The sequence below is a fragment of the Capra hircus genome, chromosome 25, assembly GCF_001704415.2.
Source record: "Capra hircus breed San Clemente chromosome 25, ASM170441v1, whole genome shotgun sequence".
Taxonomy (NCBI): Eukaryota; Metazoa; Chordata; class Mammalia; order Artiodactyla; family Bovidae; genus Capra; species Capra hircus.
The window spans coordinates 35,438,133-35,505,041 of NC_030832.1; the positions used below are offsets into that span (position 1 = coordinate 35,438,133).

The 66,909-nt window shown below is 57.2% G+C and overlaps 4 protein-coding genes across 8 annotated transcripts in view; 3 read left to right on the forward strand and 1 right to left on the reverse strand.

Annotated features, from left to right (window-relative positions):
• On the forward strand, positions 23,507-46,171 carry LOC102184306 (ras GTPase-activating protein 4). Of its 2 annotated transcripts, XM_018040393.1 has the most exons (21): positions 23,507-23,571; positions 28,403-28,459; positions 29,994-30,107; positions 30,590-30,651; positions 31,766-31,895; positions 33,727-33,808; positions 34,451-34,582; positions 34,808-34,899; positions 36,189-36,306; positions 36,546-36,696; positions 37,017-37,081; positions 37,392-37,504; positions 37,759-37,951; positions 38,182-38,319; positions 39,397-39,541; positions 39,703-39,872; positions 40,345-40,482; positions 41,678-41,813; positions 43,338-43,458; positions 45,369-45,433; positions 45,531-46,171. In XM_018040393.1, exons 1-21 carry the CDS (start codon positions 23,507-23,509, stop codon positions 45,650-45,652), a joined length of 2,409 nt encoding a protein of 802 aa, XP_017895882.1. In that variant the 3' UTR covers positions 45,653-46,171. The 2 variants fall into 2 exon arrangements, with proteins under 2 accessions (XP_017895882.1, XP_017895883.1); XM_018040394.1 differs by lacking the exons at positions 45,369-45,433; positions 45,531-46,171 and adding an exon at positions 44,155-44,441.
• On the forward strand, positions 49,996-54,462 carry POLR2J (RNA polymerase II subunit J). Its single transcript, XM_005697804.3, has 4 exons — positions 49,996-50,141; positions 51,441-51,530; positions 53,363-53,537; positions 54,248-54,462. Exons 1-4 carry the CDS (start codon positions 50,089-50,091, stop codon positions 54,281-54,283), a joined length of 354 nt encoding a protein of 117 aa, XP_005697861.1. The 5' UTR covers positions 49,996-50,088; the 3' UTR covers positions 54,284-54,462.
• Positions 54,764-61,126, reverse strand: LRWD1 (leucine rich repeats and WD repeat domain containing 1). Of its 4 annotated transcripts, XR_001917246.1 has the most exons (16): positions 60,921-61,125; positions 60,189-60,423; positions 59,976-60,092; positions 59,450-59,587; positions 59,136-59,240; positions 58,751-58,873; positions 58,559-58,661; positions 58,286-58,395; positions 57,899-58,106; positions 57,665-57,821; positions 57,345-57,417; positions 57,114-57,254; positions 55,655-55,746; positions 55,313-55,468; positions 55,120-55,232; positions 54,764-55,040 (listed from the first exon to the last, which is right to left on the reverse strand). XR_001917246.1 is itself a non-coding variant. In XM_018040396.1 (15 exons), exons 1-15 carry the CDS (start codon positions 60,998-61,000, stop codon positions 54,894-54,896), a joined length of 1,941 nt encoding a protein of 646 aa, XP_017895885.1. In that variant the 5' UTR covers positions 61,001-61,126; the 3' UTR covers positions 54,764-54,893. The 4 variants fall into 4 exon arrangements, 2 of the variants coding, with proteins under 2 accessions (XP_017895885.1, XP_017895884.1); XR_001917245.1 differs by having other exon boundaries at positions 58,286-58,661; XM_018040396.1 differs by lacking the exon at positions 57,665-57,821 and having other exon boundaries at positions 60,921-61,126.
• The window catches only part of ALKBH4 (alkB homolog 4, lysine demethylase), a 7,484-nt gene continuing 1,755 nt past the window's right edge, over positions 61,181-66,909 (forward strand). Inside the window, exons 1-2 of the mRNA XM_018040397.1 lie at positions 61,181-61,343; positions 64,238-64,435. Of these exons, the coding sequence (XP_017895886.1) occupies positions 61,221-61,343; positions 64,238-64,435 (321 nt within the window). The 5' untranslated portion in view covers positions 61,181-61,220. The remainder of the gene's footprint in view (positions 61,344-64,237; positions 64,436-66,909) is intronic.

A 66,909-nucleotide genomic window follows, 5' to 3' on the forward strand; every position in this document is an offset into this window, starting at 1 on the left:
TCAAGATGGAGCTTGTTCTGTCTGTTTCCTCCTTCATTCCCCCCTCTTGACGCTCTTAACTCATAGTATGAGCATCATTCATAGGGATATATTGCACCCTGACTCTCCGACCTCCAATTTGGGAGAACGACATCAATCTTTGGGTTACAAAGTTCATAATACATTGTAAAATAAAGGGTCCACAAAGCATACCTATCAAGGCAACTATAACAGTGGTAAAGATAGTTTTCCACCATCACCCTTCACCCAGATAGGACCGAAGTCCAAAAAGGAAGATTATTATCAGACATAACTCTTACCTGACCTTTCATGTCATCTAGGGTGGCTGATATATAGCCAGATAAATCAGGAATATATACACAACATTCAGCTTTAATTATAGCACAGGTCCCTCTCTGTACTGAAACTATGGTTCGTCTCAAGATGGTACCACCAAGTCCTTGTAGCAGCAGTTGATCGTAGAGCTTCACCTCTTTTTCTTCTTTAAGATGATTTTGGTTTCACGGGGCTCAGTGGGGTCCTTTTGTGTAGACCACTGCGCGTCCTCCGGGTCTGCCTGGTATGCTCTCTTCACCCTCATGTGGTGGGTCCAGGGAGTGACGCCTGCAACTTTAACTGCAGTCGGGCTGGTTAGAACAACAGTGTATGGACCCTTCCAATGTAGGGCCAAGGAGTTGTGTTTCCAGTCCTTGACCCACACCAGATCACCAGGCACAAATTTGTGAATCTGTTCCCCAAGGGGGAACGGCACCCTTACTTGTACAAACTTAGTTAGCTGACTTATTACCTTACCCAGTGGTTCCATCTGCTGTGAAATCTCATCTCCCCTTACCTGAGGCAAATTTGTTGACACCTGTTTTATTATGAGAGGGGGCCTCCCATACACAATTTTGTACAGAGAAGAGCCATGGGACTGGGGGGTCATCCTGAGTCTGAGCAGAGCCGTCGGAAACAAGCCCACCCAGGAACAGTCTGTCTCTAAGATCCACCTGGAGAGTGTCTCTTTAAGTGTCCGGTTAGTTCCTTCCACCATCTCAGAACTCTGGGGCCTATATGCTGTATGTAATTTCCACTTGATGTTTAAAGTTTTGCTTACTTGTTATACTAAATCAGCTACGAATGCCGGGCCATTGTCCGATCCAATGCTGGTAGGAAATCCAAATCTGGGAACTATCTCCCTAATCAGGCACCAGGCTACTTTTGATGCTCTTTCAGTCTGGGTAGGAAAAGCTTCTACCCATCCTGAGAACGTACTTACCACTACCAGGTAATGGTAGTGTCGGTGAGGTTTCATTTCAGTGAAGTCCACTTCCAGGTGTTCAAAGGGCAGCGTGCCTTTTAGTTGAATCCCTGGAGGTTTCTGTCTGTGCCGAGAGGCAGCATTGACCTGTGAGCAGGCAGTGCAGTTCTGAGATTCTGTCCTGCATAGGGAAGAGAGGTGGAGAACCAAGAAATATTTTCAAATTAGCTCTTCCAGTTTATCAGGGCCTAGATGGGTCGCTTGGTGTGTTTGGCTTCCCAGAGTGGGTGCCAGCTCCTCCAGTACCAATAATTTGTCACTTGGCAATTCCCACCATCCCTTTTCAGTCTTGATGGCCCCTTCTGCTTTGGCTAGTTGGTTTTGGGCTTCAGTGTATTTTGGAGAGTCTAGCGTTAGCTCGGGTAGCTCCGCCGATATGAGAGCTTTAATAGCGGCTTCACTTGTCACCCTCAAGCCCTCGGCTGCTTGTTTCACGGTATTATCTGCCAGTCTGTTCCCTGAGCCTGGGGGGTTATCCTCTTTTTGACGTCCTCAGCAGTGTATGACTGCAACCCTTTCTGGTTCCCAGGCAGCATCTAATAGGGTCTTAATTTCTTCCTTATTTTTAGTATCTTTTTCACTGGCTGTCAAACGCCTCTCTCCTTATACAGAGCCCTGTAGTGTGGCAAGAGCATACCTGGAGTCTGTGTAAATGTTTGTCTTCTTACCTTTTGACAGCTGAGGGCCTGGATTAGAGCATATAGTTTGGCCTGTTGAGCGGCCCAGTGTGATGGCAGAGAGTTTCTTCCATGACTACTGCACATCCCGACAGTCACTGTCCTTGTTTCACCAGGCTGGTGCCATTGGTGTACAGGACCAAACCTGGGTCTGGGATTGGCTGGTCTCTCAAGTCAGGTCTGCTGGCGTATCTCCTTGCAATCATGTGAGGGCCCACCTTCTCCCACAAGAAAGAGAGTGGCCAGATTCAGGGCCTGACAAGGTTCAGTAGTAACATGGGGGTTCTCACATGACAGTCCCTGGTATTGGGTAATCTGGGATATTGACAGCCATTTATGGGGGTCCCCTTGCGGGAGAGTGTTGACCTCATGTGGGACTTTTACGAACAAATCTTGGCCCAAAGTCAGCTTGGTTGCCTCCCGGATCAGTAACACAACTGCAGCAAGTGCCCGTAAGCATCCCAGCCACCCAGTGGCAACACTGTCCAGCTGATTAGAGATAAGTCACTGGCCTGTCCCATGTCCCCATAGTCTGGGACAACACTCCCATAGCCACCTTGTCCTTTTCAGTCACGTAAAGTGTGACTACAAGGTCACTCTTAGCAAGGTCAATGGCTTAGCAAGGTCTGGCAGGCCCAAGGCGGATGCTGACATAATCGTACTGGGTTTGAGTTCTATTACCAGTGGGACTTGTTTTGCAAGCCTGGTGGGGTGGGGCGGTGGCGGGGCGGGGGGGGGGGGGGGGGGTTGTCTTCCGCCCAGACCTCAGGGAATTGTTCAGTTAACTCTTTTTCTTGACTGTTTAGCCCGTCCAGTTTCCTTGCCGGGAGATTGTGCAACCTTCGTTCATCTTGAGGGGTTACAGAGAGGAAGAGTAAATAGGTGGTTGAGCCCACTCGAACAGTGGGTCTTTCTTGAGGGGAAAGGCCACTTGTGCCCCCAATTGAGACAGCAAGTCTCTTCCTAACGAAGGTACTGGGCATTCAGGGATGTATAAAAATTCATGAGTCACTTGGTGTCCCCTCATCTGACATTTTCAGGGTAGGCTAGAAACACAAAGGCTGCAGACCCAGCAGCCTCTGGCTGGGTCTGTTGGCTATAAAGTCTATAGGCCTCGCACAGTCTTTCGCAGAACTCAGAGGGTGATTCACTTTCCCTTTGAATTACTATGGAGGGTTTGCGACACTCATAGCTTTTCAGGCCCCCCTCTTGAGACCTTGTAAACTAGCTGCCCGATATCTCTCAGGTGGCCCCCCCTTCCTCTGTGTTACAGTCCCCACTGGGCCTCTCATCGGGGGTGGCTAGCTCTGCCCACCGCTGCGGGTTTGCAGTACCCTCAGGTGCCATTTCTCTTAACCATTTTCTGGCCTCAGTTAGGATCCTGTGTCTTTCCTCAGTGCTGAAAAGGGAGCCTAGTAGTTGGATTATGTCATCCTATGCAGGGCGGTGGGTTCAAAAAATAGTCTCCATTAGCCTAATCATGGCTTGTGGCTCCCCGGAGTATGGTGGAGCGTGTCTCTGCCAGTTTAATATATATCCGTAGAGGAAAATGGCTGGTAATAATAGGCTACAGGGGGCTGATGGTAGTGCCCCACGCGTCCTGAGCTGGAGGCTGTCGTAGCTCTCTGAGGGGTATCTGTAGTGGGGTTCTTTCCCCCTGTTCCTTGGCAGACGCAGCCTCTGGCTAATTGCTGTTTTCTTCCCCCTTACCATCAGTACTCACGGGGAGAGGTGGATACAATCTAGGAGGTCCAGCTGAGGTGGAATTCTGGGGGCATTGACCCGAGGTCTCCATAGCTGGGATTGGAGCCTGCCGAGATGGCGGCTCTACGAACTCTGGGAGAGCTGGTGGAGGAGCAGCGGCTGCAGGAACTTCACCTGGCCCTGGACTGGGCATTAAGGCAGCCTCCGGTCCTGGTGGAGCACTGGGAGGCAGGCGCGTCATTATCCAGTATGGGGGAGGGGTCAGGTCATCCCCGTCCAAATCCTGTAGAATTTCCTTTTTATCATCAGTCAATTTTTGTGCCATTATTTTCCCCTTTCCCTTCTGAATACAGAACCTTGTCCAAGTAGGAGGGTCTTGAGCTAACCCTAGCCATGAGTCATTATATGGATATTGATCCAGGTGTCCTGCCCCTCCTGTGACTATTGTATAGACTGCTTCCACTATCTTTAAGTTCATGGTGTTCTCTGGTGGCCATCCTACTCCCATAGGGGGCCATTCGACATCATAGAGTATGTGGAGGTGGTTAGGCTTCATCTTCACCCCATGCTGCTGCTGCTGAGTTGCTTCAGTCGTGTCCAAGTCTGTACGACCCCATAGATGGCAGCCCACCAGGCTCCCCAGCCCCTGGGATTCTCCAGGCAAGAACACTGGAGTGGGTTGCCATTTCCTTCTCCAATGCATGAAATTGAAAATTGAAGGGGAGTCGCTCAGTCATGTCTGACTCTCCACCACCCCATGGACTGCAGCCCACCAGGCTCCCCCGTCCATGGGATTCTCCAGGCAAGAGTACTGGAGTAGGGTAACATCCAAATCCTTTCTTTAAATTTTTAATCATGCACTCCAATACGGTTGCCTTAGATTCACTTCCCCCCATCTTGCTTACCTTCTCGGACCTTCTTCTACTTTTCCTTTTCGTTCTGTCTACAAAGTTCTCAGCACCCTATGTACTTCTGATATTTCCACTCAGTGACACTTAAATTGCCATTCTGCCTCCTTCCTAATTGGGGTGAGAAGAGCCTTACCTGCCAGATCCCAGAGGGAGAAGGGGGATCGGTGTGTCTTCACCTGCCAGTCAGCACAGGCGAACCAGAACACCACGTGATCCAAGACTGTTTCTCCCTTAATTTTTAAAGTCCAGTCTGCCTTGATGGGCTTGATCAGGTGTAGATGAAAATACAGATGGGTTAAATATCCCACGTCCCAGGCCGTCTCCGGAAAAGCCAATTCATACTCATTTATGTATCCCCCTCCTTCTAGCCTGACAATTCCGAGGGAGTCGAGAATTTCATAGCAGATGGGACACCTCCTTGGGGAGAGCAGAATATGACCACACAAAAACCAAATTTCTTCTCCTAAAAGTCCCCTGGCAATTGCTTGGTAATAATTTTCCCCAAGACGGCGTGGACACCACCTCCTAAATGACCTTCACAAATTTCCTTCCTAAGCCCTAACACCCTTGTCAACCTGTGTACCAAGCAATCGTTGCCACCTGCCTATTCCAGGCTCCCGTGGGTCTGTGCCCCTTCTAATCCCTCCCAGGGGGGTGATCAGGCCCCCTCTTCCACCCTACCTGGTGGGTTCCTCCTCACCTGAACGCTCAGTTCCCCAGCTGCCGTCCACTACCTGCTAACATGAAAGGTTTGGGCATTGAGAAGCAGAATCCTTCCAGAAGGGCAAGGTGCCTTCCCCCCTTTAGAAGATTCGAGCCGCAAGGCCTTGGAGTAGTCCCAAATGGGACTTGTCTCCTCAAAGTGAGGAGTTTTCTGGCCCGTGCACCAAATGTTGTAGCCACACGTTCTGGGCAACAAACTCACTCAGAAGGACAATGCAGATAGCGGAGTGCGGTTTATCACACCGGCAGCCCAAGGCAGAGTCTCCTCTTAGCCAAGGACCCTGACCAGTTTTTCTGAAAACTTCATAGACCCTAAGTGTACCTGCCCAAACCCACCTCCCTGAATTCCCTGAAACTAGTCTGAACAAAGGAAAGGAAAGATACAAATCAAAGCTAACCAGTGATTCATATGCCTTAAGCCTAGGTAGTTAACAGTGGACAATTATCAATAGGCGGTGGTCATACCCCAATAAGCATAATAGAATGCATGATTCTATTCGGTTACACAGATAATTAAGGTATTCTTTTAGGCAACAGAGAGTCTAGGTATGAGCCCTGGGGCTCTGCCATCCAGGGTGCCTGGTTTTCCAGTTGGTATGTTGTTTCCATAGATACTGGGCATAGAGCTCAAAGTCCACAGTCTGGCCCAAGAGGGAGTCCTGTTCCAAGATGGAGCCTGTTCTGTTTCCTCCTTCAACAGGAGAGGGCAACCGGCCAGCACAAGAGGAAGAGGGGACGCAGAGGTCTGAGAGCCAGAGGAGAGGGCTTCCAGGAGAAGGGCCGCACTGTGCCAGGTGGCCCCAAGAAAGGGACCCCGGCAGGAGCAACCGAGCGTACAAAAGCCTGGAAGCCACAGTGACTGCTGGGTGGGCAGGGTGAGGACAGCTGGAGGGTGGGGTGAGGGACAGCGAGGAGGCCGGGAGACACCCCTTTCTACCGGGCACTGGGCAGGGAAGAGGGCGCTGGCTGGGTGCCCAGGTGTCTGTGTCCGGGTGTTGCAAACAGCCCTAATGGGTTTATTAAGCCACTGCAGACACATCCGGCCCCTGGTGGGAAGGAAATGCTCACATGACCAGCCTGGGCAGAGCAGGGAGGAGAGGGGCACATGGAATTCCAGCCTCTGCTGAGCAAAGGCTTTCCAGAGCAGCCATGAGCCCCAACCCTGGGGCTGGGTGACCCTGGATGGATCACTTACCCTCTGTGGGCCTCAGTTTCCCCCTTATGTAAAAGCGAGGGTTGAGCTGGGTAACTGTGAGGCCCTGCTCTCCACCAGCACCCAGCATGGGTCAACACTGGCAGGAAACAGACGGCACACTGTCTAATGGGGCAACCGAGAGCATTTACAAGGGTGTGGGCAGCGAATCAAGAGGACCCAGAGCACTGATGGGGCCATCAACACTCCTGTCCCTGAAGGACTGGTGGGGTTTCCAGAGCCAGTGAGCCGGAGCCACAGGAAGGGTCTGCCCGGCAGGGACAGGGGGCTGTATGTAGAGGGATTAAATACTCTGGTCTTTCCCCTCTGGCGTTCTGATCATGCGGCTGGAGGGCAGGGGGTCTGGATGGTGTGGTCCATGGGGAGTAGGGCTGAAACTTCCAGCCCTTTAGTCGCATGGCTGCTTCCATCTTAAAGCCATCTAGGGGGACTGCCAGGGTGGTCCAGTGCCTGCGTGTTGCTCAGTCGTGTCTGACTCTTTGTGACCCCATGGACTGTAGCCCACCAGGCTCCTGTGTCCATGGGATTCTCCAGGCAAGAATACTGGAGTGGGTTGCCATGCCCTCCTCCAGGGCATCTTTCTAACCCAGGGATCGAACCCAGGTCTCCCGCATTGCAGGTGAATTCTTTCCAGTCTGAGCCACCAAGGAAACCCAGTGGTTAGGACTCTGTGATTTCATGGCTGAGGGTACGGATTGGATGCCTGGTGTGAGAACTAAGATCCTGCAAGCTCCAAGATTAAAAAAAAATTTTTTTTTAAGCACTCTAGGGGCCCACCCAGAGTCACCTCATTAGCGTAGACTGGGGTATGGTTGACGGGGGCTCCTTATGAATAACAAAATATGCTCCTCTCACCTGCACTCAGAAAATTCCAAAGTTTTAAGAGCTCTGTCCCAGGAGCTATACAAAGACCAAGTGTACAGTTCTTATTATATCACAACATCACCAAGCGGCACAGACCAACTTTGTGCCAATCCTGTGGAATCAGACCCGTCCCCACCTTTGGTCTCCAGACTGGAGCAAGGGGCCACAAAGTCCTGTCCCATCTAGGGGACCCCCCTGCCCTCCAGCCGCATGATCAGGGCTGCCTGAGGCCAGGGTGAGGAGCATGCAGACAGGTATCTGCAGGAACTGACCAACCCCTGAGTCAGGGAGGTCAGGGGTCCTGGCTGCCTCTGATTGGATGGATGTCCCAGAGGACCTCAGGCCACCACGTCACCCCACAGCCAAATGTAGACCTGTCCCCTGGCCCCCAACCCCCTCGTGGTTCCCTGGGCCTCCAGCCCCCAAGCCGAGTTCTGGAGAAGACCCTGATCAACCGCTGTCCCAGACCATAGGCCCCCACGAGGGACAAGCACCGCTTTCTGTGATAGGCACAGCCAGGCCATGAAGTCTCAGCCAGCTCCTGAGCCCAGAGCCCAGCCGTGGGTGGTTGAGAGCCCAGCACGGTGTGGGTAGGGCGTCCCCCTACACACCCTGAACCCCACCCCAGGCTCTCACTGGAACCTCAACCGTGCCTGGGCTGGCTTTCCTGGGCTCTTCTGGGGCCTGGGAGTCCAGGACTGGACTGGAGGGGAAGGCCTCGTGACCCAGGGTGGCTGGCCTATAGAGCTGCCGACCAGGATCCCGATGGAGCAGAGAGGGAGCATGAGCCTCAGAGCTGTGTTGTGAGACCTGCCCTCAGGGAGAGCCCCGCGTGGCTCTCCTGTGGCGCTCCCAGGGCCCGAGGAGTGTCCTGCCCCAGCCCCAGCCCTGGCGCCCTGCCTGAGCCCCCTCAGTTCTCTCGTGCACGTAAAGGATGGAAGAGGTGAGCGGTGAGGTCCTCGGGTCACCCAGCCCCTCTCTGTTCACTCATCCATTGGTTCATTTCCTCCTACACTCAGCAGACAGACACCGGCTCCAGTCCTGGCCTCAAGGCCAGCCCTGCACCAGCAGGGTCTCGACTTGCACAGGGACGACGAGGAGGCCGTCGTGGGACAGGGGCGCCGACACTGTTGCCGGGAGCAGGGGCGGTGGGGTGACCAAGACCACGCCAGCCCACTCAGCGCCCCAGCCCTCGGGCACACAAACCTGGGAAACAGACTCAGGGACAACGGCCTTGGGCCATGAAGCGACACCCAGTGGGGCACAGGGCCTGTGACGTCAGCCTGGTGGACGGGCGAACAGATGAGGGCAGAGGACCTGCTGTATCCCTGCCCCTCTGTCCCTGTTTTTCTGTCTCTCTCCCTGTATCCCCAACTCTTACCTGTCTCTGCCTCTCACTACGTCACTTGTCTCTATTTTTAACTCTGACAAGCCATGGGAACTCCCTCACTTCCTGGGGGGAAGCCGTCTGAGCTGGCCCGGAGATGGGCACGACCATTTCCCAATAAACACAAGATAAAATCAGAAAATGTGCTTCTGTTCCAGGTCTGGGCTCAATAGGGGAAAAGGGCAAAATTGAAGCCAAAAGAAGAGTGAGAAAGACAAGGTGTGTCATGGGCAAGGACAGTTCACGGCTCATCACTCCAACCGGCAGGCATGCGGGGGTCCCCCAGGGGCCCTGCCCGGACGCCCTTTGCAACCTCCCAGCCCCTCGTCTCTGCACCCCAGCTCCTCTCCAGACACCCAGCTCTCCCCTGCCGCAGGAGCCCAGGCGGCCCCACGGAACTGTTGTGCCCCCTTTTCCCAAGCGTGTTTTGGCACTCCCCCTCTTTGGCATGGATCAGGGGCTCCACTGGGAATGCTGGTTCACATGGAAGGGTCTGAAGACACCCATCAGCCTAAGCTCTCCAGGGGACGTTTCCACCTGGGGCACCGAGATGCGAGGGTGTGACCCGAGAGAGGAGGTCTCTTAAGGGTCCTGTTGGGAGGTCCCTCCTAGGAAGGTAGTCCAGGCTGAGGGCATGGTCCTTCTGAGACCCCCTGATTGGCCCCAGGCCGAGATGCAGGCTGCCCCCTGGTGGCCCTGGGGACTTCTGCAGAGCTGCTGGGGACACGGTGTTGCCTGCGGGGTGGGTTTGAGCTGCCCAGAGTCGGCCTCGAGGTTCCGTGTCATTTTGGCAGCTTGAGGGCTCACAAAGGCTGTTCCTTTCACTCTCCTGCTGCTGTTCCCACCTCTCTGCCCCTCTACCTGGAGCCAACATCCCCTTGGTCCTTCAAGCCCACCTCAAACGTCACCTTCTCTTTGTGGCCGCCTGGGACTTCCTTCCATGGCAAGTTCATTGTCCACGCTGAACCTCAAGGGCTCCAAGAATATCTCCTGGCTGCCCTCAAAACTGCCTCTCCACGCACCCCTGGTAGATAGAGGCTGAGAGAGACCGAGGGCAGCAGAAAGAGAGACCAGGAGACTCAGACCGCTCCCTCCTCAATCCCTCCACCCTACCCAGTCACTCCAGCCCAACCCAGCGAGGGCCACACACAGAGGGCACAGCGATGCCAAGGATCCCTGTCTGGCACCTACTAGGCACCAGGAACTGGACTGAACAATTCACGTATGTGAACCTCACATCCTTGGGGCAATGCACGATTAGCATCATTTTACAGATGAATAGACAGGGGTGTGTAAGTGCTGCCAGCTGGTGGTGGGACCCGGAGGGGTCTTAGAACTCTGCTGGAGGGGAAGAGAGGGGGCCACAGGGCCCTTGGTGGGGAGGCAGGGGTGCCCAGCCCCCGGGCCCCTGCCTCTGATCTGGACTGCAGCCAGGGTGGTCCCCTGCCCTTCTCCCATTCCCACCCCCAGCTTCCTCAGTGGGAGGATGTTTCCACTCCTTTCTGGAAGGTTCAGGAGGTTAATGAGGCCAAAGCACGTAACACCACTCAGGGGGGACGAAGTTCTGGGAAGAGAGGAACCTGAGTCTGGGCTCAGGGCCAAGGGTGGGGCAGGCAATGGCACCTCTGCTCACAGAGCCTGACCACAGCTTACCCACCTCCCCCGGTCCAGTCACCAGCCCCTTGAGAAGTCTCCGAGAATGTCAGAGAAGGGCCTCAACAGGGCAGGAGACCCCTTCTCTTCCCACCGTGGACGTGGTCCAGCCTGAGCTGTTCAGGATGTGGACCCCTGGTGCCTGGGGAGGCTGGCCGATGTGGCTGTGGTTGTCCCCAGCTGGCCTGCCTCAAGTCTAAGTCCTACCTGGTGGGGATGAAGGGAAGGGCAGGTTCTAGATCCTGCCTGGACCCCAGAGGGACACCAAGGCTGCAGCAGGGCCCCTGGAAGTTAAAAGCTGCAGGCAGGCTGGACCTTAAGCCTGAATCTCCAGGCTCAGTGCCCAGGGTGGAGACATTCATCTCGGGCTGCCTTCTCCCATCCCACCTTTCTGTGCATCCTTACCTGCCACCATCCTCCCCGGGCTGTGTGCTGGGCACCGGAGACAGGAAGAGCTTGGCCACAGCCCCTGTCCTATGGGAACAAAATGGCCAAGACGGAGGGACACACCCCAGGTAGATGGTCCCAGAGTGCCATGGGAAGCGCTCCCGGTGCAGGAAGAAAGTTCTGTGCTCTCATGGGGGAAAGGGCTCTCGGCTTGCTGACCAACCCTGTGGGCCCTTCTGCTGTGAGAGGGGCCCCTGGGCCCACGAGGGTGGGGGCAGTGAGGTCAGGACAGCTGTCCAGCTCTCCCAAATAAGACCGAAGGGTCAAGAGTTTCAGCTACTGGGCTGCTGGAAGGAGGTAGGGGAGCCACCCAGTGTGTCCACTGAGGAGAGGGTGGGGACAGGTGTGACATGCCTGCAGAGGGACAGTAAGGACTGACCAGGCTAGGACCTAGTGTTCTGATGTCTCCCCCAGGACCCAGCAGTTCTGCTCATGGTATTTCCTCTGTAGAGAGAAACACACACCCTCCTCCAACAGAAGTCAGGTCTGAGAACACTCACAGCGGTCTTGTTCGTAACAGGTCCGAACTGGACACAGTACAGAGGACAGATGTCTGTCCACGGGCGAAAGGCATTGTGGGAGCTCTGTCCACACCATGGAAGGCTATTCCGCCATGACAAGGGCATGGATGGCTGACGCAGGCAAAGCTGTGGGTGGCTGTCCTGGGTGCCATCACACTGATCAAGAGAAGCCGGAGGCAGAGGAATCCATGCTCTGTGATCCCCTCTGTGGGGAGACGAGAAGCGGGCAAGAATAACAGGGTGATCGACTTGGGGTAGAGGTTGTCCCCAGACTGGGGCACGAGCAAGCTTGCTAGGGGTACCAGCAAGTGACCTCGCTCTCCATCCGCATGACCCAGGTGTGGTTGTTGCCGTTTAGTCGCTCAGTAGTGTCTGACTCTGCGACCCCACAGACTGTAGCCTGACAGCCTCCCCTGTCTATGGGATTCTCCAGGCAAGAATACTGGAGTGGGTTGCCATGCCCTCCTCCTCTTCCCGACCCAGGGATCGAACCCACGTCTCCTGCATTGGCAGGTGGTTTCTTAACCACTGAACCACCAGGGAAGCCCTACCCAGGTGTACGCATGTGTAAAACTCCATCAAGCTGTTCACTTAAGATGTATGCGTTTTACTAAAAGAAAAGGAGTCCGCGTTTATTCTGCAGGCATCTGCCACTGTGTGTCATCATGGCCACAGCAGAGAACAGACAGAGGCCTCTGCCCCAAGGAGCTGGGGAGGCCTGCTCCCCCAGTACTGGGCGCACTGTCAGCCTGGCGGCCCCTCACTCAGGCACAGTCCAGACAGACATGGGTGGAGTCCAGCAGGGGAGGGAGCGGTCAGTCACACAGAAGGTACCAGACTGAGCAGAAGCAGAGATGCTAGGAGGGACAATGGGGGTCCTGCTGGGGGCGGCTAGGGCAGGGGGGACCCTGGTGAGTTGAGGGCACCCAGAGGCCAGGGTCCCAAGTGCCCAGGTAATAGGGAAGGACCTTCATATTCTATGACAAGTTAATCACTATTGCCCATAAGTTGTTTTTTTTTTAAATATATTTATTTACTTATGCTGAGTCTTAGTTACTGCCTGTGGGATCTTTAGTTAGGGCTCTAGTTCCATGACCAGGAATCAAATACCAGGCCCTCTGCGTTAGGAGTGCAGAATTTTAGCCACTGGACCATCAAATGAAATCCCACCTGTAAGCTTGTGTTATACATAAGGAACCACCTCTGGGAACCCTGCCACAGGTAACGAGTGTAAAGCTGAAATACCTTAGATGAGCTCACGGGACAGAGCCTGATCAGGCCCACCTGTGAACGGCAGCAGGGGAGGGAGAAATGAACGCATCCCCTCTGGAGTCTGGTCGGAACCAGGACTTTCCCCTTCCCCTCTTAGTAAGAGAAGCCTGGATTCTAACGTGGGGAATTTAACGTGGGGAAGACGGTTCCCTGCGACACTAGTCTCCCATCTTTTCCGTCTGCCGCCTTTCCGAATAAAGTCGCTATTTCGTGCCCCAACAGCTCTTCCTCTCGGTTTATCAGCCTGCCCCGTTGCCAGCAGTTGCAGCTTGGACTGGAAACACCCACAGAGGACCAGAAGCTGTGATGCCGTGGAAGCAAAGAAGTTGGTGTCTGCGGCGGTGGAAGGGCGCCCTCTGAGCAGGTGCGAAGGGTGGGCTGGAGCCCCCTGGGCAGGAGTCAGGCTGAGAACCGGGAGCTGCCTCCATGTCATGTCTCCCCCACAGCCCCCCTGTAACCCCTCACCCCACCGTGGCTCCAGGACTCCTGGTTCCTGTCAGCCCAGCCAGGGCCTGTCGCGAGCTGGAGCCGGGAGGCGGTGGCGCCAGAGGCCTTGACAGGTTTATGTTCCGGCTGCGGCTGCTGCTCTGGCCTCATGCCATGTGCCCTGTCATCCTCCTCCCCCCGGAGCTGGGAGACGCTCAGCCAGGGGTCTGGAGACCAGGGTCTCCTGGGAGTCTCACCGTCCCCTCCCCAGTCCAGGGCCATCTCTGCCTGAGAACGATGCCCGTACCCTTGTCCCCCACCCCCTTCGCCCTAGCCCTGCTCCTTCAAGTCCAGCCTGGTGTCACCTCTTCCAGGAAGCCCACTTGGAACATCACCCTCTATGGGTAGGGGATGCCTTGGGTGGCTCCTAGAGGCTGGGGCAGAGATCTAGACCCAGACTCTGTATTCCCAACCTTCCCCTTTCAAAACCCAGGACTCCTGGTTTTTCGCTTGCCTTACCTCAGTTTCCCGCTTTGGGAAGGGGCAGTGGGCTGGAGCTGAGGGGCTTAAGTGACTGCAGCTCTGGGGAGGCCTCAGAGAATGGGCACCTCTGGGCTCCCTTCTGGCTGCCCGCTTGGCCACTGTTGGGGCCCCACGCTCACAGGGCACCTCGGGGACAGCGGTCAGCGCTGCATGCTCTAGGCTTCTGCTCAAGGCCGCTCTCCCGGCCCCCTTGGGGCGCCCCGAGGGACCTGAAACCTCTCCCCCGCCACACACAAGCGGTCCCTGGGGAGAATCGGGGGCCACACTCCCCTTAACTCTGCCCCCACCTCAGTCGGGGTCTAGAACCTTCCTTCTGTCTCCGCAGTCTCTCTCTCTGACTTCCTGTCTCTCTGCTTCTGTTTCTCTTTCTCTCTGAGCAGGGTCTGTTTCTCTGTCCTCCAGGGAAGGTGAAGCTGTGCTAGGAGAGGGCAACTTCATCACAGCGCCCCTGCAGGGTCTTGTCTACAAAGTGGACTGACACCAGCCTTTCCGTCTGTGCCTTCCTTATCCGTATGAAGGGGATGATGGGAGCAGCTCCTGGCTCCAGCGAAGACGGATGAGAATGTTCCCGAAGTTCTCAGCACCGAAAAGTGCCTCTTGAGCTCTGCTGACATCAGCAAGCTCTACTTACAGCCACGCGATGGAGGGGGTGCCCCACCATTGCACCACTTTACAATGTAGGCAAATGAGGCCCAGAGAGGCTGAGTTACTTGCCCATAGTCACACAGCAGGTCTCATTGTGGTCGTGAAACCGATTGGTGTCATTCCAGGGGGGCTCCAAAGAGCCCCAATACCACATTGCTTTATGTCTCAGTGCAGTGAAGAATTCGGTGAGAGCAAAGTGGTAGATAAGAAGTGATTTATTAGACTAGGATGCTTGTGAGGCCTACACGCTGGTGGGCGAGAGATGCTGTGCCCCAAGAACTTAGTGGGGCTGCAGTTTTATAATCAAAGGAACCATGAGGAGAGAAGACCTTGTCTTTCTTGAGTAGACGCCATGCTCTCATCATCGGTTCCTCCTCCAGGTGGAGCAGGGGAGTTTTCTTGTCCCTACATGGTCAAGCGATTGTTTTTTGTGTGCAGAGAGCATGTCCGAGATCATCAACTTACTGAGCTCACCGGGCAGGAGGTGGGTCTCACGCCACCATTGTTTTACTGTTTGGGGGCATGTCCCGTTGCATGGTTTTGTTGCTAAACAAGCCTGCTTTCTCAAGTAATCATTAACTTACAGGGGTCTCCCATATCTTTCTACTTATAGTCCCCTAGTGGGATTAACTATTTAATCACCTTTCAATCACCTGTTTTGTCCCTTCATTCTGTCCCTATCAGTAACGGAGCCAGGATTTGAACTTGGGGATCCGGGTCAGGGCCCACACTCTTTACCGAGGGCCTCAGTTTTAAAATTGTATTTAATGTTCTCTGTCTAAATGGGGCGGGGCAAGGGGGAGCTGGGAATAGACCCTGACCGGTCTGTGAATGCCTCTTGACCTGCCTCCTCCAGGCATCTCACAACTGGCCTGTCCAGACCTCATGGCACTCTGCTGTCACTCGTCTGGAGCCTGCCAGGGCTCCCCGGGGGCCCTGGGCTCAGTCTAGAGCCCTGCACCCAGCCTCTGTGGGGCCCCAGCTGGGCCCCCCCCGCCCCCCCCGCCCCGCCCCGCCCCCCCCTCCCCCGCTGACCTCTGTGGGAGGGCTGCCCTTCCCCCCTCGGCACCTCCGCTCAGCTTCCTCCCCACACCTTGCTTCTCCCTCTGATCCACTTCTCTGACTTTCTGACTCACAGTAATACCAACCTGCCCTTTCCTCTTGGGGTCTGTTTCCTCTCAGAAGTCCTCTCTTAGGGCCCAGCTGAGATTTGGCACTGGAAGTGGGGAGGACAGAAGGGGAGGCCTCTCCCCTGAGCAGGGACAGCTTCACCGGGAGACCCTGTGGGTAAGGGGCCTCCAGTCCTTAGCTCTGGGGGAGGGGAAGGTCACTGGCTTCAAAATACATAAGCTACCCAATTTTTAAAACTATTTAAAAATTGCACCAGGCCGTAGTTGCAGCATACTGGGATCTAATTCCCCAACCAGGGCTTGAACCCGGGCCCCCTGCATCGGGAACACGGAGTCTTAGCCACTGGACCACCAGGGAAGTTCCTCCCCCAATTATAAAAATGGCAAATGTTTCTTTAAATATTTTCTGCACGCAATGTCGTGTCAGTTTCACAAATTTAGCATTTTAAGATGTGTCACTGTGCATGAAAACAATCGGTAGGTCACATTTTCTCACTTGGGAAGGATTCCCAAGATTCCTAAGAGTGGACGATGTTTGTGGAGAAATCAAGGTCAGCAGCAAGTCAAATGAGTTCCTGGAACCCGGAGAACTTCCAAAACTAGGTTATAAAATTCTTTTTTGAATATTTTTACAGCCACAGAAAGGCATATAAAGTTGAGGGATATTTGCATTTTTTGATTGTGGTTAAAAAAAAAAATGTAACATGAAGTAAGTCACCGTAGCCATTTTTAGGGGCACAGCTCAATGCTGCTATGCACATTCATGCCCTTGTGAGACACATCTTCCGAAGTTTATCATCTTGCAAAACTGAAACTCTATACCCATTAAACAACAAACACCCCATTCTCCCTCCCTGAGGCTAGAACCCTGGCAACCACTGTTCTACTTTCTATTTCTGAGACTGACTGTACTAGACATCACACAGCAGCAGAACCATAGAGCACACGTCTTTTGTGACTGGCTTATTTCACTGAGCATAATATCCTCCAGGTTAGTTCATGCTGTAGCAGGTGCTGGATTTCCTTCACCTTTGTTCAACTTTTTATTTTAATATTTGTTTTTATTTATCCGGCTGCACTGGGGCTTGGTTGCAGCATGCAGGATCTTTAGTTGCGGCAGGTGGGATCTAGTTCTCTGGCCAGGGATCAAACCTGGAGGAGTGCAGAGTCTTAGCCCCTGGGCCACCAGGAAAGTCCCTGAATTTTCTTCTTATTAAAGGCTGAATAATATTCCATTGTATGTGTAGAGACCACCTTATTCATATATCCATCAGTGGACACTTAGATCGCTTCTACCTCTTGGGGAAAAAAGATGCGATGAACAAGAGTATGCAAATAGCTGGTCCTCCCGGGCCTTCTGAGTCTCCTCTGATGCTCAAAAACCCAGATTCCACAAACTCAAACACTTTTCAATGTTACTGACCTGTTGTGAATTTATTCTAAACATGCTTTGAAACTCAAGAGCTGCCTCCTTAATGTGCCAAGAGCACCAAGACTTTCAGGAGTCCTCGGCACTCTTGCTGATGTGGGTCAAGACCTTAAAATTTACATCCGCTTTGGTATAGAGATGGATGCAATCCAGAGTGGATCCACTGTTACATATTCATTACTATTACATTCACTTTTTATTCTGATTTAAAAGAAACTGAAACATTTTGTAGTTCCCCAAAAACATCCGGAAAGGGATACTCCATTCAGCTGACCATGTGGGTTAGGGGCAGAGTGAGTTCAGGGTGGTAATGAGACCCACTTGCTAATACTTCAAAATGTGGACTCACTGAACTTCCAGCACCCAGGTCCATCCACGTCATTCTTGGGCTCTAAACCCTGCCCAGGAAAACATCTGAGCTGCCAAGGCCCTTCATTGGCTGGTTTCCCTCTGCCCTTCCAGTCTCAAGTTCCATAGGCCTCTGACACCTCCCTCTTGGATGTCTCTGGAACACACCAGCCTTCATCACGCCTGCACGCGTTTGTTCAGGCTGCCCCCTCTGCTGGGAGCACCTGCTCCCACCTGGACCACCGTGTGCACCCTGTGAGAGCCAGCTCAAATGTCACTTCCTCTTTGAAGATCCTGGGCCTCTGTATTCCTCCCCCTCTGTATTCCTCATTCATTTCTCTGTTGTAGCATTTACCTGCCCTTTTGTGTCTTTCTCTTCCCTTCAACTGTGAACCCCTTGATCCCATGGATCCCCAGCACCCGGCACAAGTCAGTGATGCTGAACACATGAGTAGACGACTGAATGAATGGATGAGGAAGATGGGGACTGAGAGCAGGAGGCTCAGGAAAGGGATCCCCTGTATAGCCCCCCTCTACATGGAGGGTCTGGCCTGATGGCAGAGCCAGAATGCACTCTCCTCCCTGTCCCGCCCTCTGACTCACCCCCTCCCCAGAGACTGGTTTCTGGGAATGTTCTAGAAGCTGGGCTTGCCTCCCTGGCTGAATCCTGTGTCAACCCCATTCTGCCTCAGAAGGCCCTATGGCCTCAGAGGTTTCGCTCTGAGGCCACCAGGCCAGGGAGTGGGCAGTGCAGAGGGAAGGGCCTCTCACATCAGCAGAGATGTGGGTCGGTGGGCGGCAGCCCCCACTGAGCCGCCTCCCTTCCTTCTGAAGATGAGCGATGCAGGGTGCCAGGCGCCTACTCAGAGGACTGTCACCGGAGCCAAATGGCAGACTCTGTGGACACTCGGAGTCTAGGTGGCATCTAGCGGGTGCAGCACGGAGAAGTTCAAGACCCTGCAGGATCTACTGTCACCCTTCGGGGTGCCCAGCGCCTGGACCCCCTTCCTCTGTCCAGGTCTTCCTCCCTCCCCCACCCCACCTTTGGAGGCAGGCCCCTCCCCTCCCCAGGCACAGACACCCTCCCAGCTTTGTGGACAGGCCCGGGGGGTGGTGGGGGCGGCCGTGTAGCACTGTTGGTAAGAGACGAGGGGTCTGGCTAGGGCAGCGGTGGGGTGTCCACACCAAGCCACGTCTGGCATGTGATTTAGGGCGTTGTTCCCGGCTGGGTGTGGCCTTTGGACCTGGTTCTCTGGCTCTCCCTGAGCATCCATGACACACTCAACAGCCTCTAATGAATCCCTTTCTGTCTGTATTAGTCAGAGCTGGTTTGTGTTGCTTGGGATCAGAAACCAGGGAAGTGTGGCCTCCCCCAAAGCTAAGGAGATTGTGGGTGATATCATTTAAGGTCTAGTGCCCAGAAAATGGGAGGATCTGTTCATGTCTGCTCCATGGAGCAGAGAACACAGAAGGGAGGCCCAGCTCCCCTCTAGAAGCTACACTCCAGAAGCTCTTGTGACAAAGTGGAGGTTCTCTGGGGGACAATTCTGGCCTGGGGTCTAGAATTCATAGTAGGGGAGAGGAGCCTGGCCTGGAGATGAGTAGGCTAAAGGCTCTGGGGAGAACAGTGATGGTTTAGGCCCCAAGGACCACTGTGGCAGCTCAGGGAGGGGGGTCCAGGCCGTGCTCACTGCTGAAACAGTTTGATGATGGACAGAGCTGCCTTTGGAGTCGGTACGATTGAGGGCAGGAGGAGAAGGGGGCGACAGACGATGAGATGGTTGGATGGCATCATCGGCTCAATAGACATGAGTTTGAGGAAACTCCAGGAGACACTGAAGGACAGGGAGGCCTGGTGTGCTGCACTCCATGGGGTTGCAAAAAGTCCAACATGAGTAGATGACTAAACAACAAAGCTTCCCAGACCTGGAGGTAAGCAAGCACTGGGTCCTGAAGCCTGGGCTTCCTTGGCTTGGCTTTGGGGTGAGTCTCCCGTCTAGGTGAAGAGAATATCCTTGCAGCCACACCAAACACAAGACTTGGCAGTGACCCTCCCTGCCTAGCACCCACCAAGCAGGCCTCAGTACAGCCTGGTGGGGGCAGTGAGCCCCCAATCTACCAAGAAGCTAACATAGCTTCTTCTCATTCCCCAGATGGTCTGGTCCAAAACCAGGGGTGGGGGAACACGCCTGAGGGATGCCCAGTCAGAGGGGGCAATTGAGGATGACTGATAATGGTCATAGCAAACACCCTCTTCCTACAACACAAGAGAAGACTCTACACATGGACATCACCAGATGGTCAACACTGAAATCAGACTGATTATATTCTTTGCAGCCAAAGATGGAGAAGCTCTATACAGTCAGCAAAAACAAGATTGGGAGCTGACTGTGGCTCAGATCATGAACTCCTTATTGCCAAATTCAGACTTAAATTGAAGAAAGTAGGGAAACTCACTAGACCATTCAGGTATGACCTAAATCAAATCCCTTATGATTATACAGTGGAAGTGAGAAATAGATTTAAGGGACTAGATCTGATAGATAGAGTGCCTGATGAACTATGGACAGAGGTTCGTGACATTGTACAGGAGACAGGGATCAAGACCATCCCCACGGAAAACAAATGCAAAAAAGCAAAATGGCTATCTGGGGAGACCTTACAAATAGCTGTGAAAAGAAGAGAAGTGAAAAGCAAAGGAGAAAAGGAAAGATATAAGCATCTGAATGCAGAGTTCCAAATAATAGCAAGAAGAGATAAGAAAGCCTTCCTCAGGGATCAATGCAAAGAAATAGAGGAAAAGAACAGAATGGGAAAGACTAGAGCTCTTTTTAAGAAAATTAGAGATACCAAGGGAACATTTCACGCAAAGATGGGCTTGATAAAGGACAGAAATGGTATGGACCTAACAGAAGCAGAAGATATTAAGAACAGGTGGCAACAATACACAGAAGAACTGTACAGAAAAGAAAAAAGATCTTCACGACCAAGATAATCACGATGGTGTGATCACTCACCTAGAGCCAGACATCCTGGAATGTGAAGTCAAGTGGGCCTTAGAAAGCATCACTATGAACAAAGCTAGTGGAGGTGATGGCATTCCAGTTGAGCTATTTCAAATCCTGAAAGATGATGCCGTGAAAATGCTGCACTCAATATGCCAGCAAATTTGGAAAACTCAGCAGTGGACACAGGACTGGAAAAGGTCAGTTTTCATTCCAAAGAATGCTCAAACTACCGCACAATTGCACTCATCTCACACGCTAGTAAAGTAATGCTCAAAATTCTCCAAGACAGTCTTCAGCAATTCGTGAACCGTGAACTTCCAGATGTTCAAGCTGGTTTTAGAAAAGGCATAGGAACCAGAGATCAAATTGCCAACATCCACTGGATCATCAAAAAACCAAGAGAGTTCCAGAAAAACATCTATTTCTGCTTTATTGACTATGCCAAAGCCTTTGGTTGTGTAGATCACAATAAACTGTGGAAAATTCTGGAAGAGATGGGAATACCAGATCACCTGACCTGCCTCTTGAGAAACCTATATGCAGGTCAGGAAGCAACAGTTAGAACTGGACATGGAACAACAGACTGGTTCCAAATAGGAAAAGGAGTACGTCAAGGCTGTATATTGTCACCCTGCTTATTTAACTTCTATGCAGAGTACATCATGAGAAACACTGGGCTGGAAGAAGCACAAGCTGGAATCAAGACTGCTGGGAGAAATATCAATAACCTCAGATATGCAGATGACACCACCCTTATGGCAGAAAGGGAAGAGGAGCTAAAAAGCCTCTTGATGAAAGTGAAAGAGGAGAGTGAAAAAGTTGGCTTAAAGCTCAACATTCAGAAAACAAAGATCATGGCATCCAGTCCCATCACTTCATGGGAAGTAGATGGGGAAACAGTGGAAACAGTGTCAGACTTTATTTTTTTGGGCTCCAAAATCACTGCAGATGGTGACTGCAGCCATGAAATTAAAAGACGCTTACTCCTTGGAAGGAAAGTTATGACCAACCTAGATAGCGTATTGAAAAGCAGAGACATTACTTTGCCAACAAAGGTCTGTCTAGTCAAGGCTACGGTTTTTCCTGTGGTCATGTATGGATGTGAGAGTTGGACTGTGAAGAAAGCTGAGCGCCAAAGAATTGATGCTTTTGAACTGTGGTGTTGGAGAAGACTTGAGAGTCCCTTGGACTGCAAGGAGATCCAACCAGTCCATTCTAAAGGAGATCACTCCTGGGATTTCTTTGGAAGGAATGACGCTAAAGCTGAAACTCCAGTACTCTGGCCATCTCATGCGAAGAGTTGACTCATTGGAAAAGACTGTGATGCTGGGAGGGATTGGGGGCAGGAGGAGAAGGGGACGACAGAGGATGTGATGGCTGGATGGCATTATCGACTCGATGGACGTGAGTTTCAGTGAACTCCGGGAGTTGGTGATGGACAGGGAAGCCTGGCGTGCTGTGATTCATGGGGTCACAAAGAGTCAGACACGACTGAGCGACTGAACTGAACTGAACTGATAATGGCCTTGATAAACTACCTGATAAAACAACCCTAGGTACCCTGAGAAACCATCCTGTTCCATGTGTGAGCCATGCAATTGTTTGGTGAAAGCAAATGATGGTGACACCCTGCTCATCCACTGACAGGGGACATCGAAGACGTGATGGATGGACCTCCACGTGAAGGAAAACTGGGTAAGCGGCCAGGAGAATAAGGATGCTTTTTGTGTACAGATATGCACGGCTCCCTGAGACAGAATAAGTGAAACTCTCAGAGTAACCACTAAGCTATTATTTGTGTATAAAAAGGAAAACAAAATAAATGTCTGCTGATGCACTGTAGGCAGAGACTGAGTCCAGAAGGACGGACAAGGTGTCAGGACTAGTGGGTGCCTCGGGGGAAGGAATCTGTGTGGCTGGGAGAGAAGAGACTGACTTTTCTCTGAAGGTACTGTAAACCTTCAAAGCCTTCTGAGTTTGGTAAAGCATGCGTGTAAGTGTATAAATAACAAAACAGGAAAATACAAAATGTACCAGAAAATAGAACCTGCTGGGCACCCCCATACCTTTTGGTAGGTGCTTTTGGTAGGTGTCAGTGCTCCCTCTTTGCAGGTGATGGAATGAAACCAGCTCAGAGAGGTCTAGGAAGCCATCCAGCATCACCCAGCAAGGGAGTGGTGGGACTGGGGTGAGGACCCAAGTCTGCAGTTATGCTTGGGGTAATACCCCTCCCACCTACCCCCACCCCCACCCCTGAGTCAGCTGCCAGAGCCAGTTGCCACTGTGCCAGACCTGGACTGTGACTTCTAGATTTGGGAAGGGGCACACTGAGTCTCAGAGAAGGATCCTGCCCTCGTGGAAAGGTCCCCAGTCAGGCCCCAAGCTCTGGGGAGGCCTACCCTAGGGGGCCAATTGTGTGACCTTCCAGCACATAATTTTCCCTCTGTGAACCTGAGCGATTCATCCAGTCTCCCACTCCGGGCATGTAAAAGGCGCAAATGAGATGACAACTGAGGAAGTCCCCTTCTCCCAAGTAGGCTCCCCCAAATAATCCGGCTCTTTCAGACTAATCCCCACACCTCTGGATCCCCGGGACGTTTGAGTTGCCCCGCTTCACCTCCTTCTGGGTCCCCGAGAGTCTAACACCAACACACCTGTTGTTTGTTTGCCAAATTCATCCAGTTGTTTATTCGTTCAACTTACACCTTTGCAGGGGCCTCCCCGAGTCAGCTCCCGGGGGCCAGTGCTGTCCTCCTCGCTCGATCCCACCGGCGCGTCCCCGCGCTTGCTCACGCCTCCCAGCTCACACTCGGGCCCACACCCTTGAACGCCTGGGTACAGACACTCGGACCACGCCCGTGGCCCACGCGGGTCCTGGCGTACGTCACCTGCGGCCTCGAGTCTCCACTTGACTAGTGGGGCTTCCCTGGCCCCTCCGCTTCCCCCGCCACCACCAGCGAGCCGGGACCAACCATCGCCGCCCCCGCCCGGAGCAGGCCCCGCCCGCACACCTCTTCGGGTGCCCAATGAACGCCTCGGCTTGGGCCGGCCCCGCCCACCCGGGGAGCCCCGGCCGCCGATTGGTCCGTCCGGGCGCTGTGTCCCCGCACGTGGGGCGGGGGCGGGGGGAGGGTGAATGAAGTGGACGAGATTCCCCCGCCCCCGCGTTTACCTCCCCCACCCCGCGGGGCCCGCCCCCCTCCTGCGCCCAGTCCAGCGCTCGCTCCCTCGCCCGCCTGCCTGCCGCTGCACTGGAACCTGGCGTCCGGCTCCCCTGGCTGAGGACCCCGCGTCGCGGACCCGCGATGGCTAAGCGCAGCTCGCTGTCCATCCGCATCGTGGAGGGGAAGAACCTGCCCGCCAAGGACATGTGAGCAAGCCTGGGGATGGGAACCCGAACTGTCCAGGAGTGGTGCTGCCCCTTATGCCCGCCTCACCTTCCTGGGGTCTACACGGCCCGCCCACAAGTAGAGCAGTGGTGGCGAGGGTGTGGCGAGTGCGGCTGCGGTGGGAGACAGGCAGGGAAATAGGGACAGTGAGATTTGCTTGGAACACCGGACAGGGGATGACAGGGAAGGGCCCGGGACTGGGGAGGGGGCGGGGGGGTCTATAAGGGGCCTTCAGTGAAGGAAGACGGAGGCCCACAAGCGGAAGGGGCTCCGATAGAACTGGAGCGGGCGTGGGGGAGACATAGAAAAGGAGTTGTCTCTGTGCACGGCGGGGGGTGTGGCTGGAGGGGGTGGAGGGCCCCCCTAAAAACGAAGGGTCTTCCTCAGGAGTTCTGGAACGCTTAGTTCCTGGCAGTATGCACCCTGCACCCGAAATGCCCTGGGGCTTCCTGCTGTGCCTTTGAAAAGGGAAGGAAGAGTAGCCCTGTTGGTCTAGAGGCAGGATCTGTGGAGGATGGGGTGGCCCGGGAGTCGCTGTTCTTGTGTCCTCAGCTTTGCCTGAGGAGCAGCCTTTAACCCTTAAAACCACCCAGCAAGGCCGCTGTCACTGGCCCATTTTACGGATGGGAAAACGGAGGCTCCGAAAACAGGGAGATGCTGGCCCCAGGTGGAAGAGCAAGGTCTTAATCCTAGGGCTCCTCACAAGCACTGACATCTAGGACCTTCCCCGGCCCCTGGCCAGATTTGAGGTTTCCAAAGCACACCCCCCTCCCCCTTCTCCCCACCTCCACCCTTCTCGGTAGGTGCCAGAGCTGAGCTGTCTGATCCCATTGCCGCCTCCCTCCTATGAGCCTTGGGCGGCTCTTTGTCCACCAAGTCTCAGTTTCCCCGCCGTAAACTGGAGGTGGAAATCCCTCTCGGTGGAGGGTGATGGAAAGTATGAAGTCTGAGGGCCTGGCTGCCTGGAGGAGGGGCGGGGGCGGGGAGCCCGGAGGCAGCCTAGGGTCCAAAGTCTGCCGGCCGGCAGCTTCCCCACCCCTGGGCTCCTCAGCGGGTGCCGGGATGCCAGGGGGGTGGGGGGGCGGACTCGGGAGTGGGGCGCAGGAAGAGGGGTCTCAGGCACCTCCCTCGCGAGCACAGTGGTCCCCGGGAGTTTCCCAGCGCGCTCAGCGCCACCAGCAGTTCCAGTTCAAGGCCCCCTGGGCCTGAGGAGGCCAGGCTCAGCAGTTGCCATGGCGATGGGTGAGGGAGGGTGCTGGGCGGGCTGTGTCAAGGTGGGTTTCGCTGTGTGAGGGGAGGGGAGGGGAGGGGAGCTGGAGCTGGGAATGTGGTCTCTCGGGCGGGGAGGCGGATGAGCTCTGAGAAGGGTCTCGGTCTCCAGGCCCAGCCTCCAAGCACCCACCGCCCCCCGCCCCCCTGCTGGCACCGGTATCTAGGTCAGCTTGGCCTCCTCCGGCTGGTGTCGGCTGGGAGGTGCAGCCCCTCCGTCTGTCGCCTCCCTCCCCATCCCCACAGCGCTGGCCCTAGTGCCTGACTCCAGGCTCTTAGCAGCCGAGGGCAGTGAAACTGCACTCTGCCCACCCTGATGCCCGGTTCCCCAGCCCTGCCTCTCCGCAGGTGAGAGACTCCTCGGGGGGTGCCTCCATCCCCAGGGGAGGGGTCACTAAGTTCTGTGGGTTCTGCTTCCAGAATCTCTTTTCTTGCCTCCTGTGTACTCCCCTCCCCTCCCCTCCTTTGGTCTGTCTTCGCCATAGTGGCTGGTATAGGCAGCTCTGACTCATCAAGCATTTCTTAGATCCAGCTGTGAACCCGCGCCACCTCAGGCCCTCACATCTGGGCTGTTGGCCTCCACTGCCCTGCTCTCGCACATGTGTGAGTCTTCCGCCTTCAAGCACTTCCCTTCATGGGCCGCTGGAAAACTCCTATTCATCCTTCAGGACCCTTTCTAAACTTCTGCTTCCCTCCAGAGCTTTCCCTGGTGCCCTTGGGCAGGGTTCCTTGCCCTGTAGCACTTTGGGTCAGCTGGAGTTAGGATGAAGCCCTTGGTACCAGCTGCTCCATTGTGGGCTGCCCCTGCCACATGATTCTGAGCACAGGAACCATGACTCATTCGTCTCGGCATTCTCGGCGCCCTCAGGGACACCTGCTCCACGGTAGAGGAGATTCAGATGTGTTGAGGACCTTTCCCATGCAGTCCTCTTTGTTCATTCGCCAAGTCGTGTCCAGCTGTTTGCAACCCCATGGACTGCAGCACGCCAGGCTTCCCTGTCCTTCACTGTCTCCCAGAGTTTGCTCAGATTCACGTCCATTGAGTCACTGATGGCATCCAACCATCTCATCCTCTGCTGCCTGCTTCTCCTCTTGCCCTCAACCTTTCCCAGCATCAGGGTCTTTTCCAATGAGTTGTCTCATATCTGCCTTATACAGCTGATCGCTGGAAAAGGCCCTGATGCTGGGAAAGATTGAGGGCAAGAGGAGAAGGGGGTGAAGAAGATGAGATGTTCGGACGGCATCACTGACTCAATAGACATGAATTTGAGCAAACTCTGGGAGGTGGTGAAGGACAGGGAAGCCTGGCGTGCTGCCATTCACGGGGTCACAAAGAATCGGACACAAATGAGCGACCGAACACTGCTCCAACAAATGCTACAACAAACGTTTGTAGATGGGGAAACTGAGGCTTAGGATGTGGAAGTCTTTTGCCAGGGCCACACAGCCAGTAGGGAGAGACGTCAGGAGTCAGATCCACTCTTCTGCTGATAGACCAAGCATCATGTCTGGACCCAGGCTGCAAGCTTGCTGTGGGGCTCAGTGAGGACCCAGCCTTGCAAATGCCATGCAAAGCATTTGGGCATGGCAGGGGTTCAGAAATCTCAGGAGGCCCTCCCTGAGTGTTGGAGGCAGGAGTGATGGTGGTGAGCCTGCACCCCTGGGCCTCATGAGCCCCAAGCCTGACTCACGAGCAACATCCCTTCCAGCTAGCACTTGGATGCCTCTGAGGACAGGGAGCTTGCCTTCATTCTTGGTGATCCATCTTGACTGAGACAGTTCGGAGAGGGGTGGTCATCACACAGTGGCCACCCGCCTCTCTGCCACTTCCACTCGTGGGTTTTTAGTCCTCTTAAGGGCACAGGGCCCAGCGGTGCTCCCCGAACAGATTCCAGAGCCCGCTTGGTTCTGTCCTGCTTCTTCCCCATCCTCCGGTGCCTGGGCCAGCCAGAGAGGAGCTGAGTCTCATGGTGACCGGTGACCCGCTGGCTCCCTTGCCCAGCGGCCCTGGGGACGGTCCCGGGGCTATTTCAGGATTTGCCCTGATCCTCCCCCTTCTACAGCCTGGAAACTGCCAAGGCCCTAAATATAGAGGCCCCGCAAGGAGCCAGGCTGGGCCAGCAGCAGCAGTGAGTGGTTTGGGGAAGAAGTGGGAAGGGGCCCAGCCCAAGGGCCTCATGAGGGCAGAGAGCACAAGTCCCAACAGCTGGCCAGGGACCACCATTGGGCTCAGGTCCGTAAAAGCCTACTCTTTTTTTTTTTTTTTTTACAAAAGTATTTACTTATTTATTTGGCTGCATCGTCTTGATTGCAGCACATGGGATCTTCTCTAGCTGCAGTGCATGGACTCCTGTTGTGGCTGGAGGGCTCAGTAGTTGCCTTGCTGGGGCTTAGTTGCTGCAAGGCAAAGTAGAATCTTAGTTTCCCAACCAGGGGGCAGGGCTCTTGAACAATGGGAGAGGGTTACAAAGGGAAGATCAGAGAGTTCCGGGCGGTGCTAACAGTTACTAAACACAGTCTGTGGGCTGGCCCTCACATCAGGTCAGCCACCCTGTGAGCTGGTGTTACAGATCCCAGTCTACGGGGAGGAGGGACTGAGTCTTGGGAGACATTTCCCATCGGTATCAGGAGAACCTTTGTCTCCAGTAGCTTCCTCTGCAGGAGGATCCCCTTTTGAGTAGGGAAGCTGGGCTTGGAATTCCCCAACCTCCAACATGCAAATCCAACATCTTCCATTTTATGAGCTGCAGACCTGAAGGGCACTTCTGGAGAAAGTTCACTCCCGCTTCTTGCTCAGGAGAGACCCTGGGCCTGGCCAGGGCTGCCCTCAACCCCAGGGATCCCCCGCCAACAGAGACGGGAGGAACCAAGCCATCTTGGCTTGCCTTCCGTATTTATTCTTTCCCAGATGGCTGGGAGCTTGAGGCTAATGGCTGTCCATTCATTCATTCATTCCGCTCAACACTCACGGGGACGCAGTCTTGTGCCAAGCCCTGTCAACACAGAGGTGGTCCCTACTCTCGGGTTATAGTCAGGCAGAGGAGGCAGTTGGTGACAGTACCTCACTAGCAGTGCTGGGATGGGAGGGGAGACCTTACTCCCAGCCTCTGGGACAGGTGTGGGCTCTCAGAGGAGGGGGGCTGGGAAGGGGTCTTGGGAGGAGTGGAAAGGCAGTCCAGGCAGAAGGAACAGCAGGAACCAAGGCTCAGAGGAGAGACTGATGTGGTGGAGGGACTTTTGTGACTGTTGTTTCTGTCCTCCCCTGGACGAGGCAGGGTTTGGGGGCTGTGGGAGCTGGCAGGAAGGAGAAGAGACCTGTCCTGAGCTGGAGAAGCAGTGGCTGGGGAGCCTTGGTGCAGGTTCCCACCTTTGCCTCACCAGCCTCCTCCCAGACCAGGAGTGGGGGCACACTTTTCAGCCTGAGGCGTCTTTGGGTCCCAGCCTAGGACCTGGTGCCTCAGCCTGGACTGCCCTTTCTCCTGGGGTGGGAGGAGGGGTGCCCATGGCCCGCCCGCCCCCAGCAGTCCCTCCCGTCTCTTGCAGCACCGGCAGCAGCGACCCGTACTGCATTGTGAAGGTGGACAACGAGCCCATCATCAGGTACTGCCCCCGCCCCGCCAGCCCCGTCCAGTCCTCCTGCCCCGCCCCCCAACTCCCACATCTAAGGGCGTGTGAAATTTGCATGGAGATGGCCAGGGCTTGAAGCTTCTGATTTCTTGGTGCCCATTAGGTCCTGACAGCCTGCTGGGAGGTGAGAAAAGACCGACTAGCCTTGCTAATTACTGGCCTTAACGCCCATAGAAGGATTATCTACCATGTGCTGGGCTCTCAGCCAAGGGCCTCCCACCCACTCTGTTCCTCCTGACAACTTTACAACCGGCCAAAGGGCCAGAGGATAATGGCTGGTAACCACAGCTGTCACTCAGGAAGGATGGACTCTGCCAGGCCCTATGCTAAACCTTTTGCAGCCTGTTTAATACTTACCATGAGCTCCAATACTTACCATGAGTTCCATACAACAGCATCACATCCTATTAAAAAAAAAAAAGCTAACTTGCCCAGAATGGCCACTTCCCCTGTGCTGTATCCCTTTCCCCATGGGCCCCATGATGCTGGGCAGGGTCTTTGCTGTCTGGTATCCTCTCCCATGAAGGCCTTTGCCTCCAAAGTTCATGGCCAGAGCTGCTCCACCCTTCTGCCCTCTGGGGTGCCCACTGCTAATCAGTAGCCAAGGCGGTTACGTCAGCCCCACAGTGCTTCCCACCTGCAAACAGCGTGCCTTTTTCCAGGCTCTCTCCAGAGCATGGACACTGGGGGATGGCGGGAGCAGGGTGGGGAGATGCCTGACTGCTCGGGTTGTCTCAAGGACAGACAGGGAAATCAAGGCCCCAGAGTTCAAGTGGCCTGTCCAAGAAGTGGTTGGGGTGAAGGTGATCCCCTGAGCCTTCATCAAGGTCCTTGGAGGGTTTCAGCTTACCCTGCTGAGCCCTAGGAGTTTTGCGGGGTTTATTTTGGTCACACCGCACAGCATGTGGGATCTTAGTTCTGCGACCAGGGATGGAGCTCACCACGCCCCCCTGCAGTGGGAGCACAGAGTCTTAGCCGCTGGACCACCAGGAAAGTGTCTGCAGCCCTGTGAGTCGAGGGTTCTGCCCTGGGATGAACCAGAGCTGGCTCTGTGGGGCAGGCTCCAGACCTTGGCTCTCAGGTTCCCCCTCAGGAGGACCATCTGTCCCCAGAGTCAGGTTGGCCATCCCCCTGCCTCCACCCTCAGCGAGCGAGTCTCTTCAGAATCAGGAGCCAGGGGAGGCTGGGAAGCTAGGCTTCCGGTCCTGGCTCTGCCATTGTCCTGCTGTGTGACCTGAGGCCAGAGACGGCCAACTCTGGCCTCAGTTTCCCCAAATGGAAAATGGCCTGATAGATGCAGCCAGTGCCCCAGCCAGGGCAGAGAGCATGGCCAGGAGGGGATGATGGGTGGCGGACAATGGAGGGACAGGGAGAATCATTATTCAGCAGAGCAATTGTTCCGGGAAACGGAGGGGGATGTAGGGACGGGTGGGCTCCAGCCCCGCAGCGCCCACTGCCTTGTCCCAGCCAGGGGTCTGTGGGCGGTGCTGAGGGTCATCTCCTGCAGGACTGCCACTGTGTGGAAGACCCTCTGCCCCTTCTGGGGCGAGGAGTACGAGGTGCACCTGCCGCCCACCTTCCACTCGGTGGCCTTCTACGTCATGGACGAGGATGCTCTCAGGTGGGTACAACCCTGCTCCCCATCCGGGGCCTGGACCTCGCCCCCCGTCCCTCTTTGGGACTGCGGGTCACTGCCTCCTCTTTACAGCCTGGAAGGAGGGGGAGCCCAGGGGACCTGCAGGGCACAGGGCTTGGATGTGTGCAGCATCTGTGTCCGTGTGTGTGGATTCGCTATGCTCACACCCCACTACGCTTGCATGTGTGTGCTGGGCTGTGTGTGCATGGGGGTGTGAGCTTGGACACAGGCACCCAGAGAGAAGAGCTGGGTGTGTAGGTAGGCACACGCGTAAGTCCACGTGCAGACACATGCCCCCAAGAGGGTCTGCCAGAGGGTCACGGGCCCTGCTCCGTGCAGGCTCCTGTAAGTGACTGCAGTGTCAGCCTCCCTGCTCCCGAGAGGGGCCCTGAAGGGGGTGGGGTGTGTTGGGGGTCTCCGGTTCTACACCAGCCCTGCCCAGCTCGGGCTCCCTCTCCACCCTCCAGCCGGGATGATGTCATCGGGAAGGTCTGCCTTACAAGGGACACGCTGGCCGCTCACCCTAAGGGTAAGACCCCAGGAGGGAGGCCACGCCAGCTTCTCGTCCCCTGCCTTCCCCTACACTGGTCTGCCCAGTCCCCGGCCCGTCCCCTGATCTGAGACCTTCCTCTGGGATCCTTCAGTCCCCTGTGCTCAGGAAAGCCGTCACGGCCCTCCCCCGAAGGGCCCATGGCCCTCTCCGTCGCCTGTTCCCTGGCCTCTGCCCTGTAGCTGGGGCCATTCTGCCCCCCTAGTTGGGACCACTTCCCCCCAGGGCGATGAGGGGCTGCTAGTGAGATCTGAGACCTCTGCACACAGAGGAAGGGGCCTCTTTATGTTCCGTTGTTGAGGAGTGGGGTTCCCTCCTCCCAGTCTGGCTGGCTGTGTACCCCACCAGGTCTCCTCAGCCTGGTCCCCAGTGTCCTCAGTTGAGGGGGTTGGCCTGGGGCAGGGCGTGGCTAGAGAGCCCCTGGAGGATTGGGGGACACTGATATTGTTTGAAGGGGTCAGCCCTGCCCCAGCCTGGCCGTGTGACCCGATGCCGCCTCCTCCGGGCTGAGTCACCATCTGCCGGTGGAGGTTCAGACCAGGAGCTCAGAGGTGCTTCAGGCTCTGCTGGCCTGAGCCCCCGTGACTCCTGAGGGGCCTCCCCGGCACACACCTGCTCCCATCCCTGAGGCTGGGGCGGGCCTGGTTGCGGGGATGGCCGCTGCTGACTCACGGGGCCTCTTGGCCCCTGCCAGGCCTGAGGCCTCTCCTGCTTGTGGCCCCAGCTGGCCGCTCAGGGGCCAGTGGCCCCCGTGATGCCATCCTCTTGTTGCACCCCCATCTGTTGCATCCTCCTCCCGGCAGCCCACTCTCCCCATCTCTTAAGATGGGGAAGCTGAGGCAGAGAGGCCTGTCCCAGGATGGGGCAAGGCCAGGGCCACCAGATGCAGCTTGGGACCACGCTGGACTTGGACTTTGACCCCACCGCTGTTCAGCTCCTGACCCTTGGTGTCCCCGCTTGCCACTGGGGGCAGCAGCCCTGGCCTCCTGGGAGCTTGAGAGGTCCTCGAGGCGATCAGTCAGGGGCCCGGGGCGTTTGGGTGGGGCCGCTGTGGGAGAAGGGCCAGGCCCCTGGCTGAGCTGCGGCCCCTTAGGTTTCAGCGGGTGGGCCCACCTGACCGAGGTCGACCCTGATGAGGAGGTACAGGGCGAGATCCACCTGCGGCTGGAGGTGGTTCCGGGGACCCGCGCCTGCAGGCTGCGCTGCTCTGTGCTGGAGGCCAGGTGAGCCATGGGGAGCTGGGCAGGGGGCCCCCCGGAACTAGAGAAGCCCGCCATGGGTGCTAGGCCTCCTCTCCCTGACGCCACCAGGCTTCCTCCCTGGATGACGGGCTCTGGGGGGGTCCTGGGGACGTGAAGACGCTGCCCCGGTGACCCCGTGGGAGGCTGTCTCTCTTAGGGGCAAGGATGCTGGTCTGATGCTGGACTTCCAGGCATCCTCGAGGTGTGGGGGTGATGGGGGAGGGGACCCTGCTCCCCGATCATCCAGCCCCAGTGCCAGGACTGGGCTTCCCCTGGGTTTAACTTCATTGTCAACTTGGCCTGACTTGTGGGGCTGGCGGGGAGCCCTTGGTAGGGTAGGGTAGGGTAGGGTAGTGGGGGCGGTGAAAGGAGTTGCTGTAAATCTCCAGAGGAAGGGGTGGGGTTCTCCCTGGAGGGAGAGTGACTTGGATGGGAAGCTGGGGCTGTCACCTGTGCCAGGGAACCCCCCGCCCCCACCAGGGTATTTTTAGCTGCAGACTCCACTCCCGTCGGGGCCTGAGTGTGAGTCACACACACTCTGTGAGAAGCACCTTCCTTTCTGGCTCCAACCCACCTCCACCGGGTCCTTGCCTGCCTCCAGGGTGGGAGTGGGGGCGGCCTGTGGAGGGACCCACCAGCCGGCTGGCACCTGTGGAGTCCCCACGGGGTGGCTGGCCACTCTGGAGGAAAGCCTGCCTCCTGAACATGAGGCCTGTGGCTCTGCTGGGCTTTATTTTGCGTCCCGGGGCTGGGACATGCACAGCCAGCCCCAGGGAAAATGGCTGGACTTGGGCAGACTTACAGTCAGTCCCCTCGCACCCTGTCATCCTCACGGACCGTCCACCCCTCTGCCCACTCACTTCCTCCGTCCTCAGCCTCGCCCAGGCCAGGCTGTGTGTAACCTGAGTGCTCACACGCTCACATGCACGCTGACACACATGCACATGACTTGGCCGCCTCTTAGGAAGTGACGGGGTTGGGGACGAAGGGGGGACACCGGTCAGTCAGACCCCCCTTTGGTGTGTGAGGGGACTTGTCCCCTGCTGTCCTCGGCTCTTGGCCCCTTAAGGAGCTGCCTTTGTTGCAGAGGCAGGAAGAACATTTTCTCCTCCTGTTTCTGGGCAGATTCTCAAGGCCACGCTCTGGAATTTTAATAGGCAGTTCTGAGGAGGAAAGAGAAGCAGTTACAAGAGGCGTAAACTGGAAAAGACAGAAAAGAGCAGAAAATTATATTTCCGGGGAAGGGAAGGCGGAGGGGGTTCGTGATTCTTCCAAAGAGGGTGCTAAGCTGGGGGCGCCGTGGCCAGATTTGGTCCTGGTGAAGGACCAGCTGCAGGGAGAGGGCAGGATGGTGGTGGGGGTTGCTCCCCAAGGGCCCCCGCCAAGTAGGAGGGGGTAGGCCTTCTAGGAGCCCGTTATCTCCATTCAAGGGATTGTCTTCTCCACTTTCTTGATGAGGAAACCGAGGCTCAGAGAGGTGAGCCTTGTCCTGGGAACGGAGGGCAGTGAGATGTGCCCTTGGGCCGGGCTATTCCAGGCCGCACTTGCCTTGCGTCCCTGCCACCCAAGGAGGCGCAGCAGCTGGCTGGAGTCAGAAGGGGCCTTGGAGGACCTTAGCCTGGTGTGGGGAACACGTGGGAGGGTCCATGGGGTGAACGCAGGGGGAGTCAGGGTCTAGAAAACGGAGAGACTGCCGCAGCCTCCCAGCTTGCGCCCAGGCCTTTCCAACCTGGTGTAGGGTCACCTCACAGTGGGGCAGGGGGTGTCACCTGGGTGAGGCTGGGTGACAAGTGGGTGCTCTGGTCGCTTGCAGGGACCTCGCCCCCAAGGACCGGAATGGTGCCTCTGACCCCTTTGTCCGAGTGCGATACAACGGCCGCACGCAGGAGACCTCGGTGAGGACGCTGAGGGGCCGGGAGCAGCCAGGGGCTCGGGGACCTGCCCAGGCCCTCACGGCCTCATCCTCTATCACCATCACCGGGGAGGTCAGCTGAGGTCTGCGGTCTCTCAGAGGAGGCTCGGGGAAGCAGGGTGGCCTCTCCCAGGGTGCACGGTGGGTCCACCTTTCTGGTGCCAGCTTCTGCGGTCTCTGCTGCCTTTTCGCCCCTGGCCTGGGTGTGCTGCGACAGTCTGCCCACCTAGGGGTTAATCTGCCAAGTCCAACCCCTGCCCACACTGCTTTTTTCTCAACTCCGGGAAACAGCCGGCAGGGGCGGGGTGGACTTGCCCCTGGTGGGGAGGGCGTCGAGACCTGGGTTCTCAGGGCAGCCTGCTACCATTTTGCTGTGTGGCCTTGGACTAATGTCTTACCCCTTCTGGGCCTCGATTTCCCCACTTGAGAAGTGAGTAGGGATTTGGACATGGAATCGTTACCTCTGCTATCTCGGGGCCTCTGTGCGGACAAGGAGGGGTTGTTGCCTCAGAGCCCCTGCAGGGAACCCAAGGGAGGTGTGTGGGGTGGCCCTGCGCTCTGGTGGCCCCGGGGAGACTGGTGGAGTCAGCCCGCCTCCAGTGATCAGGGATTTCTTTTGGGGCAGATCGTGAAAAAGTCATGCTACCCACGTTGGAACGAGACATTTGAGTTCGAGCTGGAGGAAGGGGCGGCGGAGGCGCTGTGTGTGGAGGCCTGGGACTGGGACCTTGTCAGCCGCAATGACTTCCTGGGCAAAGTGAGTGCCCTGCCCCTTCAGGCCACCCCTGCCGGCCTCCGTTCCGGCTGTCCCATCCCACAGCCGGGCACTCAGGAGGCCTGGGATCCCCCGGGTGCTCAGGGACCCTCAGCAGGTACACCCTCTCCAAAGAACAGTGGTTGGCAAGGAAGAGAAACGAGGATCCCAGCCTTGGGTCGTCCCCACCTCTCCCCCGCCAACAACCACGGCCTGTCCCGCTCCCAGGTGGTGGTCAACGTGCAGAGACTGTGGGCAGCCCAGCGGGAGGAGGGCTGGTTCCGGCTGCAGCCTGACCAGTCCAAGAGCCGGCGGGAAGAGTGAGTGCTTGGGGCTTGGCCGCAGGGGTGGCGGGTCTGGGCCCTGGGAGGCTGAGCCTCGGCTCCAGCAGGCAGGCAGGTGTGCCGGCCGGGGGTGAGTGATCGGCCCTGGATTTCCTGTGCCCTTGTCCACCAGGCCAGCATCTTCTCCTCTTTCCCTTCTGACAGTCCTGGGCTCAGCCCTGACCTCAGAGCTCCAAGGCAGTACAAGCCTCCTGCTTTCCGTCTTCTGGCAGATTCTAGAACAAGCCTTCAGATACTTTCCCTTTAAGGGTGTCTCTGCAGACCCTAGACCAGAGTTCAAGTCTCCAGAGCTCTGAGTCAGTGTCCCTGAGCCATAGCTCTTACTCTCCCCTCAGTTTTCCAGGAATGGGGTTGCCAGATAAAATACAGGATGTTTGGTAAAGCTGAATTTGGGATAAACCTTGAACTGATTTTTTAGCGTATGTCCATGAAGTGTATGAGACAAACATATTTAAGATACTCAGTGTGACTGAGTGCCTTGTATTTTTATGTTGGTGAATCTGGCAACCGTATAAGGAAGCCCCCTGGCCCCCTTGCCCTCTACTCAGCCCAGAAGTGGAGGAACAGCAGTGTCCCCACCTCAAATGGTTCAGCTCTGTGAGTCCACAGGAGGTCCCAGAGCCCCGTCCCTACACACACACCCTCATCAGGACAGGGGTTGGGCGGACCGCTGTGTCCAACTCCAAGACATTTCCATAGAACCAGCCACGGCAGTCTTGTCACTCGTCACTTAGCCGGGCTGTCCTGCAGGTAGTGGGGGTGGGGGGCCTTAGGGTCTATCAAGCCTTGGTCAGCAGCCTCCCCAGGAGGGGTCAGAACAGGGGAGCTTGGAAGTTAGGTCTAACGTGGCAAGTTGCTTACCTAGTCTGAGCCTCAGTTTCCCCTGGCAGGCTGCCATGAAGCTTGGGGATTTGCTTCCTGTGTAAAATACACACATGGGAGCTGTTCTCTGGGAGTTGACAAACTCGAGGCCGGGGAGCCTAGCAGGCCCACATGGGTGAAGCCTGGGGTCCTCAGGGGTCTCGAGGTGGTAGGGAGCCAGGCCTTGAAGACGGATGGAGCTCCGCTGAGGATGGAGGCAGCAAGGGCTTTCCAAACAGAACAGCCGGGGCAGAGAATGGGAGGTGGAGGAGACGGTGAGAGGAGACCTCGGTGGAGGGCCGGCTGGCTCAGAGGGATGGCAGGGAAGACAGAGGCAGTGGGGAAGGGGCTGGCCCCGGGCGGCCTGGGTCCCTGGTGGAGAGGTCACGGGCTGCCCGTTCCAGGGGCCACCTGGGCTCCTTGCAGCTGGAGGTGCGGCTGCGGGACGAGACGGTGCTGCCATCCGGCTGCTACCAGCCCTTGGTGCAGCTGCTGTGCCGAGAGGTGAAGCTGGGCAACCAGGTGAGAAGCCCCCGGGGGAAGGCGGGAGACTCAGGGACCGTGGGTGTGTCTTCCCTGTCCTTCTAAACACGCTCTGAAGAGCGAAGATCTGAGCTGTCAGAACCAGCCAGTGCCCAGGGCCCCTCCGTCCCTTGGGACAGTAGGCTGCCTTCTCCGTGGTCCTTTGCGGTCCTCAGAGGGAAGGGTTGGGGTTCCCCTGTGCGTCCTGCAGCCCCGCTTCTCCTCGCCGCCCCCTGCAGGGCCCAGGGCAGCTGATCTCACTCATTGAGGAGACGACCAGCACGGAGTGCCGCCAGGAAGTGGCCACCACCCTGCTCAAGCTCTTCCTGGGGCAAGGACTGGCCAAAGACTTCCTGGACCTGCTCTTTCAGCTGGAGCTGAGCCGCACCTGTGAGGCCTGGGAGGGAGTGGCCTGTTAGGGCACCGGGTTGGGGTGGAGAGCCGGAAGCCTAGGACTCCAGGGATGCTCGGAGGTGAGAAATCCCAGAGTCCTCCTGCAGGAGGCCAAGGGGTCCAGTTAAGGAGGGAGATGGGTCAGATTCGGAAGTAAAGGAAAAAGCAAAAGGCAGAGATGGGGTGCTGAGTTGACAGGTGGCCAGGAGGCTCTTTACTGAGTGGTTAGCAAGGAGCCCCTAGTCCTAAGCTCCTCCATCTTCCCCAAAGCCTTGTCACTCTCTCAACTCCCTGCCCACTAGAACCTCTGCTTGTAGGTGAGGCGAACACCCTGTTCCGGAGCAATTCTCTGGCCTCCAAATCCATGGAGTCTTTTCTGAAGGTGAGGTTGCATGGTATATTGTCTTTGTTTTATAGAGGAGACTGAGATTCCTAGAGGCGGAGAGACAGAGCTGCGCCTTAAACTTGACTCATCTGCCTCCTGTCCGGGGCCCTTTAAGGCTGAGAATTCCCTTCACTCATTCATTCATTCATGTAGCTGCAGTGTGTTGAGCAGCTTTCCTCTGTGTGTGCCAGGTTCTACCCTGGGTGGCTACAGCAGGCAGATGGTAGCTGGGAGGCCAGCTGCGGGGAGAGAGGGCCGGTAGCCGAAGGTGGGAGGCGGGACCAACGCTGCTCGCGGTGGCCCCCAGGTGGCAGGGATGCGGTATCTGCACGGAGTCCTGGGCCCCATCATTGACAGGGTATTTGAGGAGAAGAAGTACGTGGAGCTGGATCCCAGCAAGGTGGAGGTCAAGGATGTAGGGTGAGGCCAGGGGTGACCCCTGAGGGCGGGGTGGGGGACGGACAGGGGGACGGGTCAGGCCCTTTGTGAAAGTGTGCGTGTGTTTCTTTCTGCCTGAGTCGGCCTTTCGTCCGCTGTGCCCACTTGTGCGTTGACTGTGTCCCTGTCTTGGCTGATGTCTTTCTACACCTGTGTCTCCGGGCGCCCCTGTCGGAGTCGTGGGTGCAGGCGCTGACCTCGATCTTTCGGCGGGTCCGCCCCCGGGGCCCACTCAGGTGCTCTGGACTGCACCGCCCGCAGACCGAGGCCGAGGTGCTGGAGCAGAGCGCGCAGACGCTGCGCGCCCACCTGGGGGCGCTGCTGAGCGCACTCAGCCGCTCGGTTCGCGCGTGCCCCGCCGTGGTCCGGGCCACCTTCCGCCAGCTCTTCCGGCGCGTGCGCGAGCGCTTCCCCAGCGCCCAGGACGAGGTGCGCCCTCTGTCGGTGGGGCTAGACGGAGGGGAGAAAGTGGCGGGAAAAGAAGCGGTGGGTGTCTCAGGGCCTGGTAGGAAGGGGCCTGGTTGATGGTTAGAAGCCCAGGCTGGGGCCGAGCTCGGGAAGGTCACGGGAGCGAGGGAGAGAGTCCCAAAGGGAAGGGAGCTGTCAAAAGAGCCCAGGCCTCGCGGAGTCCAGCCCCCCACTCTCTCATGCCCTTCCAGAACGTGCCCTTCATCGCCGTCACCAGCTTCCTGTGCCTGCGCTTCGTCTCTCCCGCCATCCTGGCGCCCAAGCTCTTCCACCTGCGAGAGCGGCACGCGGACGCCCGCACCAGCCGCACCCTGCTCCTGCTGGCCAAGGTCCGGGGCTGCGGATCCTGGCGGAAGATGCCCAGCTGGGTGCTTGACTGGGGCCCTTGCCATGTTCCCCATTGTGTTTCACATCGGCTCCAGGAACGCCTTGTGGCAGGCCGCCGGTGCCCTCCTGCGGCACGGCACTTCATAGTTTTCAAAGCTTTCTCATGGTCGCCCAGTCTCATGATTAAGGGAACAAGTCCACGAGCTGGAGGGTGCCCAAGGCCTGGTCGCACCACATGTTGGGAGAACCGGGACCTTCTAACTCCCAGATCTACTGACTCCCAGGCTGCCCTTATCTTCTTGGCACCAGGCTGGGGCCAGGGTACCCGGTGGAGCAGAGTCTGCTGTGAAATCCACAGAAGATCAATAAACTGGGCCCAAGTAGTCCCTAACTGTGGACTTCCCTGGTGACTTAGATGGTAAAGCGTCTTGCCTACAATGCGGGAGACCCTGATTCTGTCCCTGGGTTGGGAAGATTGCCTGGAGAAGGAAATGGAAACCCACTCCAGTACTCTTGCCTAGAAAATCCCATGGACACAGGAGTCTGGTGGGCTACAGTCTATGGGGTCGCAAAGAGTCGGACACGACTGAGCAGCTTCACTTTCACTTTCAGTCCCAACTATAAGTTCCCTAAAGACTCTTGCCTGGAAAATCCCATGGACGGAGGAGCCTGGTAGGCTGCAGTCCGTGGGGTCGCTAAGAGTCAGACATGACTAAGCGACTTTACTTTCCCTTTTCCTTTCATGCATTGGAGAAAGAAAGGGCAACCCACTCCAGTGTTCTTGCCTGGAGAATCCCAGGGACAGAGGAGCCTGGTGGGCTGCTGTCTATGGGGTCGCACAGAGTCGGACATGGCTGAAGTGACTTAGCAGCAGTAGCAGCAAAGACTGCGAACTGTGACCCGCCCCGCCCCGGTCCCCAGTGGGATAGAGTGGGCCCTTGAGCAGAGCCTGGGTCGCCCCTGCCTCCATTTCTACTGTGGGAGTAGCACAGACAGGGTGCAGGTGGTGGGTGGTGGGAGCGGCCGTCGCCTGGTGTCTGACTCGAGCAGTCTGGCTTTTCCTGCTGTCGAACCCCTAGGCGGTCCAGAACGTGGGCAACATGGACACGCCAGCTTCCAGGGCTAAGGAGACTTGGATGGAACCGCTGCAGCCCATGGTGCGCCAGGGCGTGGCCCAGCTGAAGGACTTCATCACCAAGCTGGTGGACATCCAGGAGAAAGACGGTGAGCTCTTCAGGGCGTGGCCCCGCCCCTGCCCCGCCCACCTCAGTGCCTCTCGCTGCTCCACCCACAGCCTGATGTTGAAGTTTGCTCCGCCCCGGCCCCGCCCCCCCGCCTTCCCCCCGCCCAGGGCTCACGTGTTGCCTTCCCTCTCTGGCCCGCAGAGCTGGACCTGCAGCGGGCCCTGAGCTTGCAGGCACCCCCGGTGAAGGAGGGGCCGCTCTTCATCCATAGGACCAAGGGCAAAGGCCCCCTCACATCCTCCTCCTTTAAGAAGCTCCACTTCTCCCTCACCACGGAGGCCCTCAGCTTTGCCAAGACCCCCAGCTCCAAGGTGGGTAAGGGCGGCAGAGGGTAAGAGGGGCTCTGAGGGGTTGGAACACCCTGGAGGCACCTGTCCCTGCCTCTTGGCCCACCTCAGGGACCACCGGGGTTGGAGAAGAAAGCCAGGCAGGGGCCAGCTCCTGGTGGCAGCCATAGGGTGACTTAAGACCCAAAAGGAAGAAGGTCCTCTTTCTAGGGGATCCTGGGGTGGCCAGCGGCTGCAGTGTCTGGCCCTGGCTTCTTGGTCAGGGGTGTGAGTGAGGTGGGGCACTGAGGCATGCTCAGGCCCCCAAGAGGCCAGGTTGAGTGAGCTTGTACTCTGTCCTGGCTGAGGTCACTCTCAGAGCAGGCTCCTGGGAGGGTGAGTCCTCTGGATCCCCAGTGCCAACTCCTGGTGCTGCAGAAGGGGAGACTGAGGCCCAGAAATAGGAAGGGGAGTGACCTCGGCCTGAGCCTCCCTTCCCCTGTCCCCATCCCCCTAGAAAAGCACCCTCATCAAGCTCGCCAACATCCGGGCAGCAGAGAAGGTGGAGGAGAAGAGCTTCGGCAGCTCCCACGTCATGCAGGCTATCTACACGGATGACTCGGGCAGGCTCCAGACTGCCTACCTGCAGTGCAAGGTGTGGGCCATGCGGAGGGGGGCCCACGGCCAGTGGGGGTCCTGTGGGAAACTCTCCCCACCGTGGGTGGGCTAGAGTGAAGGTTGAGTGAGCCTCCGACCGCCTGTCGCTGTATCAGGCACAGCATGGGTGTGAAAGCTGATGTGAGTGTCGTGGGTGTGTCTCTCGGGGTCTGGGTGCCTGGGAGGCCATGCCCATGTCTGTGTGGCCCTGTCTTGGCACCCACACATAGGTCCTAGGTCTCAGGGTGGTCCAGTGCGTAGATGAGTGCGTCCCCGTGTCTTGAATCTTCACATTGTATACATTTGTTGGAACTTGTCTTAAGTTGGTGTCTGTGTGTTTCTGTGTGTGTGCGTACGTATGTTTCCACACATAACAATCGTTTGTGCAAGTGTGTGGCTGTGGGTCATTCTCTCAGATCTCCTTCTCCTCTTCACGTATTAACCCATTCACTCACCCATTCATTCATCTAAAAAATATTCATTGAGTCCTTTCTAGGTTCCGGGCACTAATCTAAGTGATGGGGGTAGCACGGCAGACAGAACAGAGTCCTTGCCTTCATGGGCTTCCATCACAGGGAAGGAGATGGATCCATAAATAAATATTTTAAATGTCAGTGAAAATATTTGACATTATTTTAACGTCAGCGCTTTGTTGACATTGGCAATGGAGACTGAGAGAGAGGGGACAGAGTGGGGTGCGGCAGGGAGGGGAGCTCAGGGAGGGCCTGTGACGGCAGCATTTAAGCAGGGACATTGAACAAGGGGGACAGAGAAGTGGGAGGGGATGTGCTTTGTTCCCCAGAGTGACTGTCTTGGATGCAGGGGTGGGAGGTCACAGACCTGTCTGACGGGGCTCAACCCCCAAGGACTCCCCGATGGGTCAGAGTCTAGAGCCACAGCGGAGAAATGGTAACAGCAGAGCCAGTACACATGACTGGCGGGTTTGGGACTGCCCAGGGGCTTGGCCGAGGGGGCCAGTGGGGCTGACATCCAGCCTTCGCTCCCTCACCAGGGCATGTGCTGGGTGTGGGCTGCCTGCGTATGGAGAAAGGGCAGCTTTTTCTAATTCCCCCAAAGCTGCTGAGCCAACTCTCAAGACTATGTAGTCCTGAGAGGCAGGGCAGCTTCAAGGATGGAGGGCTTCCTGGAGGCGGTGACCTCTCATCATGGCCCCTCCCCCTCATCCCCTGCAGTGTGTGAACGAGCTGAACCAGTGGCTGTCTGCGCTGCGGAAGGTCTGCATCAACAACACTGGCCTGCTGGGCTCCTACCACCCTGGCATCTTCCGTGGGGACAAATGGAGCTGCTGCCACCAGAGGGACAAGACAGGTGGGATGCAGGCCAGAAAGCCACAGTGCTGAGTCCGTCCCCCATAGGCCTCAGGCCCCTGCCTAGGACATGGGGCTCTGGAGCCCCACCTCGCTGGCCAGCTGGGAGCCACCTGGGCACCTGTGGGCACTCCTGAGGCCAGCCAGGCCATGCAGGTGCTCTGGGCAGAAAGGGTCCCGTGATCCGGTGGTTTGGGAACTGCCACTTGGTGTGTACAAAGCCTGTGGGTGCCTGAGAGACCCTGGAGGAGGCCAGAGTTAGAATCCCATATCTGCTGCCATCTAGTTCAGCTCTTTCCAAACTCCTTCCCCAGGGAAGCCTTTTTCAGCCCAATGAAAGAGCTTCTTGCAGAACCAGGGTTCTGAGGAACACGCCTTAGGGATTCCTTGCTAAAGAGGGCTGAAGAGAGCTCCTGAATTTGCATATTACCACACTGGCAGCCCGATACTGGAGCTGTGAGTTGGGGGTACCCTGGGCCTTGGGCCCTAGAGGGATGGCAGAGAGAAGCTTCTAGAACTTTCAGTGATGATGGAAATGGTGTGTATCTGTATGGCCCAACACTGTGTGTGTGCCATGTGTGGACATGCAGTTGTTGAGCACTTGTGATGGGGTGAGTGTAGCCAAGGAGCTGAGTTTTGAATTTATTTTAATTTCAATTCATTTTTATATGAATGGTCTCATGTGGCTAGTGGCTATCTTCTTGGACAGCAAAGTTCTTGAAGGTTCCAGATCTTCCTGCATTATCTGTATTTGCTTTACAGAATTCTTGCTCCCCAGTCACAGAGGACACTCAGCACTTTGAGCAACCCCCTGCCTGCAGGCCGGGCCAAGCCTTGAGCCCCGTAGCTCGGCGTGGTCCAGGCCCTGGGAAGATGGCCCACTCGCTCATGCTCAGCCCTGGCTCTGACAGGGAGCAAGGGCAGCTTGTTACGAGCATGTCCCTGGGTGATGGGCCTGGCCTGCAGCCTCCGGCTATAACGTTGTGACGAGAACCCTCGTCAGTGGCGCAGCAGGGCTCCCCAGGGCGCTACAAGGCAGGGCCTGATAGCCGCGTACTGTAGAGGGGGAAACTGAGTCTTGGCGAGGGCGGATGTCTGTGCCAAGGTCGTGAAGCCAGCACGTGGCAGAGCCAGCTCATTCCAAGGCACAACCCTCCTGGCTCCTCTCACCATAACCTTATGGTTCCTGGCTGCTCCCAGCTTCCTTCTAGGCAGGAATCTTCCAGAAAGTGGTCCAGCACCCTAGGTTGTATCCTGCATAACTTCCACATCCTGCGGTTATGTCAGTTACTGCTCAGGAGCTGAACAGGAGGGAGATGAGGGGCTGCCCCCTGAAGTGTGGGCGCCACCGACCGGCCCTGGGCCAGCCCTCCCAGGCTGTGCCCCCAGCCCAGCCCTGCACCGGGGGGCCCCTGAGTCCACCCCTTGCCCTCTCTAGGCCTCAGTTTCCCCATCTGCATCCCAGGAAGTTAGATGTGAAAGCTCACAGTGCCTGCCCACCACTCTGTCCCCTCTCTGCCCCCAGATCTGGGCTGCAACAAGACGCGGTCCTGGGTGACCCTGCAGGAGTGGAATGACCCTCTCGACCACGACCTGGAGGCTCAGCTCATCTATCGGCACCTCCTGGGTGTGGAGGCTGCACTGAGGTGAGGAGGCCCATTCAGGGGCAGTGAGGCCCACGCGGCAGAGCCTGGGCAGCCCCCGGGGATGTGCAGGGGGCTGAGGGTGGCCAGAGCCAGGATCAGGCTCAGGGCTTCTCCATGGTGGCTGTTCTCTTCCTTCCTAATCCAGCCCCCACACCTTCCTGGCTAAGGCATCCACACCTGGGGAGGGCAGGGTGCCTGGATCTCTGCAGCACGAGGCTGGCTCTATTTTGGATGAAGGTGCCAAGGGCTGTGGAAGCCCAGGGTCAGGCTGTGGTTGATTCCCGCCCTGATTGACCCTGCCCCCTCATCTGCCCAGTACTTCCGTGGGGCCCTCGGAGCACCGGGACTGCTGTCAGCAAACTCACTTAATTCAGTGGTTCTCAGCCCTGGCTCTGGCTTATTTTAGTTTTATTTCTGTTCTTTATTTTTTAAAATATCTTTCGCTGTGCTGGGTCTTCATTGCCTTGCAGGCTTTTCTCTAGTTGCAGTGAGTGGGGGCTGTGCTCTAACTGCATCACGAGGGCTTCTCATTGGGGAGGCTTCTCTTGTTGTGGAGCACAGACCCTAGGGCATCTAGGCTTCAGTAGTTTTGGCTCCCAGGCTCTAGAGCAGAGGCTCAAGAGTTGCGGCACACGGACTTAGTTGCTCCGAGGCATGTGTGACCAGGGATCGAACCCGTGTCTTCTGCTTTGGCAGGAGGATTACTTACCCCTGAGCCACCAGGGAAGCGCCCCTGACTCCAGCTTAGAAAACATGGGATGCTTTTTAAAAACCACTTTTTGCAGCTACTGAAACAGGTGGATTCTTATCATCCCCCATTTAAGCCAGGAAGCAACAGAGAGCGCAAAGATTTGAACCCAACCTACCTGGGGCTCAGGTGAGACCAGTGCCCAGGCTCTTAACCAGCACAGCCTGCCTTGAGGGCCTCCCCACCTCCAGAGCCTCTGACCAGCCCTGGCCCATTCCAGCCTGCTGCCCAGAACTTCTGCCCCACCAGGAACTCCAGCCTCTGGCCCGATCACCTGTCCAAGGCCCCTTGCTGCACTGGTTTCCTACAACTGCTGAGGCAGATTATTATACATTTGTTTGCTTAAACAGCACAGATTTCTCTTCTTTAGTAAATGTTGAAGAAGCAAATGAACAGAGGAGTAAGGGACCAGACTGACCCCCCGGGGTCACCTGAGGCACCTGAGATGGGGGACCTTGTTAGACCTCAGCAGAGGGACACGTCTCTCCCAGAATAGATCCAGGAGACAGTCAAAGGGCTGAGCCCATAGAATTTCTCAATAAGGGGCACAAGGTCTGCACGAAGGCTGCTCGCCTTCCCTCTGTGTAAGCGCACAGAGGATTGTACTTGTGCGGCCCGGGGTGCCATTGGTGAACGCGTCAGGAGCCACACTTGAAACAGCACTCTCAGGACTTCCCTGGTGGGCTAGCGGTTAAGACCCCGTGCTTCCAATGCAGGGGGTGCAGGTTTGACCCTAGGTCTGGGAACTAGGATCCCGCATGCTGTGCAATGTGGCCAGAAAAAAAAAATCACTGTCTCCTGTTCCCAAAAGAAAGAAACTCATTCCGTGGCCAGTTAACACTAGGGGATGTTCAGGCTCCGCTTGGCCCTCTTCCCAAGGGCCCTCCAAAACAGGAGTGACACGGTTCAACCTTGGTTTCCAAACTGCCTTTGCCGGGGTGGTGGGGGGTGAGGGGTGAGGGGGGACCAAGGGAGGGGCTGGAAGCGGGGACAAGGGCGGTGAGTGGGGGCCAGCTGAGACCTGGGCCCATATCTCTGCCTGTAGATTGGAAAAGTTAGGCCCCTGCCCCCAGGACCCCCTCCAGCTCAGGAGTCCCAGCTGGGGTCACCCTGGGTCCCATGGGGACATGGGAGCCTCACACCCTGTCCTCTCTCCCCACAGGGAGAAACACCGACAGCTGAGCATGGGCCCAGAGGCAGGCCGCGGGCCAACGGGCCCTGGGGAAGGTAGGTGCTACCCACCCCAGTCCCCTTTCGGGCATTGTGGGTGGGGCCTCCCTCCCTGGGGGGGCCCTCTCTTCTCTGACCCCGCATCTGCCTCCAGCCCCTGGGGACCCACTGGCCGAGCTGTTCCAGGTTCTCGGGGACCTCCAGGAGGCCCACAGGTCCAGCCCAGCTGGCTCGCCGCCCTCGGAGCCGAGCCGCATCCTGGAGCTGCAGACGTGAGGTGCCCCACAGGCTGCGCCGCGCCCTGCCAAGTGCTGGGAGACCCCCGCGTACTCTCATTGTTTTGCCTCACTCCCTCTTACTGGGGTGCAGGGCCCAGGTCCCTCCTGGGCTGGGGGAGCCAGGGGTCTGGGGGCTCCAGAGTCCAGGGCTGACAAGGCTTTGGCCAGTCATCGCCCGCCTGATGTCTCCAGGGAGCTTCAGTTGCTCTCGCTCTTCTGTAAGGCCGGGCTGCTCCCCGCCGCCATCTCTACCACTTGCCCCAGGCTGCGCCAGGGCCCTCCTCTCCTGCCCAGGGCAGAGCCAGCCAGAAGCCACCCTTTACGGTGGCCCACTCCCAGATGGACTGACACTTCTCAGATCCAGAGAGGCAGGAGGGAGCGCAGAGCCCAGGAGACCAGGCCTGGACCTCAGCACCCGCTTTGCTCCCAGCCGCCACCCCACCCGCTCCTGGGCTGTGCCCCCCGGGAGAGCATCGAGGTGCTTATTGCTGACAATAAACCTGTTGTGACTGCGGAGGCTCTGGGGTCTCGTGATGGGGGTCGGCTGCTGGCGGGGATGGCCGAGGACTGGGCACCAGCATAGACTCTGTGTACCCCCGTTGCCTCTTCTCTGCTGCCCCCCATCCTGAGGACTTCTTTCTCCTCCCACCTACTGTCCCCACCACACCCCTCGGTCCCACTCATCCATCCCACAGGCTGTGAGCCTGACATGTCTCACCAGCTGCCCCTCCTTGCAGCCCCCAAACAGGCCCTTCAAGCGGGCCTGCAAGAGGAAGCAGGTCAGAACCTCAATCTGTTACAAAGCCTGGCCCTGCCAGTGTCCCTTATGCCAACCCCCTCATCCCAAGCAGGACTTCCTTGCATCACCTCCCTGCCCTCCTCCCAGTCCCTCCCTAGGTACACAGAAACCTTCCACGTAATTAACAAGACAGAGGAGGGACACGGTCTTCCAGCACGTTCTTAAAGGTCTCATTCAACCAAGCTTAGAGCCTCCCCTGTGAGCCCAGACCTGGGACAGTTCCCAAGGGCCCGGGTCACAGGCAGGACCCTTGACCCAGCTGACTAGCCAGGCTCTGGGGCAGGACCATCTGGGTTCTTTGAGCGGTGGCCCAGAAAGGCAAAGAGGTGATGAAGGTACAAGGGGCTGCCCCCTCCCCTCAACCCTGTGGCTTTTGAGGCCATATCAGACTTCTCCTGGCCACAGCCTTGATGGGGGTGGTCCCCCCCACAGCTCACACCAACTCAAGCCCCTGGATGTTCATCGCTTCTTGGTCATGATGCTGCCAGCGTGTGGGCCTCACCAGCTTCTTTGCAGGGCTGGGCATCCCCTCTCTCTCCCTGGCCCAGGGCTCAGGGCCTAGGGGGCTCAGCCTGCTCTTCCCTGCCCCCATCACCAACTCCTGCTTCTCTGGCTACTTCCCCAGGGTCTCACACACATCTCCTGCCTGTTGGCTCTTCTTGGGTTTCAAGGACCTCCTGATCAGGAAGTATGGATCCCAGGGTCTGCTGAGCCCCAAGGCATGGAGTGAAGGGGAAAGACAGGTGTGCCCCTATAAGGGGCTGCCACAAGTAGAACCTCGGTGGGGGTGGGGGTGGGCGGGGCTTGGCCACAACCCTTGGCATGTGAAATCTTAGTTCCCTGGCCAGGGATCAAATCCACGTCCCCTGCACTGGAAACTCAGAGTCTTAACCACCGCACCACCAGGGAAGTCCTAGAACTGCAGATTTTAACTGCATACACACACAGCCACCCACTGGCAACACTGGCCACCCTCTCCAGTGGATCTGATGTGGGTGTCGTCACTGCCACCCTGTCCTCCAGTGGATCTGGTGGGGGAGTAGTCCCTGTAGCCACCTCTCCCATGAGTACCCACCCGTCTAGATTTTCTCAGAATCGGAGCAGAGGTCCCTACAGCCCAGGATGCTACGTTCTTTTTGGAAGTCTCCGGTAAAAAGAGAAGAGACTCCTTCCTGCCCTCAAGTCCAGGCGGTCCTGCAGGTCACCCCCTCACCTGCCCAGGGATTCTGTACCACTTCCCTGGGATCACCAGGCCTGTTATTCACCATCCCCCCAGATGTCTTGAGAGTCTGATTGGGCCCTCAGACGGAGGCCCGCAGCCCTGGGGCTGGCATTCAGTACAAAGCAGACACCCTGGGAAGCCCTGAGTGGGCCTAGCTCATGTGGTATGTGCATTTCTTCATTCTCTATGCCGATCCCATAGGAAGTCTGGGCAAATTCCCACCGACCTCCTCTTGGGAAACTCCTGTCAAAATATAATTTTCAAATACGTTAAAAAATGACTCAGACAAATATAGCATGAACATGTAACAAAGATTTATTACACTTTAAGGAGGAAACGAGTGTTGAGCAAATCTGGTTCACAGACTATTTTGAGAAGCTGGGAAAAGTTAGAATAAGATGGTGATATTAGATACAAAACTGGTGGATGGAGTTTTGTTCTGTATGGGATGGAAACCTGCAAGTTAATAAGAAACTTCAGTGTCTGGGCTCTAATTGAATAATAAATATCAAAGTCAAACACGGGTTCATTCCCCAAGATTAGGGATTGCCAGATTTTTCCTCCAAAGGCCCGGGCATGCAGGTTTTGGTCACAATTATTCTTGTAGCACAAAAGCAGCCACAGGCACTGAGGAAACCAGTGGGGATGGTGTATTCCAGTAAAACTGTCGACTTAAAAAAACAGTCACAACCTAAAAGACTCTTGGCCCAGAGAGTCAGGTTGGTGTGGGCCTCTGAAGTGAAAGTCGCTCAGTTGTGTCTGACTCTTCAGGACCCCATCTATGGAATTCTCCAGGCCAGAATACTGGAATAGGTAGCCTTTCCTTTCTCCAGGGGATCTCCCCAACTCAGGGGTCGAACCCAGGTCTCCCGCATTGCGGGCGCATTCTTTACCAGCTGAGCCACAAGGACCTCTAGCATACGACATTTTCTCACCGCAGGTCTCAAGCTCAGGTAGGAAGTAGTCCTTCCCAGGAAGTGGTGAGGGAAGCTCCAGATTTCCTTGGGGGCTCCACAGCTGTGGTCCAGACCTGAAGAAGCAGCTAGGGAGCTGTTGCAGCTCCAGTAGCTAATCTGAGACCCTGGCCCCTGCTGCTTTGACTGCTCAGATAGGACTTTTATTCTAAGCTGTAGTCTGCAAAGTATCAACCAACCAGAACCGATTCACACCCTTATCCTCTTGAGTTCCTCTCACAACTGTGTTGACTCAAAACAAAAATACACAACCCGGAAGTTGGAAGTTATGTTGTGTTGTGTTTTGTTTTTGCTGCCCCACGTGGCTTGTAGGATCCTAGTTCGCCAACGGGGGATTGAATTGGGCCTCAGCAGTGACAGTGCTGAGTCCTGACCACTGGATAGCCATGGAATTCCTGAGTGAGTTGTTTTATTGGGGATCCTACTGAGGACAATAGCCTGGGAGACAGCCTTTCAGATCGCTGTGAGGAACTGTTCCAAAGAGGTAAGACAGGAGCCAGGATATATAGGAGCTTTTTTGTTTGTTTCGCTGAAAAACAACACATGTAGTCGAGTATCAAAAGATCGCTCCTAATCACAAAAGACAGACACTCAAGGATTTCAGTGCTTTTCTTGGGAAAATGCAAGAATGTGGGCTCACTGAAATGATTTCTACATAGGCATCCTAACTATCTAGGGCCAGCATCCGGTTTTTCTCCATCCTGAACTCCTCTCCGGGCGCACTGTCAGCGGCTGGTAACTAGAGAGTGGGCAACCGTTCTTTGTTTACTGAAATGGCAGACATTTTTTTTTTTTTGTCCCCACCTGTTTACACTTGCTTCCTCCCTAGCCCTCCCTCCTCTAACAAGAAACTCACTAGGCTATAAGCCCACCTGGAAAGTCAGTTGACAACCCGGCCAGGGGTCTTGTAGCCCTTCGCGTGGACACGGGGATTGTTTTCATACACAACCGTCTAGCCCAGGGGAAGTTTCTTCCGTCCCTTCGGGTCACATCTGCCCACCACCACAAGGCTTCCTTCTCCATTCAGGAGCCTGTTGCTGTGTACTCCAAGGGCACATTTCCAAAGAGGGATAAAGGGACAAAGAGAGCAGAGGGAAATACACCGCTGGCTTCCCGCTTGGCTTAGACAAGGATGTCTGAGAACTGAAAGAGCACCCCTCAGCGTTCCCACCGAGCGCCAAGGCGCGCCAGGGCCCGCCGGTGAGCGGAGAGGCGCTTCTAGACTCGCGCATGCGCAGAGCCACCAGCCCCCACCCTTGGCGGCTTCTCACGCCTGCGCAGGATCCTCCAGGCCGATAGGGGGCAACGAGCCGATCCTCACACGGGGTTGGCACTGCCGGCATAATCCGGAAGCAGCCGCTAACCCGGAAGTGGTCGCTTGGTAGTGCCCTGGAGGCGGTGGTGGCTGCTGCAGCGGTTTAGGTGGCCGCGACGCTAGGATGAACGCCCCTCCCGCCTTCGAGTCGTTCTTGCTCTTCGAGGGCGAGAAGAAGTAAGTGGAACCAGCCTGGGTCAGAGACGGGGGAGGGTCGCGGGCCCTTGACCGTCTGCGCCCGCAGATTCTGGGGCTTCTCTGCCCGTCCTCTGCCGGGAGGCAGAAGCAAGTTTTGCTTGAGCGTCTACTCGCTGAGTGCTCCACACCCGTGTCTGCCAAACTTAAGACATTGCTGGGCGGTGGTGAGCCGCCCCATTTTGTAGATGAAGAAACCGAGGCTCAGAAAGGTTAAGTAACTCCCCCAAGCTCACAGAAATTAGCCGATCTGTATTCGAACCTAGGGTTTCTGGCTCCAGAGTCTTCCCACCCTGCACCGTTATCCTCTTTGCTGCATACAGAGGACAGTCTGATGGCTGTCAGGCTCACACCGGATCTTCATTCGCCGGTGTAAAATCTTCAGTGACTCCTCACTGTCTGCTGGTGAAGGAAAGTGCAGTCCAGCGCTCAGATAGCCTGCCTGAGGATCCCCCACTTAAGAACTCTGTGTCTTTGGACAAGTGACTTAATCTGCCTGAGAACCACTTTCCTCATCTAAGAAATGAGTTTATTAGTGTATTAAATCACAGGATTTTCTCTTGGGGAGGATAAATTAGGTTATTTATGTGAAGTGCTTAGTCTAGGATTCAGCACAAAGAAGACCTTTTTTTGCTTTGTTTTGTTTTTTTTTCCTCCACGCTGCGATGGCACGGGGAATCTTTCCCAACCAGGGATGAAACCCGCACCCCCTGCAGTGGAAGCGCAGTCTCTTGACCACTGGACTGCCAGGAAAGTCCAAAAGACCATCTTAAATGCTGGCTTTTCTTTCTCTTAACTGCCTGGTCTTAACTGCAAGGCTCTGCAGTCTAGCCCGTAGCCCCTTGCCAGCCACTTCAGTCTTTAGTCGGATAACTGAGCCAACACAGAGAAATGGCTTGAGAGCAGTGGTTCTCAACCTGGGGGGCCACTTTGTCTGCAAACTTTTCTGGTTTCTAGTGGGTAAAGACCAGGGCTACTGCTAATACCCTACAGTGTACCGGACAGCCCCCTACAAAAAAAATTTCTGGCCTAAAATATCAGTGGTGCCAAAGTTGAGAAGCTCTGCTCGAGAAGAAGGGATAATTCAGAGAAGGTGAGGATCCCACAGTACCAGATGTGGCTGGGTTTGGGCTTCTCTGAGTCAGAGAGGTTTGTATGGAATGAAGAGATGGGGAAGGGCTCTCAGGAGGAGGTAGGGCCTAAGCTTTCCTTGGAGGACAGGGTTTAGGCTCCAGGGATGAAACCCCCCGCCCCCAATCTGTTGTCTCTGCCTCTTCCTAGGATCACCATTAACAAGGACACCAAAGTACCCAATGCCTGTTTGTTCACCATCAACAAGGAGGACCACACGCTAGGAAACATCATTAAATCGTAAGTTCCAAGTCAGTGGCTTTTGGGGGTTGTGTTTTTTAAAGTATTTATTTACTTGGCTGCACCGGGTCTTGCGCCCCCTACATCGGGAGTGTGGCGTCTTAGCCACGGGATGATGAGAGAAGTCCTGGGAGTTACGTTTGATAGGCTTTTTGAGAGGCCAAGCATCAAGTTCCAGAAGACATTCTCGAGGCTCTGTGAGCTCCAGAAAGTCCTGGGAGCTGGCTGTGGGAATTCACAGATCCCAGTACCTTTTCTTCCAAATGACGGTGCCCCCACATCTGGTCTTGCAGCCATTTCTCTGTGTTGGCTCAGTTATCCGACTAAAGAAAGTAAATGCACAGTGAGCCACAGAAAAGGAGGCCCACTTGAGGCTCTGTGCTCACGAGACGCCGTCAGGGTTGTCCGCCCTGTCACAAATAGTGACATCAGTGACACCTGGCATTCCAAGATGTACGTGCCAGCGATTGTCAGTAGAATAAGGGAAGGAGGTGGGAGAGGGACTCCGTGGTCATCCGGTGTCCTGGTGGTTACCTGACGCCTGATATTTGCACCAGCAAAGTCCTGGCCCGGTAGGTGGCCAGCAGTGGGATTGCCACTCTGGCCCAGGAACTAGTCCTCTCGCTGCTGAGAAATGCTGTCAGTGAAGCCAGGCCTTTCCCAGGTGTGCATGTTTGAGGCTGCAGGCAGGAGGAGCCTGTTTTTCTCCTGGTGTGAGTTAGGGGGCGGGGTTGCCCACCTTCTGTCTGGATGACTCCCGCCCAGCACCACGCCAGGGGTGCACCCAGGCTGTCTCTGGTGTCCTGCTGCGGCCCCCCGCCCGTGTGAGCGCAGTGTCCCCTCCTATGCCAGGCCCCACCCCTCCCTCGGTGTGCACACTCTATCAAACATTTATTTTTGGCTGTGCTGGGTCTTCATTATTATGCAGGGTACTCTCTAGGTGCGGTATGAGGGCTTCTCAGTGGAGTGGCCTCTCTTGCTCAGGACACAAGCAGCCCCGGCTTCAGTGGCTGTGGCACGTGGGCTTGGTCATTGCGGCTCCCAGGCTCTGAGCACTGGCTCCATAGTTGCGGCGCACGGGCTTAGTCACCTGCCAAGTTGCATGTGTTGTCTTCCTGATCCAGGGGTCGAATCCTTGTCTCTGACGTTGGCAGGCAGATTCTTTATTGCTGAACCACCAGGGGAGCCCCCCAGTGCTCATGCTTGACAGAGCCACGCAGGAGGAAATCTCCCGGTGCCCAGGGCACAGGCTTCACTCCCCACAACCTCATGGAGCGGGACCCCGTGTGTGCGGATGCAGCTGCCAGCCCGCGTTGCCTGGAGGATTTCCATTTCTGTTTCAAGTGCTCAGAGCCTGGAGCCTTCTCCACCTGCTGCCTTTATTTACTCTGCCAGATGCTCTTTGGGGGCTGGGAATGGGGCTTTTTTTTTTTTTTTTTCTGGTTTACTGGACGCTGGCTGGATTTTTCCTGCTTTGGGAGGTTTCTCTGGGGCTTTTGCAGGCTCCCTGACATCCCCTGAGGGAAGAGGTGGCGGGAAACCCTGTTCAGTGGGAAGGGTCGTTGACCCTTGTGCCTGTAGGGGTGTGTGTGGGAGGAGTCCCCACTGACTGTGTTGTCTTTGGGTGTCTGTTTAACTCAAGATTTTTGTGGGGGCTGGGGTGAGGGTGTGTGACCACAACACAAACTCTTAAAGGTCAGGAGTAGCTGCATGTGCTTTCAGGCCACAAGCCAACAGGGAGACCTTTGATTAGAAGGCTACAAAGGGGTCAGAGCCCCAAGTGCACTCGGCTCAGCACCCTGCCCCCCTCACCATGCCTGTCCATGTCTCAGGCAGCTCCTCAAGGACCCGCAGGTGCTGTTTGCTGGCTACAAAGTCCCGCACCCCTTGGAGCACAAGATCATCATCCGGGTGCAGACGACGCCGGACTACAGCCCCCAGGAGGCCTTCACCAACGCTATCACTGACCTCATCAGCGAGCTGTCCCTACTGGAAGAGCGCTTCCGGGTGAGGCCCACTGTGGGAGGGGCAGGGGGCGGTCCCTGCAGACACCAGCCTGTAGGCCCTCACCCAGGACGGCCCCCAGGGGGTTGCCTCTGACTTATTGGGCGGGGCGGGGAAAGGGGTGATGACCAAGCAGGGACGTCCGCCACAGCATCCAAGTGTGGACTGAGGGGTTATGGAGCTGAGGCCTGGAACCTGCGCTCTGCATCCGGGGGTGGGACCTCCCCTGGTGCCCTGGGTCTCCTTGTGGGAGCAAGGGGCCCGCTGCTTGGGGCTGGCCCTCCAAGCCTCTTCCTGGTGATGCCGGCCCCCTGTGGTCTCTGTCCAGGGTGCAGCTCACTGTACCCTGGGGGTTCCATCATCAAGAAGCCCAAATGGGTGTGGCCACACTTGTTTATTCAGGGGTCTTCAAAGTCTAGGCATAATTGAGTGGGAAAGAGCCACGGCTTCCGGAGCCACCAGGAGGCACCTCTGTCCCCCGACTCCCTCCTGCCCCAGGCAACAGGACCTGGGCTGTGGGGGAATGATGGCGTGGGTGGGCTGGCTCCAGGGTCTCTGGGGCACCTGCCCAGCACCCAGAATGTTTGAGGCCCCAGCTTGCTGCTTCTGTTAGCTCACGGCTGCACTCTGGGGAGGGGCACAGTGGCGGTTTCCTGGCGGCCCTTGGTCAGGGAGGCTGGGGCTGAGTCTTCAACATCCTTGCTCCCTGACAGGTGGCCATCAAAGACAAGCAGGAGGGCATCGAGTAGCTGGCTGCCCCGGGCCCTTCTCCAGGTGGACGAGAGCACTTCCACCAGCTGTGGGCCTCCTCACAGGGTCCAGTGAGCTCCCCTCCAGCCTCCAGACACTGATGTGTCCTGTACATAGAGAGTTGGTTTTATTTTCCTAATAAAGCATGACTGGAAACAACCCAGCTGTGGGCTGAGCAGAGATGACCTCACAGCTAAAGGACCGTCAGTTCAGTGGAGGTAGAGGACCTGTTCCGACGCCACTTGGGGGCCTTGTTTCAGAGTGGACTGGCCCACAGACCCGATCTCTGTCTTGAGAAGGTGGCAGGAGCTAACTCATTCTAGCAAACCCTGGGAACCTGGGGCTGCCAGGCACTGTCTCAAGCAGAAGGGAACTGAAAACCCGTGTGCTTCCAGGAGTCTGCTCTGGAAGCCTTGGCAGCAGGGCTGGCCGGCCTCACTCAGTGCAGGGATGGGACCCACAGAGAGCTCTCCCCAAGCTTCTATTACAAAGTAGCGTTTAATTAAAAAAAAAAACACAACACAGACATAAAGATCCCATTACTACCCCCAAAGCTGAATAAGTTAAGTTGTGTCCCTGGTGCCCCGTGGCGGAGGCAGGCCCGTGTGCTCAGGGCTCGCCCCTTCTCCAGATGGCAACGATGTTGGAGTCGGTCAGCGCCGTGAGATAGGTAAAGGTGGGGTTGGCCACCACCGTGTTTACCATCGTCTTGGTCACCGTCTGGCCCAACGCCTGGGGCTGGGGCCACTTAAGGATCTGGGGGGAAGAGAGAGGGGGCTGAGCAGCTGCTTCCTGAGCAGGGCCCCTGGGCGGCACCGGCCCCCTGCGTGCCTACCTGCGTGGGGGCCTGCAGGGCGGCCTGCGGCGGGGAACGCTGCGCCAGGAGGGGCCTGACGTCATAGATCCACACGCTGCCCTGCTCGTCCCCGCAGAGCACAAGCCCCTTGTCTGTCAGAACAGGGATGGAGCCTTAGGTGGGACAGAACTTGGGGGGCGGCCGGGAGCGGGGAAGGAGGGGGGCCACTCACCAGGACACGTGCTAAGGGAGAAGTAGGCCAGGATGGTGGGCGACCACTGCAGCCGAGCCAGGACCACCACCGCCACCGTGGGCTGGCTGCCCCGGCCCTGCCACGTCTGACTCCAGCTCCACAGGCAGATGGTGCCCAGGCTGCTCCCCTTGGAGGCTGATGGGAGAAGGAAGAGCTATGCCTGTTGCGGGGGGGCCCTCTCCAGACACTTCCCTGGTCCATGCTGAGGGCCCCCTCAGAAACCCTTGGACCTAAACCCCCGCCCACAGAGAAGTCAGCACAGAAGGCCTGGCCAGTGGGGTCCCAAGAAGCCAGACTGTCCCTGGAGCTGGGCTCACTCACCCACGACATCCTCGTTCACGAATGCCAGACCGTCCACTCTCTGTCCGGATGCCTCGGAGCCCTCGGAGAAGACGAACTCCACTTCACACACCCTGCGGGGCAGCGGAAGATGCTGGTTAGCCCGGAAGGCTGCAGGAAGTGCCACACATCAAAGCTGGGTGCTCCTTCAGATCCCTGCCGGGCACTTCCTCAGGACCCCTGGTCCATCCAAACCCTGAAGGGGGAGCCAGCGGGTTGGGGTGGGGTGGGGTTTGGCCAGGAAGGGCTCGGAAGCCAGGCTGTGCCTCGGGCTGAGTGAGGTGAGCAGCTTGCTGGCCCGGGCAGGGGTTTGCTCTGACCCCGAGGGCAGTGTGCAGAGTGGCGGCTGAGCGCGCGGAGTCACACTGCTTGGAGAGGGTCCCAGCAGAGTCCGAGATCCACACAAGGCAGCCAAGTACCCACCCCAAGAGGCAGACGCGTCTGAGGTGTGGGGAAGGCATCATAGGACTTGGGGAGGAGGCGGACGCGGGTGGGCATGGAGGGAGGAGGCAGGGGGCTGCCAACACCTGGCTGGACCACTGCCCGGTGGCAGTTGGTCTGTGCTAAGATGTTGCTCTAGTTTTCCCCTGCCACTTGCCCTCAAATTCTCCCCAGGCTACTTCCTGTACTTAGGTTAAAATTCAGTACCTCACCAGGGACCACAGGGCCGGTGTCCCCTGGCCCAGCCACCTTGCCCCTGCCTTCCCTCCAGTTGCCCAAGCTGTGGCCAGACCTCCCTTGTCAGCCAGCTCACTGCCCTTTGCACTTCCCTCTGTGTGAAGACCCTCCCTCCGTCTGCCCACCTGACCCTCCCCTTGGGATCCATGAAGAGCATAGGTCTGAGGACCTGTCCATCTGTCACTGGTCACCTCAGAGTCCCCTGAGCCTCCCTGCTGCTCTCGGAGCACCTTATTCGTCGCTGACGTCAATCACACCTTGTGTGATTTTAATGCCTGTCTCCTTCACCAGGCTCTGGGACCCTCGAGGGCAGGGCTTCCCTCCCGAGCACTGCCTCAGCTCTCCCAGGGTCCAGGAGCCACAAGCCTCAAGCTGGCCTTCCCGAGGCCTCGTCCCAGCCCAGACCCCATCCCTCTTGCCCCCCACTAGTCCTGAGGTGTGAGTCACTGTCCCCACTTCGCAGATGAGGAAATCATGCTGGAGAAGGGAAGGTCCCACAGCTGGCAAGTGGCAGGACCCGGGCAATGATGAGGTGATCACAGCCTGGGGTGCTGGGAAGTGTGATCTTTCCTCGAGAGATGAGCAAGAGGTGCAAACACCCCAGCTCTGCAAAGAGGGCCCTGGAAACTGCCTCTGGGCTGCCCAGGGTGGGGGGCATAGTGCAGGCCCTTCCCCTGGCAGGTGTGCCTGGGGTCAGACCCTCGGACCTGCAGCTGCTCGGCTCTGAGGACGGGCTTTCGGGGCATCCCCTGCCGGGGCTCACCTCCTCTTCTGGGGCTGGTCCAGCCGCACATCCCAGCAGCAGCAGCCGCCCTCGCAGCCGGCCAGCAGGTAGGTGTCCGGGCAGGGTGCAACAGGGCAGAGGCGCAGTGGGGTGGAGGTGGTATCCAGTGTGAGCAGGTGGCTGCCAGCAGATGAGAGGCAGGAGGCCGTGAGGCCGCAGACTCGGGTGCGCCCACCCCCCGTCCCGGGCTGTCCTGCCTCGCAGTGGCACCTGGCCTGGAATTCGTAGTCCTGGTTGGGTGTCCCGATGTCCCAGAGGATGATGCGCTTGTCGTAGGAGGCCGCTGGCAAGGGGATGCGAAGGAGACAGATGGCTCTGAGAAGGCCCCGCTGCCTCCTGCAGGCTGCATCCCAGGTGGAGACCAGGCTCCCAAGGCCAGCCGCTCCAAGGCAGGGAGGGAGGGAGGGCCACAGCTGGGAGACAGGACTCCCAGGGCCCCATCCTTATCCTGCTCAAACCTAGCGTGCCCCACACCAGGCAGCTACAGCTCAGATACCACCTCACCACACCCAGAGGGCTGGGGTACCCACCCAGATGGCAGACACTGCCCTGGCTCTGAGAAACCTCCAAGGCTGCAGGGCAGGTTGGGGGAACAAGACAGAATCCGAAGCCGGGTCAGGTGTCCCTGAAGCCTCGTGCTTCCCACCGCAGTCTGAGCTGACCTTGGCAGCTGATGTGAGGCCCACCCTGGGGAGGAGCCGAGGTGCCAGGCTGTAAGACACGGGTACTTGGGGAACCCTGGGGGTGTGGGAGGAGGGTCTTACTGAAGAGGTGGGTCTCGTGGGTGGGGCTGAAGCAGAGGGTGGCAATGGCCTTCTTGTGGCCCCGGATGAGCCCGCAGCAGAAGCCGGCCTGCACGTGCAGCAGCCGGACCAGCCCACGCAGGCCCGCAGCCGCCAGCACGTTCCAGCGCTTCTTGTGGCCGGTCTGTGTGACCACCGTCAGGGTGGTCCAGGCCACGGAGAAGAACTCCTGGGGCGGGGAGGGGAGCAGTCACCGAGGGGCAGAGCTACCTGGGAACCCCGGTCCAGCACCAAAGACAAAGGCCACCTGGTGAGCAGGTAGCCGAGTCTGGCCCGTCAACCTCAACACTCCTGCCCCCAGGAGCCAAGGCTCTGCCCACCTCGCAGGAGCCAGGCGCTGGCACTCACCTCGCCAGGCACCTTGTACTTGTGTAGTACAATGCCCGTCTGGCAGTCGATCACACACACGGCCTCCCCACCACACGTGGCCACGGTCTGCGACGTGGCCCCTGCCTGCCCTGTTTGGGAGGTCAGTCTGGTGAAAACATTTCCAGCTGTCCGCAGCAGTCGCTCCTCCTGACCTGGATGACACTTTAAGCTCTCTGTCCCTCCCTGCTTCCCAGCCTTCCAGGTAGCCCCTGCAGGTGGCATTCCCAGGGCCCCTGCCCCCGAAGTGTGTACCCTCATCCCAGGCCGGCTCGAAGGCGCAGGCCCAGAGCTGCGTTCTGAGGTCGCTGGGGCTGTTGTTCTTGCTGTGGCACTGCAGGAAGTGCAGGGGCTCCAGCTGCAGGAGAGGGGTGGGGGGAGAGGGTAGTCACGGCGGCCGGGCCCTCTCTCCCGCCTTGCACCTCCCTGCCACCGCGCAGGGCTCACCTGGCTGCTGTCAGAGCCCACAAGGCTGCCCTCCACCGGCGCCAACGGGGAGGTGCACACCCGCTTCTGGGGCGAGAGGCTGAGTGGGATATCACCTGGCCGCCTCAAGGCCACAGGCCTGGCCTGTGGAGGAGGGGGTGGGGCAGGCTGAGGCGTCGTGACCAGGCACCCATCTGCTCAGGGCTTGCCTCTTCCCTGTCACAGACTCAACTTCACCCTCCTGGGGTATGGGAGGCAAGGGGTACCAGGATCAGAGGGAACCCACTCTAGCACAGGAGACCATCTCCTGGGCATATCTCAAGGTCCCCTGCTTCCCTAATGCCTCTTGAGGCAGGAAGGGCCAAGGCAGGCCCAAGGAGCCTGGGAGCCCCATGGAACCACTCACCCTGGGCTCCTGGGTAGCTGTGGCTTTGTGGGGCCCCTCTGGCATGTCTGCCTCACGCGCGTGGGTTCCACCAGAGGCCACCAACTCCTCAGAGATCATCCGCACCTGGGTGGGAGCAGGCCGTCAGGAAGCCGGGCACGGTCCCGGGGCCTCCAGCCCCTCCCAGACAGCCAGTCAGAGCTGGGGAAGGGTCTTTCCAGCCCCCAGGGCCACCTTCCCTGACCTGCCCTACTCCCCACGTCCTCTCGTGGCCAGCAACCTCCAGGGCGGCTCGGGCTGCGGGAGCCAGGGAGGAAGCAGCTGGGAGGGCATACCCGCCACTGGGTGAATTCGCTGAGCGACACGGGCCCGTAGCGGACATTCCTGACAGCTGACTTCACAAAGTTGGCCTGGGCCTTTGCCTTCTCTTCTCGGCTCAGCGCAGCCATGAACTTCCTCCAGTGAGTTGCGACCTGGTACAAGAGGGACCAGGTTCAGGCTCAGGCCAGCCCAGCTCTCCTGGACCTTCTGTGGCGCCTGTCTCTAGCGATCAGAGGCGTCGCCCTCATCGCCTCCGGGAAGCCTCCAGGAACCACAGTCTTCTCGGCTGCATGCTGTACAAACCCAAGCGAGCCATAGGGACAAACAGTCCCTGAAGGGAAAAGCTGGCCCAGTGTAGTGTCACCATGAAAACGTCTCAACATCCCCTGCCTGCACAAGAACAAGAGGCCAAGCTCAGAGCCCTGGGTCAGGGTAGGGTCTCAGGGCCGCTGTAGCCCCTCTCGGAGTTCTCCAAATACCCCATTCTGTCACTCACTCCTCAAGGCTCCCGAGCACCAGGGACTCCTCCCGGTTCCTCACCCTGGTGGTCAGCTCCCGATTCAGGTTCTCTGCCTTAGAGCGAATGGTGGAAACATCCTTGCCGTTGAACTTACGGAGCTCGGGCAGGAGGAAGGTGATTTTCAGACTGTCACTGACCTGGAGGATGAGGGAAGAGCGGCTCAGGGTTGTGCCCAGTCTGTGGCTAAGCCCCAGCCCATCGAGCGCCTGGGGTTGCTGCGGGCACCCACTTACTGTCAGGAAGGGGTTGCCCTCCAGGCTGAGCTCCTCGAGCTGCGGGAACTGGCAGAGGGGGGTGACGTCGCTCAGCTGGTTGTTGGCACAATGGAGGACATGCAAGTGGGGCAGACCCAGGTCAGCAGGCAGCGTTTCCAGTTGGTTGTCCGAGAGGTCCAGCTCTTGCAGCTGCTTCAAGCGACCCAGGAGATTGAGGTCCAAGTCCTCTGAGAGCAGATTCAGCCCTGACAGGCTGGGGAGTGGCGCAGACAGGACCAGCTCAGGGGGCAGGCCCACCGACTTGCCACCCCACACTCATGTCAGCCCAGGCACCTCAGATGGCTTTTCTCTTGATATTTCTTGTTGTCTGTGCAGCTGATCCCCAACACCGCCTCCATTTATAACTGCTTTAGAACTTGAGGCAGCTGGCTATCTCCAAGAGGCTTTTTCCTGATCCTCTGGGGGGGCTCTCTGAGTTCCCCTGTAACTCTCTCAACAGGTTGCTCCATATTCTTTCTACAAGACTGTTTCCCTAGCAGCCCAGGCCCTCTTCTGGGGCAACGCTGCCCCAGAACCACCACCCCCACCGCCCCGACCCATCTCATAACGAGAGGACGGCGTTTCGCCCGAGTGTTTAAAAACTCGGGGTGATAACGGGGCCGGGAAGGGAGAGAGAAAGGATCCCAGGCTTTTTTCCGATTGCCCACCGACCCAGGCCCCGGTGGCGGACAGTGTGGCCCCGGCCCTTACTCCAAGCTCCGGATCTTCCCTAGCCGGTCGCTCTTGGGTCGCCCCCGTTGGAACAGCACCCGCGTCGAGAGGGGGGCCATGGCGAGGAGGCGCGGACCGCGTGTGCCCGGGCCGCAGCACGGGAATCCGACGCTGGCGCCAGCGATTGCCTCAGTCCAGGAGGTGGCGCCGCGCGAATCCGTCCGCGGCGGCGACCGCCGGAAGGAAGCGTCGCCACGAAGCTCGCGCCCTGCGTGCGGACTACCACTCCCAGCGGCCCCCGCGGCCCCGCACCTGCGCCCTGGCCGCCGGGACGCTGCCATGGCGGCTGCGGCGGTGGCGCCTCCCGAGGTTCTCCGGGAATGCGGCTGCAAGGGCATCAGGACCTGTCTGATCTGCGAGCGGCAGCGCGGAGGTGACCCGCCCTGGCAGCACCCCTCGCAGGTGAGGGGTGGGAGAGGGGCCGCGCCCACAACTCCATTCTTCGTGTGGGGAAACTGAGGCCTTGAAGACAGGTTCCGGATCAGACCGTGTCAGCGGCCCTGAAGATGGGGGCGTTGGGAGGTGAAGAGATGAGGGATTTGAGGCGTGGGCTTGGAGTGGAGAAGGGGCTGGGACGTCGGTGCAGTCCGGCCGCTGCTCACCTATGGAACTTGGGGGTAGTCTGATAGCAGACGTGGCCGCTGCCCCTCCGCCCGGGTCGGGCTGGGAACCTCACCTGCCCGTGGGAAGACGACAGGACGAGAGCAGAGGGTGCTGAAACTCGGGGCAAAGGGTCCCAGGAGGCACTGGACGGAAATGAGATTCCTTAATCCTACGAATTAACAAAGAAGGACTCAGAGCCTTTGAGCAGAGCGAGGGCCTTCAGGCTGGGGAACTGTTTGGGCCGCGGCCTGGGGAAGGTGGGTGATGCGTCAGGTGAGGGAGATGAGGCCGGTGGGGCCTGACCATGGAAGGCAGGCTGGGCTCCTCTTGAGGGCCGTGGTGAGCTCGTGAGGGTTTTAAAGTTAAAATCACATATGAACTTTATAAAGTTCCTCTGAGGGGAAGGAGTGGATAAGAAGGAAAGGGGGCTGGGAAGCCAGTGAAGAAACCGTCACGGTGTCCCTGATAGAAGCTCAGAAGGGGGCTGTTTTTGTCCGTGAAAAACAGTGGCAGTTCCTCAGAAAATTCAATGTAGAGCTGCCATATGACCCAGCAATCCCACTTCTGGATATGGACCCAAAAGAATTGAAAGCAGTGTCTTGAAGAGATATCTGTACACCCATGTTCATTGCAGAGTTACGCAGAAGAGTTAAAAGGTAGAAGCAACCCAGGTATCCATGGACAGATGAAAGGATGAGCAAAATGCGGCCCGTCCATACAACGGACTATTATTCAGTCCAAAAAAGGAAGAAAGGAAAGTCTAGCACGTGCTACAACACAGATGAACCTCAAAACGTTATGCTGAGTGGAATAAGGCAGTCACAAGGCATACTGTATGATTCCACTCAGGTAGAGCATCTAAGGTAGTCAGAGTCAAGGAGAGTGGTGGGTGTGCAGGAGAGAGGGGATGTGTTGATTGATGGATAGACTTAAAAAAATTTTTTTTGTATCGGAGCATAGCTGATTAACAATGTTGTGATGGTTTCAGGTGGACTGAGAACGGACTCAGCTATACATATACGTGTGTTCCTTCTCCCCCAAACTCCCCTCCCATCCAGGCTGCCACATAACATTGAGCAGAGTTCCCTGAGCTGTACAGGAGGACCTCATTGGCTTTAAATGTAGCAGTGTGTACATGTCCATCCCAAACTCCCTAACTATCCCTCTACCCCTTCCTTACCCCCTACCCTCCAGCCCCAGCAACCGCAAGTTCGTTCTCTAAGTTAACAGGTAGACTTTTGCTAGATGAGAAAGTTCTGGAAATTGGTTGCACGACAGTGTGATATACTCAGCACTGAACTGTGCACTTAAAATATGGTTGAGGATCAGTCTTATGTATAAAATATATGTGGTTGTATATATTTCACCACAATTACTTTCTTAAAAAAAGTTTTTCAGACCTCGCCAGAGGTTTGGACTGGGCTCATGGCCGAGGGTGTGGAGGTTCTGGGCACTGCAGCGGGTAGCATCTTCCCAACCTGATGCCTGAGGAACAAGTGAAATGTACAGGAGGAGTCCTTACTTTCTGTGTGTCCCACGTGAGGTGCCAGGAGGGAGACGTGGTGGTTCAGAGTCAGGGGTGCTGGCAATGCTTCTAGAACATACACGGGGAGGAGGCAGGGGGCACTGGGCAGGGAGCACCTCTGACTGCTACGCAGATCTGAGGAAGTCTTGGCTCACCCAACCGGAAGCTCCAGAGCAAAGACTGCCTGGTAATTGGCCAGGCTTGTGCCGGGTCACTGGCTGGAGGCCCTGCCACAGGAGGTTGTCAGTCTGGTACTCCTCTAGGTGACTGGCAAGTTCTGCTGTTCTTTTTAAATTGTATTTTATTTTAGGCTCTCTTGAGTCTTCACTACCGTGTGGGCTTTCCTCAAGTTGGGGCGAGCAAGGTCTCCTCTCTAGTTGCAGTGCACGGGCTTCTCAGTTGCCGTGGCTTCTCTTGCTGCGGAGCACGGGCTCTAGGGTGTGCGGGCTTCACTAGTTTCCACTCCCAGGCTCTAGACCATGGGCTGGGTAGTTGTGGCGCACCGGCTTAGCTGCCCCACTGTGAGTGGGATCTTCTGGGATCAGTGATTGAACTCATGTCTCCTGCCTTAGCAGGTGGATTCTTTACCACTGAGCCACCTGGGAAGCCCTCTATCCTTTTTCGGTGAGAAATTCAGGGAGCGCCCATGGCTGCCACCGTGTCGGGGAGGCCCCGGCGACACCCACACTGTGGCTAGAAAGAGCTGCTCCCTCTGGCTTCCCAGCGTGTGAACTCACCCCCTGGGCAGCTCGAGGCCTCAGCTTTAGGGGAGCAGATTTCTCCAGCTCCCCGTCAGGGCTGTCTGCCTCCACATAGGCCTCACTAGCCTGGGGGGCACAGACAGTGCCCACAGCAGCACAGCAACAGTGTGGCCTCGGAGGCTGCTCCCCAGCTGTGAAGCCTTGGGCTAGTTCCTTAACTTTGCTGAGCCTCAGTCACCTCACCTGCAAGGTGGAAGACGAAAGAATGGTCCTGTGTACTCTCTTTTACAGATGAAAAAGTGAGCAAGGTGGGGGCTGGGCAAGGGTCCCACCTCCCTGGAGACGCCAGCTGCCCCCCAAAGTGCTGCTGGGGAGGGTGCACCACTGGGCGGGGCAGCTTTTCAGGGCACATGTGTGGTGTGAGCCAGGGCTCCAGAGGCTCTGATACCCCTGTCTTTCTTTTGCAGAAAACACACCGGTTCATTTACTACCCTGACACCGGCTGGGCAGTGGGGGCCGAGGAGTCTGACTTTGAAGGCTGGGCCTTCCCTTTCCCGGGCGTGACCCTGATCGAGGACTTCGTGACCCGAGAGGAAGAAGCTGAGATGGTGCAGCTGATGGACCGCGACCCCTGGAAGCTCTCCCAGTCTGGGCGGAGGAAGCAGGTAGGCTGGGCCAGAGCCAGGTAGGGGGAGGAGGGCCTGGCCGGCCAGAGAGGGCAGTCACGCTGCAGGGCCCTGCAAGGCACCTGACCCTGGAGCCCCTGTGCTTATCTCCTTTTCCATGCCTTCCTTTGCAGCCACCCCCCAGAGCCATTAGCGGACAAGCTGACCTAGGGCTGTGGCAGGGCAGGGCTGCTGAATAGGCGTGCTGGGAAAGGGCCCAGAGCATGGCCTGTTTACCTTCCTATGAGTTGGGGCTCAGAAGCAGACGGCCACCCAGCTCTCTCTGCCCTCTCCCCAGCTGGCCTAGTGCTGGTGACTCGTGGAGTGCTTCTTTTTTTACTTACTTAGTTAGTTATTTGTTTTTGGCTGTGCCGGGTCTTCACTGCTGTGCACGCTTTTCTGTAATTGCGGCAGGCAGGAGCTACTCCCTAGTTCTGGTGCGAGGGCTTCTTCTTACAGTGGCTTCTCTTGTTGCTCTGGAGGCTTCAGTACTTGCGGCCCCTGGGTTCTAGAGCATTAGGCTCAGTAGTTCTGGCTTTGTTGCTCCGAGGCACGTGGGATCCCCCTGGATCAGGGGTCAAACCTGCGTCTCCTGTATTAGCAGGTGGATTCTTTACCACTGAGCCCGCAGGGAAGCCCTGTGGAGTGCTGCCAGACGCCCCGACCCCTGTCAGCAGGCAGTTCTCCGGGTCAGTTATGAATCTCCTCACGCCTGTTCCTACTGATACGCTGGCCTCCAAACCCTGAAGCTTCCCTTTGTTGGGATCACAGCCCCCTTCTCCTTGGGTCCATTCCTGTCTCCTCTGTTCCTCATCTCCAGCAGTCCTCACCCCCTCCAGATAGCCATCGGCCCCCTTTCCACGCTCCCTGCCCGAGCGCACCCCCCGACTCCCCCTGGCCCCCCAGCCACTTAGCACAGGCACTTCCTCGGGTGTCCCTTACCCTTTCTGTTCTCACTTTGTCAGACTCCTTCCGCTCACCCACAGCCCTGGTCGGGTCCAGCCCACACGCCCACCCCCAGGTGGCCCCCGGGCTCTGGCTCTCCATCCTGAGCCAGGCCCTTCGTGCTCAGAGCCGTGCTGACTCCCCAGGTCGTCGGCTTTGGTGCTGTCCTTCCAGTCCTCACTCCCCTCCTCCCTCTCCACTGATGACCAGGGCTCTCTGAGAAAACATACGGATCTACTGAGGTTTCCTTCTCTCCTGTGCTCCGCTTCCCTCCGAGCCCCTCGTCAGCTTCGGGCTGGTTGCTGCTTCTCAGAAGCCCTTGTCCAGCTCCCTTCTCTCAAGGTCGGCTCTCTCCCACCAGCCTCCCGGGAAGCTGCATGTCTCTCGTCTCTGCAGCAGAACTTCTCAGAAGAGTCAGCTGTTCTGTTCAGCTCCTCTCCTCCTGCTCCCTCTTAACCCACTCTGAAACTGCCTCATTGCCGACCCCTACCCCTAAACCCAGCGGCTGGTTCTCAGGCTCAGGCCTCTCCTCCCTCTCCAGACACCCCTAGCTGATCTCAGCAAGGCCCGGTCCAACAAATTCAGGGCTCGCGTGCTTGGATCTCCAGCCCCAGCTTCTCCTGATTGTCAGCCCTGAGCTGAGCCGGTGCATTCCACCTTCCACCTACTCAGACCAGAAACCCTGGATCTTTCCACAGTCCTCTGTCTTTCTCTGGTGATTCCTGTCAGCTCTTTACTCTTTCAAAACGTGTCCTGAATCTAAGAACGTTCACCCCCGGCCACTGCTGCCACCTGCCTCCCACACTCCCTGTGTGGCCATCGCCCCTCCTGTCGGTCTCAGTAGGAAGGGATCCCACCAGCGGGTCAGCGTCGCTGCTCTATTGCCGGCCCTCCAGGCCTCCCATGTCAGCGTGAACACAGAGGCCTTCCCATGCCCTGAAGGCCCTGTGCTGGCCGCCAGCCCAGCCCTGGTCTCCGCTGCTGCTGTCCCCACGGCAGTCACCCCAGCCTCCCAGGGATTCCTCGGGCTTTGGCTTCTCTTCTTTCTGCCTGTGGCCCTCCTGCCGGCTGCTGCCGACGGGTCGGGGTGACCTGAAGGAGCCAGCTGGCCCTGGCTCCTGCAGAACAGGGAAGGAGACTCTACCACCAGGTGGGGCCCCTCCACTGGAGGGGCCGCAGGGAGCAGGAGTGTGGATACGTGCTCCCCTCTCACCCCTCAGATTGAGCTGTATTCTACAGGGCTCCTCTCTCGTGGTTTTTTTTTTTTCTTTAGATGGAAGCCACCTACCATAATATCCCCCCATTTCAAGTGTATAATTCAGTGGTTTGATTTTCAGTGTAGCCACAGTGTTGTTCAGCCGTCACGACTGTCTAGTTCTGGAACATTCTCATCAGCCCAGAGCAAACACATACCCATTGCCAGTCACTTTGCATTTCCTTAACTCCCAGCAACCACTTAACTGCTGTCTGTGTCTGTCGGTTGGCCTCTTCTGGACATTCCTATAGCTGGGGTATGACCCTCTGTGTTG

Bases quoted from the DNA above. Each gene is read 5' to 3' on its own strand.
- POLR2J (XM_005697804.3), top strand. From the start codon at position 50,089: ATGAACGCCCCTCCCGCCTTCGAGTCGTTCTTGCTCTTCGAGGGCGAG. The intron at 50,142-51,440 runs GTAAGTGGAACC...GCCTCTTCCTAG, and splicing joins CTCTTCGAGGGCGAGAAGAA to GATCACCATTAACAAGGACA. The intron at 51,531-53,362 runs GTAAGTTCCAAG...TCCATGTCTCAG, and splicing joins CTAGGAAACATCATTAAATC to GCAGCTCCTCAAGGACCCGC.
- LRWD1 (XM_018040396.1), bottom strand. From the start codon at position 61,000: ATGGCCCCCCTCTCGACGCGGGTGCTGTTCCAACGGGGGCGACCCAAG. The intron at 58,107-58,285 runs GTGAGTGCCAGC...TCCCCGCCCCAG, and splicing joins AGTACAAGGTGCCTGGCGAG to GAGTTCTTCTCCGTGGCCTG. The intron at 55,747-57,113 runs GTGAGCCCCGGC...GCTGCCCCGCAG, and splicing joins GACCAGCCCCAGAAGAGGAG to GGTGTGTGAAGTGGAGTTCG.
- LOC102184306 (XM_018040393.1), top strand. From the start codon at position 23,507: ATGGCTAAGCGCAGCTCGCTGTCCATCCGCATCGTGGAGGGGAAGAAC. The intron at 37,952-38,181 runs GTGCGCCCTCTG...ATGCCCTTCCAG, and splicing joins TCCCCAGCGCCCAGGACGAG to AACGTGCCCTTCATCGCCGT. The intron at 40,483-41,677 runs GTGTGGGCCATG...CATCCCCTGCAG, and splicing joins CTGCCTACCTGCAGTGCAAG to TGTGTGAACGAGCTGAACCA.